Source organism: Lagopus muta, chromosome 12 (assembly GCF_023343835.1).
Source record: "Lagopus muta isolate bLagMut1 chromosome 12, bLagMut1 primary, whole genome shotgun sequence".
In the NCBI taxonomy this organism is placed as follows: Eukaryota; Metazoa; Chordata; class Aves; order Galliformes; family Phasianidae; genus Lagopus; species Lagopus muta.
This window is the reverse complement of record NC_064444.1, coordinates 2,000,313-2,070,680: the sequence shown is the minus strand read 5'-3', so window position 1 is coordinate 2,070,680 and position 70,368 is coordinate 2,000,313. Positions and strand designations below refer to the sequence as shown.

Below are 70,368 nucleotides of genomic sequence, written 5' to 3'. Positions count from 1 at the left end.
CCAGGCACCGTCCCCCCACGTCGGGTGCTGCCAACCCCCACACCAGCTGCCCCCGCAGGCAGCTTGCAGAGCTCACACCTCCCACACTGCCACGCTCAGCACCATGCACACACGCCTCTGCTCCCCACGCCGCTTCCCCACTCCATGCACAGACCCCCACTCACATGCTCTGCCCCCCCACTCTCTGCCCCATGCCCGTGCAAACTTGCTTCCCTGAGCCAAGCGGTTGCATGCACAGCGATGCAAACACACTGCATGGGGCACCAATAAGCAAACACAGCCCCCTCAGGGAGACCACTTTGTGCTGAAGCTCCCTGGCATCGCTGCACACGCAGCCTATGTCTGTGCATCTGTGGCACACGTGTGCACCATCCTTTCCCATCCGTGCGCCCTTATCCCACTGCCAGAATTGCTCGATGCCTCCTGTCCCATCCAGCAGCAGGATGATATTATATAAACCAAGAGCTGAGAATTGCTTTTGTTGGATGCTGGGGTTGCAGAGCACATTTGCTGGGCCTGGTTCAGCCCAGCCGGTAGCAGGTTGAGTAGCAGGGGTACTGGGTAGAAGTGGCTGCATGCATCAGGGTGATTGGGGTGAGCACCCAGTGGGTTGAGCATCTATCAAGGTAAGCATCCATTGGAGTGAACAGCAATGTCATCCAGTGCCACTGCATCGCCTTTGCTGGAGCAGCCTGGGCCCATTTCAGCCCTGGCAAAGCCATTCCCCCCTCCCTGTTTGCCCCAATGGGACAGGGGTTGGATGGGGGAACCTCTCTCTGAGGCCTCCATAGCCCATCCAGTCCTTGGGCACCAGGTTCCCACCCCCATGCCCCATTGCTGTTCCCCATCCCTCTAGTTGTCTCCCCCAGCCCAACCTGTGTGATCCATGCACATTTTTGGAGAGGGCCACCCCGAAGGGATGGGCAGTCGCACCTCGGTGCTCATCTTGTGTAATGCTCCGTGCCCACTCACCTCCTTGAATCATCCCTTTGATAGATAAGTGAAATATAATTAGTGTTTTCATTGTTAGTGCCGTGTGAGTAGGCAAGTGGGATTTCTTGGCCTGGGCTGGTACATTTTCCTGCTATGCACTGTGATGGGGTGGGAGCAGCCTCTCCACGTCCCATGTCACAACTCCACGTCCATCTCACCCCTGCAGTGGTATTGCTGACACTTCCAGGTGCTCTCAGCACATGCATAGGGAACTTTCCCATGGATGCAAATGGGAATTACTGTGCAAAAGCAAAAAGAGGCTCATAGGGACCATGGAGATGGAGTGGGGATGCTGCAGGACCAGGGAGGGGGCACAGCCCTCAGCCCAGAGCTCATTCTGGTTTGCAGAGCATCCTGCAACCTGGGCTTGGCTCTGAGGGTGCCTGCAAAGGGATACAATGGTGACAATAGGAGAGCAGCGATCGAAATGCTGGGATGTAAAAAAAAATGAACCAAAATACAAAATGAAGATTCTGACCAGCTTCGTTAAAAATAAATGACTCGGGCTGATGGTAATTACTGATCTCATTGGAACACGCTGCTTAGTTTCAGGTACTGCTCAGGACAGAAGAAGGATTTTGGCCCCAGGGGAAAGTACAGGGCACAGAAATTACAGGGCACAGGAACTGGCAGACAGCTCTGGTGCCTTGTCTGGCCTGCAGCGCCTCAGGGGAAAAACACAGGACCCTCCAGATCAATCTGCCCCACAGCACACCTCCCCACGACCGTAATAGGGACCCCTCCAGTTCTGATGCGCAGCGTTGCTGCCCTTTCACCACTTCATCTTCATTATCTCTGTTAACTCGTGGCCATATGGACACTCCTCACCCTTTTCATTGGGATCACCCTGTAGGAGCAACACGGGCAGTTCTCCATCCGAGCGTTTCAGGCTGGGACGCATCGCCCTGCAATCATACAAACACAGACCGCACCAAGTTGGAAGGGATCCATGAGCATCACTGAGCCCAGCTCCTTTCTCCAGAGCAGACCACTCCAAAACACAAGGACTGTTTCCTTTATGGCGACTCAGGGTCCCATCCTTCAACAGTGAGGTCTGCAGAAGAATGCAGAAGCAGGGCAGAGCAGCACCATGGGGTCATTAGGATGGGTTGCATTGGGTTTTCTCATCATTTTTAAGGCAAATGATGGGATATTTGCATGTGCCAAGAGGGAGCGGATCCGGTGTCCCGTGGGGCTGTGTGACATCTGCTCCTGGAGCAGAACATTCTCTCTAGAAGCTCCAGCTTGGGGAATCATGTGATTTTTGTAAGATGTTTCGGCTTCATTTTTGAAGCAAGGTTCCCACCCAGACTATTGCAGAAAAGTCATTCTTACAGGCTTGGAAACCAGCAGCTGAGTGCTAAAAATGCCTTCTGTTAGGGAGAAGGGGGGAAAAAAAAAAAGCCATGGTTTTAAAATTAACCTGATTAAACTTGAATGTCTTGAATCAGGGAATGCTGATGTAGATGGATGACCTGCATTACTATAGACACTACCTGATGATGTAGAAGCCAGGCAGGACAGCGTTGGTGACGATCCCAGAGGGGACAGTGCTGGGTTGGGGCATATCTTGTGAGACAGCTGAATAGCTATCAGTTATAACCAGCAGGTGGATGGAAAATATTTATATCTGGGGGGTTGATATTGGTGCTGCAAAGACTGAGCATTGATTGCCCAAAGGGATGGGATGTACCAAAGACCCTCATCGTGCTCTGAACTGCACAGTAAATGGAAGGATTTGGGGATCTGAGGGGCTGATAAGTGGATGTAGTGCCACCAAACCCTCTTGGGTTCACCCAAACCCCATCCTGCAGCAGGCAGCTCTGAGTCCCGTGAGCCCTGCTGAGAAATGGGGTGAGAACAGAGAGTTTGTGAGGAGGATTACGTGATGGGGGATTAGCAGCCTTAGCATTAGCCCAGTTTCACTCTGCTTTGTGTGAGGAGCACATTAGCCATAATGAAGGTGCTGAGCTATACAGTAATTTGTTTCCCACCCCTCCTGCTAAAGCTGTCCTGCCTCAGGCCTCCTTAAAATTATTGTATTGCTCCAGCTGGGGCTGGGTGCTGCTGCTTTGCTTGTTCTCTAAGGCTGATGACCGTGCTTTTAGGACAACCGGAAACCTATTTTCTGGGTTCTCCACTCCTCTAAAGCTATATTCCACCTGGCTGCAGGACCTGCAGCTTTAAGAAAGGTGGTGGCTGTCACATGCACACAGTGAGCTCCATCAGCATTGGCAATGCCAGGGTTTGGTCTTAGTTCCAACAGTTTGAAGCATTTCTCCCTTCCCATCCAATCCCATCTCTCCCTTCTCCCCTCCCTGTGCCCATCCTGCACGCCTGTACCCAGCCTCACATTAAGCAATGACTAACATCTGTCACGTGTTTGTGCCTGCAGATCATATTTACATACTCAAAAATCCATACCTTCTATCCTCCTCTGTATAAGCACTTACCCAAGCGTATTTGCAGCAAACAACCCACCAGGCTGCCACAGCAGAAGCATCTCCATGTTTTTATCATGGCAAAAGACCTCTGAGATCCCCAAGTCCAACCCCAACCCACCGTGCCCATAACCACATCCCTCAGTACCACATATCCATGGTTTTTGGACATCCTTGGGGAGTATTCCTACCCTCTTTTCTCCTCTCCACTTTCTCTGTGTCAGAATTCAAGAGATTGGCCTAATTATTGCCATCGGATGCCTTTAATTAATACGTGGTGTTAGTCAGCGATAAGAGAGGAGGGTGAGCATCCCAGGAAGGATCCTTCACAAGATAAACCAGCAATTTACAATTCCTAATTGCTTCTGCTGGGTTGTGAACAGCAGACGGGCGCTTCGGACAGCACAGACCACAGTTCAGAGCTGCACTGAGTTGCAGAAACAGGCTGGCAGGTTTGGGTGACAGCCTTCATCCAACACAGCCACCAATCCAGGTGGCTCTGGCCATGCTTTGGGGATGGCCCTGCGTTGTATGGTAGCCCAGGCAGCTAAGCTCACCTGGAAAGCCCTCAGACTGATACACAAAGTTGAGCTATTTGTATTTCTCAATGCGAGAAAGTGAAGCGGAGCAAGGCAGGGCAGATCCACACAAAGCTCCCTTGTGCTTTGCCCCTGCCAGGGCTTTGTCCTGCTGACACCGAGCTGGCGGGCTTGGTTTGGGGGAAGCAAGCGAGCAGTCTGCAATCCCTAAAGCTCATACTTAATGATTTTCCTGGAGCAGAGCCAAAGGACTCAGCAGCCTGCAACATGGCAGCTCCTTGGGTATGGGGGAGGGAGGGAGGGAAGGAGGAAAGAAAATGCAGCCATTGCAGCCCCATAGGTTTTGATGTCCTGTCCCCTTCCAACACCACTGCGGGCAGACCAAGTTTGTGGTCAAGCAGGCAGTTCCACCTTCAGCCCAGGGGAGCCCTGTGAATGCTACAGGGATGCAGACGGCCCATCTTACCCCTGGCAGCCTCCATCATTTGCTTGTTGCTCAGATGGATCCTAAGGAAACCCCAGATTTGTCTGAACATTGCTTATTTGTCTGACGTCTTTGGACATTGCTGCTGGCCTTCACAAGATCTTGATGGCTTTCCCCAGCAGCAAGATGAGGTTGTGGATCACAGGTGGCCCCCTGGCTTGGGGCAGCAGGCAGCAATACAGGCTCTCCCCACACAACAGGGGGATGGTTCCTGGCCATCACCTTGTGTCATAGATTGTATCTGGGTTAGAAAGGCCAAGTGGGGGCATTCATCTCTCCTTCCCTGGTATTATCTGGCAAGAGATGCCAACTTGCACTGATGAAGTGAGGCTTCTGGTGGCATTCTCTGCATGGCAACACCAAGCTGTGCATTTGTTGCCACTTCCAATGAGACAGGGACAGAGACAAGTCTTCTCCTTTAGCCAAAACCCCCAGAACTCTTTGGCAGAGATGAAGAGGCAAATGAAGAAGCAAACGATGAGACACATCATTCTTCCTGGTGTCTGCAGTGCCTCAGCTCCTTCCAGAGCATTTTGAAAAAAAAAACACAACAAAAAACCCATCAAATTGGTCTTCCCTCTTCCCATCCACGTTGCAGGAGCGCTGCTGCATGATCCCATTTGCAGCAGGGAATGCGAGGGCTCTGCTCTGGGTTCCTATTTCTGTGAGGTGCAAGGTTCCCTGCCCTGCTGTAGGGCCAACCCCAGTGTCTGGTGGCTCTGTGGGGACAACAGGAGCCGCCTGCAGACTCCTGCGCTCTTCCCAGAATGAATTTCCACTTCCTGAGCCAAGTGCTGAGAAAGCGCTGAATAACTGCAACAAATTAGATTACTCTTTGGTGCTTGTCATTTCTCTACAACATCCAAGCTGCTGGAGATTCAGCAATGGGACTTATACCTTGTGGTTCCACACGGTCCTGAGGGCGATGGAAATTCCCATGGGAGCTTGAAAAGCCATTTGGAAAGCAGCCAGCCTTCCTCCAAGGGGAGCGAGCCAAGAATCCACCAGACTCCAAACCACATGTGCCAGTGGCCAGTGACAGCATCACCCATCTTCTCTCCGTGTTTCCATTCCCTCCCAACTTTCCCCATCTTCTCTGTGATCCCGTTTCCTTCTTCACGACCCAGCTTCTCTTTCTGGTGGAGGAACATTCTCGCTGAGCCATCATTTGGGATGACTTCATTTATTTTCTTCTAGCCTCAGGTTATCCCCTCCGGACGCGTTCATGTGTGTGCCTGCAGCCCCACTCTTCTTGGCATCGCCTGGTTCTGGGCCAAGTCCTGCCAGAGTAATTGCTCTGAGAGTCAAGAAGTCTTCCCTGGGGTAAATCCACTGCAAGTCAGCACACAACTCTCTGCTTATCCCCATGGGCCATTATTTTGCTGCCATTATGATAAATTATGACAAAATTCTCACTCGCAGCGCAGGATCTGTCCCTCTTTTCAGCAGGGCAGCGGTGACTGAGATGCTGTGCATCTGCTCTCATCCATGTCTTGCACCCAGCCCTCGGGATGCTGCATTCCCCCTGTGTAATCACCCCATTAATCTCATGCAATTCGTGCTTTAGGAAGCACTTTGCAAGAGCTGATAGCAAGGGAAGAGCTACAGAAATGGATGTAACTTTGGTTGTGTTAGCACAGCAAGCAGTAGATGCTTTGCCTCCTATGCTTCCTCTGCAATCCTTGAGGTTGGAGGTGCTCTGCAGCTCAGGTTGGGTTTTTCTTCATCAGAAGTGCTTGTCTTGCTACATCCTTAGTCCCACTGCATTTTGCAGCACCCCAGCTCCAAAACAGCCATAGCTGGTCCATCCTGGCACAGAGAGTGGAAAGCAATAAAATCCTGTTTCCTCTGCAGGGGAAAAAAAAAAAAAGAGTCTCCCAGCTCCTTGTGAGATTAAGCTCTGTGCACATATCTGCAAATGTGAGAGGGCAGAGGTTAAGCCAGGTGGTGCAAGGGGAGGAGGTGACAGTGCTTAGCAATGCAGATCAGATGGCTCTGAGAGCTTCCAGCCTTCGTGGCCAAATCCTGGGATATTGAGGGGTTTAAGAGGTAATAAAGTCAAAAGAGGGAGGAGGGAGGGAACTCAGCTCCATGATCTGGAGGTGTCCACGAAGATATGCAGATGTCCCAGAGGCCGTCAGGGAGGCAATCCCCATTGGCAATCGTCCACCTATGAGGGAGGCAGATGTGAGGTTTGGGTTTTGCTGTGCTGGGAGCAGCTCTGAGACGCTGGCAGTGCAGTAGCAGGACGGGCTGGCCGATGGAGCAGCTCTCCTCAAATCCCTGCATCCTCTGCTTAGAAAACTTAACCTTGCCAAGCAGATGCAGCGATTGCTCCTGGCAGTCATGCAGCTTTAGGAGTAGGCTTTAAGGCCATGCAGAGATGACAGCTTCCTGGGCACCTCTGCCTTGCTGCAGCAGGAACCTGCTGTGACCAATTTGCTGCCTCCACTCCAGCTGAGATGTGCTGTCACGCCTGCCCTGAGCCTGCTTTGTTCTGCTCCTTGCCACCATCTCTGGCTTTCAGCAAAGGGCCTTGCTTGCTCCACAGTGCTTCATTTTAACCTGGTTTTTCAGCCATGGGCTTGCAAGGAGAGGGGGAAACCTTGGGAGCTTCCTGGGGCTGGGAATCAGATTGAAGACTCTGATAGACAATACGCAAGGACTTTTCTCCCTGCCCCTCACATGCTCAAATCCAACCAGAAGACATGTCCCATGTCCCCCCCCAAGATGCCTGCTGTCCATCCTGCTGTCTGTCTTGCTGTCTGTCCCTTGTTTGCCCTGTGCCCAAGCTCTGCTCCTCACCCTGCCCTGCAGGTGCCAGTCCTAATCCCAGCATTCTGCCTCCCTCCCAGCTCTAATCCTATAAATCCTGAGCAAATCCTCCCAGTGACCCTTCTCCAAGGCAATCTTTGCTTGGAGAAAGCATTTTTTGGGGGTGTACACAGGGAACCGTGCTGGGAAAAGACAGCAGCCTTAACCACTTCCTGCTTTTCCCTGTGTATAAAATGCCTTTAAACCTGCAGAAGGGTGGTGCAAGTTGTCATTCAGATGGGAAAGGCAAGCCACTGCCCAGCTCAGGAGGATCCAACAGGTACTGATGGCTAAGGGCAAAGAGCATTTCACACAGAGCAAGGATGGAAAGCCTCTATCAGTCTGAGCCAGAGGGGATCTGCTGGGCTGTTGTTATCAGGGCTGTTTCACATGGGGGCACTATTTTAAGGCTATTTAAGTCTCCCTTGCCCTGATACCACACAGTGCTGGACCCTACTTTGGCATTGCCCCAGGCTGGGCTCAGAGTCTGCCCAGGGCTTGCAAATCCACCCAGCGAGGGCTTAGCCAGGTGGTGAATCACTGCATTGTGAGACAGCCCCAAAAAGATTAAAGCTGACCTAAGAATAAAAACAAGCTGTGCAGTTCAACTGATAGGGATAACATGACAAAGCGTGCCAACGGGATGGGATTGCAACCCCAGGGCAGGAGAGCAGCAGATTACCACTACACATTGCAGTACACAGGGCATGCTGATTGTGCTTGGGTGGTGTTTTCCTACCTGGGATTGATTTCTTGTGGCTCCATTTTCCAGCACGGATGGCTTTAACCCGAGGCACAGCAAGATGCAGCGTGCATCCCAGCAAACTGCCAGTTAGGTAACTCCAGCAAGTGCCCACGCAAATGGAGGAGTTCAAGCAGGGGCACGTTTCTGAGAATAATAACCACACAGATATATCCCCATGAGGCTTTTATTTCTATAGAGCCTCTCCCTCCCGCTGCATACTGGATGAAAGCATGATGTACAGAAAAAAAATACATGGTAATACACCAATTGCTTTCACCACTGCCGGCAGCAGACGGGATGGAGTCTGCTCCTGGATGACAATCCCAGCCTCCCTGCACTTTCCTTTTCCAAATTCAGGCTGGATCTATAGGGCAGCCCAGGGGAAGAAGGCTCCGTTTGCCCCAGTGCCTCGTCTGGTTCCTAACAGCTAAAGTGCACACCCGCAAATTGACTCAGATATTTTACTTTCTTCCCACATTGGGATACTATGACTGTAGAGATGGGGTTGGGATCTGGAGCTGCACTTCGCTACTGGGAGTCTATAATGGGTGGCAAAGCCATTGGCTCTTGCAAATTAAGAATGAGCCCAAATGCAGCAGCCAGAGATACAGAAATGAAGAAAAATAACTGCTTACCTTCTGAAAGCTTCAAGTAGGCAGGGATCTCCAGCAAGAGATGCTCTCATCTCCACTGTCAATCCTTAAATGAGTTCTGGGACGGGGTGGCTCCTGGCTTCAGCCCTTCCAATCACTTGGGTACATTGCTTACACCTGAGCTGCCCTGGGTTGGCCCTGCCTTCCCACCAGGTGCTCCATCACTGCTTCAGACTGTAAAGTAGCATTTCCACTACAGAGCCCAAATGTTCCCAGTAATAACAGGTCCCAGCAATAGCAGCTCAAGCAGGCTGATGCTACTCCTTCCCACAGGATGCATCACAGAATCATTCAGGTTGAAAAAGACCACTAAAGTCACCAAGTCCATCCTGCCATACCCACTGACCGTGTCCCTCAGTGCCACATCTCCACAGTCCTGCGACACCTCCGGGCACGGTGACTCCACCACCTCCCTGGGCAGCCGTCCCAGCGTGTCACCACACTTTTGGAGAAAAAATTTGAACCCGCTCTTTGCTTTTGCCTCCCCAGGGACGTATCAGGGCCAGTGGGTCGGAGGGATGCGCCAGGGGTACGGCGTCCGTCAGAGCGTTCCCTACGGCATGGCTGCGGTCATCAGGTCACCCCTGAGGACGTCCATCAACTCCCTGCGCAGCGAGCACACCAATGGCACGGCCCTGCACCCCGACTCCTCGCCGGCGGTGGCCGGCAGCCCCGCCGTGTCCCGAGGTGGTTTTGTCCTCATGGCCCACAGCGATGCCGAGATCCTCAAGAGCAAGAAGAAAGGCATCTTCCGCCGGTCGCTGCTGAGCGGGCTCAAGCTCCGTAAGTCCGAGTCCAAGAGCTCCTTGGCCAGCCAGCGGAGCAAGCAGAGCTCCTTCCGCAGCGAGGCCGGGATGAGCACGGTCAGCTCCACCGCCAGCGACATCAACTCCACCATCAGCTTGGGCGAGGGCGAGGCTGAGCTGTCTGTCATCGAAGACGACATTGATGCCACCACCACTGAGATCTACGTTGGAGAGTGGAAGAACGACAAGCGGTCGGGTTTTGGGGTGAGCCAGCGCTCCGACGGCCTGAAGTACGAGGGCGAGTGGGCCAACAACAAGCGTCACGGCTACGGCTGCATGACCTTCCCCGATGGCACCAAGGAGGAGGGCAAGTACAAGCAGAACGTCCTGGTCAGTGGCAAGAGGAAGAACCTCATCCCGCTGCGGGCCAGCAAGATCCGCGAGAAGGTGGATCGGGCCGTGGAGGCGGCCGAGAGAGCGGCGACCATCGCCAAGCAGAAAGCGGAGATCGCCGCCTCCAGGTAGGCATCGGGGCACCTCGGCCCCAGTGGGGGGGACGTGGGAGGAGGTTTGTGTCTTATAGAGGCTTATAGTTGCTTGGGGGAGGCGTTGTGGAGCTGGAGGCTTGGGGGATGTTGAGGTGGGTGTTGGTTGATGGTGCAGCCTTGGCTGCGTCTGTGGGCTTGCTTCTTGGATCTGTGCAAAGCCAAGCCTTCGTGCTTACGCACGGGTGAACTTCGTGGATTCTTCGCAAAAACGGGATGGATCCAGGCTGAATTGCTCCTCGTGCTCACTGTTGAGGGCGCACGACTCCCAGAACAGCAATAGAGAGTCAACTGGAGCAGTGCACTCACTGAGAGCCACGTGAGGGTGGCTGCAGCATGGTAGGATTGGTTCTGAGTCCCTGGGTGGGACAGGCAGCTGTCACTTGGGAGGTCCTGGGCTGTCTTCCCCATTTCTCCACACCCTGATAGGAGAAGGGCTCCTGCAGTGCTGTTTCCCCAAATCCTCTCTCTGACACAGCCCAGAGAAACCACCCTAAGGATGGTCTGTGCCATTTCAGGGATCAGATATGGCTGAAAAACAGCAGAAGAGGAGGAAAGAAAAAACAACAGGGTGATATCTAGTTTAGCTTAAAATCATGTCCGACTCAAGTGCCTTGTAGCCAGCTCCCAGAATGTGCATAGAGCATGGTGAGCTGCAGTGAGCAACCAGAAGAGAGGTGAGCTGAAGAGGAAAGGCTCTTCAGCTGAGATCAAGGATCTCTGCAGCACTTTGGGGAGTGGTTTATTAAAGCACGGGTTTTTCTTTCTGTTTTCTGACCAAATGCTACACATAGAACCCAGGTGGTTGGGGAAAAAAATCAGGCAGCTCCTCAGTCTCCTGTGCTGGATTAATTGTTGGATCTGGATCATTTGTATTCAGTGTCACACTTGAAATCTTTATCAGCACGTCTGCTGATGACTGATCTGCAATGTGAATGAGACTCCCAGGCCTGCTTGGGGAGCATATTTGGACTTGATGTTTTCTAGCTGATGTTGGACCAAGCTGTTGTCAAAGCTTTAAAAAAAATAAATCCCACTCGAATGCCAGGTAGGGAAAAGACTGCAGAGCAGAGGAAAGACCAGATCTTTCTGTGTGATGAGAGGATGTGAATGTCTTGAGACAGTGGGCTGAACCCTGGAAATGGAGATCTCCTTTCTGAGAGCCTGGGCATCCCCAGGTGGTTCCAGTTCTGGAACGCCATGAGAGCAGGAGCTGGGAGAGATGTGACCCCCACAGGCTGGAAATGCTTTAATGAGTTGTTGGCATGTAAGGCTCCACCTCTAATTGTGAGAGAGGAGCAGCAGGAAAAATAATCAGATCCATCTGGGGCACAAACACCTTCTCCCCCCGTATCAGATGGGGAACATGGAACCCATGACCATGTGTGCATCCAGAGAAAGGACAAATAGGATTTAGGGCCACTCAGCAGACCCCGTTAGTCATTAGTAAAGCTGCAAAGAAATAAATGAACGGGAGTGCTTCAAGGATAACCCCAGCAGAGATGCAGCCCAAGTTTGGCATCGCTCACGAGCATCGTGACCCCTTCCTCCCACACTGCCGCCTCCCAGCTTCACCCTTCCTGCTCCAGAACAGACACAAGAAAGCGTGGCCACACCAGGATTTACTCTTCTGATGGCACAAACATTGCCTCCGGTGTGTGGGGGAGCTGAAAAGCCCTGTATTGATTCTGCTGTGCAGCACATGGGGATGGGGATGGCAGATTCCAACGTGACTTGTGCAGTGCATTAGTGCTGGGGTAGCGTCTGCGCATGGCGCCCATCCTTCCACCTGCATTAATGGCTCATGTCAAAGCCCCAAAACTTAGCAGCAAAGAGCCAAGCTGTCTGGCTGCATTCAAGCATGCCTGTGGGGCTTAGGATTTGCTGGAGGCACAGAGGAAGTGGGACTCGGTGTTGTGCAGACTCAAGGTGCTGGGGACTCTGTGGTGTTTGCAATTTGCCAAATGGAAGTGGGAAGCAGGAAACCTGTTCTGTCTGAAATGCACAGGCTTTCTTGTTGAGCTCTTTCCCATTGTAATAGTTCTTGCACGGATGCTCTCGGCTGCACCCCAGCATGCAGAAGCAGAAGACAGCAAGGTTTTACGACCGGCTAGAAAGGCTTCCGCATAATTAACATGATTCATTTTCAAGCTTCTAAATGGATCAACACACCCCTGCAGTGCCCACACCAAATTGCATTGTCCGAGCTGAAATAAAAGCACAAAATAGGCAGTAGGTACATTGGCAGAGGGTTGTTTGTGGCCCTTTGGGGCTCACAGGTGCAATATTCCACATGTAAAACCAACGAGAGCCACTGGCTTACCATCAACCTCCAGGACAGGCTTTGTGTGCGTGCGTGCACGTGAATGTGTATGCTCTCCTGTCTAATAATGTGGCTGAATTCGCTGCACAGCCTTTCCCTCGGTGGGGGAAAAATATGTGGCCACCCACAGATTTCATTAAATTTGTGAGGATTCAGTATTTTTGAAAACTCAGCCTCTCTGTCAGATTTGGTTGGAACTGGCCAACACGTTCAGAAGTTATTAGTGTGGGAGTGATGGCGTATAGATATATAAACAGCACAATCGCATAAGCGAGCCCCATTTCCTGAGGAAAGTAGGCTAAAAACATAGTGTGCTGAAGACAAGTAAATTGGATTCTTCAAGTTGTTTCGGTCTGCACAAAGCACAATGTGATCTGCGACACAGAAATGTAAGCTCATTTCAGGAGCAGTTTGCAGGTTCCGTAGATGATTCTCCTAAATTTTCCCTAACGCAATTAAAAAGGAAAGAACATTTTCTATCCTCCTGCTCCTGTAAAGTCATTGGGTGAGAAGAGGCAGCGTTCAGGGCTGGAAAACAAATGTTTCTCCCCATCCTTCCTGCTCACACTCCCCATCCTTTCCTTGAGGACTGAGGACAGGGATGAAAGCAGAGGGGATGGATGGAGGTGAACTTTCGGGCAGGGGTAATTCCCTTTGCAGCAGACTCTTTTCTTCCTGCCTTCCTCTTCCCCAATATTCCCCAATATGAGCTATTGGTTTTTTCCAATCCGGGGAGCCCCGTTCTGCCCCATTACAATGAATGTGTTGGGTGTCCACTTTGTGCTTCATTCCCCACCCCACCAAGCATGAGCTCGCTTGGAAGAAGGATGCACTGAAGACACCGGACCCCATCTCCCCAGTAACACACTGATACCCACCGTGTCCATAGGCACCGGTGTGCCACGGGCAGCTAAAACACAACATCCAGCCATTGAGCCAGCAGGCTCTTCCATCTCAGAGTCTTGGAGGAAGAGGTTGGACTTCCATCAGAGAAATGGGCATTGGTGTGATGGGCAGCGCTGGGACGCGCTCAGCTCCGCACTCACGGTCCCGTAGCACTGGAGGGGATGCTGCTCTCGGGTTAGTCCTAAATAACGTGCTTCCAGGTGTAATTATAGCCTAGCCATTCGCTAACGATGAGAAAAATATAATTAAGCTCAACGTCCTCAGGAGGAATCGGGCTGCAAATTAGCGTGGTGTCATTCAACTTCAGAAAGTAAAAGCGGAGGGGGAAAAAAAAAGAAGCGAATGAAGCCAGGAAGGATGGGTAAAGGAGGATGCTGGGGCTCTGCGTGTGCCCCACACCTGGCACACAGAGGGGAGCAGCAAGGCAAGAAGAGCCCCAGAGTGCTAAGCAACAAAGTGCAGGAGGTTGTCTGAGCCAAGCAGGTGTTTTCTTTAGAAAATGGAAATGCAGCCCAGGCAAAAGCCACAGAAAAGAATAGATGCGGCAGTTCCGATCCCAAACATTTCAAGTTGCAGTAATGTCACCCCCGGCAGAATGCCGAGCCGTAACGATGCTGCTTAATGCTCTCTCAGGTCTGTGCCTGCAGCTTTGTGATTGTGCTTGGCTGTGTTGGATCCCAGGGTTGTGCTGGCTCTCCTGCAGGGGCTCCCGGCCCTGTCTCACCATTCGCTGCGGATGGAGCCTGGGAGGATGTGGGGTGCAAAGGGTTGTGTGCGTCCCCTTCCTCTGGCTGGGATGGTGGGACGAGCTGGCAGCTGGAATGGGAAAAGCTGAACTGGGAGAAAACATCACCACTGCCCCTTTGTCGGGACCAATGGGGCCACTGGTGGTGCTGTGTGGTGCCCATTGGGAACCCTCCATCCCTGTCCACACTCCCCATCCTTTCCTTGAGGACAGGGATGAAAGCAGAGGGGAGGGACAGTGGTGACCTTTCAGGCAGGGGTAATTCCCTTTGCAGCAGTCTGTTTTCTTCCTGCCTTCCTCTTCCCCAAACACCCCCAGGGCATCTCATCCTTACCCACTCTTGCAGCCCCTACTGTCCACATCGTGACTGCCTTAAATCCTCCTGCAGTGTGATCTAATAACTTCCTGCTCAGGCAGGACTTAAGGCATTAAACCTTGCTGCAGCTATGTCAGAGGTCAGGAGCAGACAGCACGCTCACACAGGGACAGGCAGTGTGTCCCCAGCTGCCACCACGCTGAGTGCAGCACCCACTGTATGAATGGGGAGAGCTGGCTGTCTTTCGGGTAAGCAGTGCTTTGCAAAGTAATCCCTCTTAAAACAAATAAACAAACCCTCATTTGCTCTCCTTTGCTGCTCTTCAGCCATGACCCGACTCCCTTCTTCACTGTTCCTACCACTTTCTCTTCTCACTGAGCTGAATCAACCCAAATCCAAGGTGCAGGTGTGTGGGATGGGTTTGTGTAACCCTTTCCAACATTGCCAGGTGGTGATGGAATAGCATAGGAAGGGCGAGGATGGAGCCACGATCCTGGCAAAGTGCAGCTGGAGGGGCTGTCATAGCAGCAGTGGAGCAGGAATAGCTTTTGGGGAATGCAGGATGAAGGAGCGACTCAGAATGGGAGAGCTGGCTGCACTTTGCCATGGGACCACAAGGAGAGGGGGGGAGATGAAGGATTAGGAGTGCAGTGATCCCAAGAAGTGATCCCCTGGGGGCTCAATCAGTGCCTGCCTTCTCCTCCTCTTCTTTCTCCTCCCTCTCTTCCTCCTCCTCTGTGCACAGCAGCCCATCAGGCACCCAGATCACCTGCCTGCTTCTTAATCCAACACTTCTACCAGCTTAGTACATGGGCTGAGCTGAGGGGCAGAATGAGCCCAGTGCAGGATGATTGCAGCCGCCCAGTCCATGTGGGTCCCCACTGACATGGGGCATAGGGCAAGCAGGGCAGGGCATTGCCTCTACTGTGCAGGGTGATGGAAGGAGGTGAGGAGGAGGAGGCTGGGGAAGGCTCTTCTTCATGCTGATGGCAGCGGGAAGGGAGCAGGGTGCTGCCACCCCATAGTTTCAGGTGAAGCAGCACTTCTTCATAAGGGGGGGGGGGGGGGGGGGGGGGGGGGAAGAAAAGCCAGCGAGGACCAAAAGCCATCCCCTGCTTCTCCTTTCTGCTGCTGTTCAATGAGAAAAAAAATTACAGGGTTGCTTTTCTCAGCTATCTATGGGAGGATCCTCCCCCCTCCCCCAGCCCTGCGCAGCTGCCTGGCTCACAGCCCCTGAGCCTTCCTCCCTCCTCATCCTCACCATAGCAGCTGGCAGGGCCACAGGACATCCTGCAGCAGGCTCAAGTGTGGTGTATAGCTGTGGCATCCCTTACCCCCCCATCCACAGGAGCTGCTGTGTGGTGCACCCCAGTGATGCCACATACACAAGCTATAGGGTGTCTCTATGCTGCAGCAAGCCCCAGTGCTGCCTTCCCATCCTGTGAGAGAGGCCTGCTTGCTTTTCATCTCCCAGCTCTCGTTTTTGGCTCCCTGGCACACATCCCTGCTGGCTGTGCTGCTCCCACCCCAGCCTCCCACCCCTGTGCATCCCTGCAGCAACCCCCCCACAACCCCCTATGCTCCTCAGCCCCCCCAGCCCCGAGCCCTGTTTCCTCTCTGGAGTGAGGCAAAAGCAATATCAGGAGTGCAGCTGAGATGAAAACGCAGAGCCGGGCAAAAATATTGCATGTTTTCCTTGTGGGTGTTGTTAAGGATCGCTGTCCCCACTGGCAGAGATTCGAAGATGTGAATTCGGGAGGAGCAGGGGGACCATTCCCCAAGGAAATCCTACAGGAATGAGATTTGTGTCTCCTTGTCCATGCAGGACAAACAACAAACCGTCCTGCCTCCCTAATCCAGGAAATTAAAGGATTTGACCACGGACCTCGCTAAGTGAATTTCCCCCCTTGGAAATCCCTGGCGGATTTAACCCATGGATCCAACGATTATCCCCTTGAAGTTGTGACTAAGCAAGGTCCCAATTCCTCAGGGTGCTGAGCACCCTAAAATCCCCTTTTAGTGATGACACAGCCTCCTCAATCAGCTTCTTTTACCCACCTTGGGCTCCAAGCTGGGATTCCCCAGCAGTTTCTGCCTCTCCCCATTTTCTCCCCATCTCCTGGGGGATGCTCCAGCCCTGGAAGGCACTTTTTCCAATGCCAGAGGCATGGGGCAGGATTGGGGCAGGGATCTGCAACTCACCTGGATCCTAGAAATGCTTTCTCTGCTATAAGCCTGCGTCTGTCTGCTCTGTCTCTCATCACCACAGCACAGAGGTGAAGCATCAATAATTAAAAGCCCAGATTCTCCCCCGAGCTCTGAATCCCTTCCCCTGTTGTATGCCAGTTGCTTAAGTGGAGATTTTCATGGGCTCTGCCTTAGGGGAAGAGCAGATCTGGGGCTGCCTGCCATCCTCAAGGCGTGACAAGGGGCTGCATCCCAACCAGAGGATGCTGTGGGGTGCTTGGGGTGCACATCTGTGGAGTAAAGCATCTCCTGGGTGGGCTCTGAAGTTTGAGGCAGGCAGGAGCTGCTCGTTGCTGTGGCAACACAGAAGATGTGTATTTCATTTTTTTTTCCTCTCCAACAGCCATTGGGGCTGCAGCCGGCAGCGCTCGCACAGCAGCAGGGTCTGGGCAGCCCCAAAACAGCTGCACAGGGCTGAACATGGGTCCCTCTCCTTCCTGCCTGTCCCATCCAGGCTGTGGGAACCCACGAGGATGGGTCAGCTTCAGGCAGCACATAAAGGATGGGAAATATCACCCAACAGCTTTATCCCTCCTCCCATCCCCAAAGGGAACGGAGCTGTGGGGACTGCCAGCAGCATCCTGATGCAACATATTTTGCAGTGTTTTAGTGTCTGGTGAGCATTTAGTAGGGCTTTGTGGATCTGCGTTCAGCATAAGCCTGTGCAGGGCTCAGCTGTGCTGGGGGATGTTGGCACCCTGTCCCCTTGGGCACCTTCCAGGGTGGCATTAAGCAGTGGGGTTAATGGGGTGCTGCTGGGGGGGTGGGTTCCTGTGTGCTATACAGTCAGCAATGGAGGAGCTGGAGGTGGCTGTGGAGATGGAGATGATGCTGTCACGTCCCTCACAGCACTGTCTGGCTTCCCATTACCCCCAGCTCCACCTCAGTGAAGTACCAAGAGCTGTGCCCATCACAGCTTGTTTGCTTTCTGAGCATCTCTTACAGCCTTACTACCCCATCACTCAAAGTACTGGACCATCTCAGTCCATCCCCCCTGCCCTATTGCACAGAAACGAGCCGCTCTCCCCACCCCACAGACCTGGAGGCAGCAGAGAAATCCCAGAGGGTGAGGCCGGATATCTCACACCACTCCTCCAGCAGCTGGAGAGCATCCGTCAGCACTGCCAGAGCCGTGTCAGCTCCATGTCCTGGCCCAGCTCCAGCCTGTGCTGGAACTACAATATGAAGTTCAGTGATACAAGTCTGTTGCTGGCTCTGGACAAGCTTTATTGCAGTTTGCTTTGCGGTGTGGGTGGGTTTCTGCTGAGTGTTGGCTGGTTGCAATGCTGCGTGGCCAGAGGCATGTCACAGAGCATCCCTCTCAATCACATCCTACAGGCAGAGGATGGCTCCTGAGCTCAACATCATGCTGTGTCTTTCAGGCTTCAGGAGCTCCCACAGCAGAAAAAAATATATATATAATACATATATATATATAATAACATATATATACAAAATAAATACAAAAATTGCCTGGGAATCTTGTTTGCCAAATGTCTGTTTTGCTTGAGGAGACCAAAACTTGTGAAACTGCCAAAGCAATTCAGCCAAAACCCAAAAGGGGTAAAAAGGGTTAGGGAAAGAAAAAAAGGCTTTTTCCTCGTGGTTCTGTTGTTTTGCTTCAGAATTTGGGTTGACTCATTCTTTTCCGGGCATCAAAATGAAACTGAAATTAAATGGATGGATCTGCTTTTCCTGCCCGTAAGCTTCTCCTTCACCTGGAACTTTTTGCTGGACTTCCCCACATCCTCTTCTTCCAAGTGCTCCAACATGTCCCAAGGGGCCAGGCTGTGCCGATGGCTCATGGATGGGCTTTGGGGCTCTCCTGGAGTCCAATCAGGGGCTCCCCCAGCTCCCTGTGCCCATGCCGAGGTTGAATTCCTCTCTCTGTTCTGCCCTTTCCATCTCTGGAGTTGGAGTTTCTACCCCACTCTTTATCCCATGTGTGCCATCAGCCAGCTGAGGAGGTCAGTGTGAAAGATGGGGAGGAATGGGCTGTTTTAGGGAGCCTTCTCGTGAGGAATGCTGAAGGTCCACCAAACCCTTTCAACCTGCAGCACGGGGCAGCCATCCCCCAGGTCCCCACTAAGCCAGGATTTTCTACCAGCCTTTTATCTATCTCCAGAAGGTTGGCTTTCATTATTGACTGGGGTGATCCAGTCCTGATCCCACCTCTGCAGGGCATGACCACCTGCAGGTGGATGGTTGGCATCACACCAAGCCCCCTATCCACACCCTGCACAGCCCCACCGTGGTCATGCCTTGGGGGCACGGTTAGTGGACGTAGTGGGGTGGGTCAATGGTTGGCCTAAACGATCTCGGTGGTCTTTTCCAACCTTAATGATTCTCTGATTCTATGTGATTCTATGATTCTGTGCCACCTGTCGAATCCGTGGTGGCTCCCAAAATAACCAGCTGCCCCTATGCACAGGGATGGAGGAGGCCCCAAGCGGTGCCATGTTGGAGCCGGCTCGCCTGGAGACAGAGAGATGCAATAGGAATGCTGGATCCAGCCTGGAGTCATTACAGTTAGCAGCATGCACAGCCAAACTAAATGCTACACGTGTCCAAGCAGGCTGAGTTATGGCTGCTCTGGGAGCTCTAACTTGGCCTGCTGTGCATTTAAAAATCTCCACCCAAATGCGGCATCGATGTCGGGCTTTTCTGCTGCTCTGTTTTTGCATTTAATACAGACAGTATAGATCTGCAGTGTGCAGAGGATCCAGCAGAGCCCAGGTTCCTCTGAGATTTTGTGCCTTCGTTTGCTTTTTCTTGGTTCTTTCTTCTTCTCTTTCTTGCCAAGGGTTGTTAGTGATTTCTTCCAACCTGTTTTGCCTCCTGCCTGGAAGTGGCAGGATCGTTTGTAACGTGCTATTTTTGCTCAGGGTTAGAGGAGTGTTTGTGCCTTTGGGATGTGTGCGTGGACGGCTGTCTGCAGGCACTCGACAAGAGCAGGGACCAGAGGGAGCTTAATGTTTCCCATTTCTCCTCTCATCATTCAAATGGGCCTTTTCCATGATGTACCTGGGTACTTATACAAAAAAAAAACCAACACATGGAAACCTGCCCCATCCAACCCTCAGTGATTGGAAGAAGAGAACATCTCCGCATCTCTTCTGCCCATTTCTTCCCTTTCCTTGAAGCCTACTCTTCCCACACCCTGCTCCAAATGCGTTCCTGCAGGTCTTGCATCACCTGCCATCATTTTCCAGCAGCTGATGAACCTGCCAACGTTGCTGCAAGCAGAGAATCACAGAACGGTTGGGTTGGAAGGGACATCAAAGACGATCCAGTTCCAACTCCCTGCTGTGGGCTGGTTGCCAACTACTGAACCAGGCACCAGGTCAGGTTGCCCATAGCTCCATCCACCTGGCCTTGAGCATCTCCGGGTATGGGGCACCCACAGCTTCTTTGGGCAGCCCATGCCACAGCCACACCATATCTGAAATGTTTCCAGCTTATAAGAAGATGGGAAACTCCATACCTGGAGCTGGATTTGTTCCCACCTGTCTCCATTCTCCATCAATGTTGTACTTCCTTCAAGGCAAAGCTCCACTCCTGCATGCTCTGGGCCAGTAGGACCAAAGCACCAGGACAGGCAGGTGCTGCCCAGCTTCATCACTCACCCCCATCCTCTGTAGCTTCGTTACAAGTGACAGATGGCAGGAGATGAGACTCCCTCTCCAGATGTTAATTATCTCAGGAGCTGTAAATAACGTCTCACAGCAGCTTGCGCACAGTCTTGGGTGTGAAAGATCCATTCACTTTGCCCTTGCAAGGAGCAAAAAGGAAAAGAAGGAAATCCACCAGGAGAGAGATGCATGGGTCGGCCTGTTCTGCTTGTCCTTTCATTGGGAAGGATACTGCAGAGCATCCTGGCCAACAGTGGTAAATTTGCCATTGGGTACCAGAGCCGTCCACCCACCCCATATGGGTTGATGGTTGGACTAGATGATCTTAGTGGCCTTTCCAACCTTCATGATTATATGATTCCATATGCCCCAGCCCTCTGAAATATATTTGGCTGTGCCAGGCTGGCACTTATTGTTTAGCACTGATAGGGATAACAAAAAAAATACAAGCATCCCTGTGACTGAATTGGGATGATGGCAATAAGGTGAGCTGGAGAGGATGGAGGCGTTAAGCCTTTTTAGTCCTGCCCTGAGAAGGATCTGGCTCAGGGTCCAGGGGGCTGCACATGCAGCTTTGGTGGGTTCTTCCTTCATCTGTAAGCTTGAAAAGCACAGAGCTGGAGGAGAACTGGCACGGGAGCCTGGAGCAAAGGAGCTCTATGGAAATTGGCCCCATTGCCACGTTTCCATGACTTTAGGAGAGCCTCAGGCTGGGACACAGGTGCCTGCTGCCTGCAGTGCTTAGGAATGGCACAGGGAAAATCAGACTGGGGCTTTTGACCAAGGCGTTTTCCACATTTCTCCGTATTTCTTGGGCAACAATGAATAGCTCCACAGAAGGAAGATGATGAGAATTTCCCTGCTTCACCCCAGCATGGGAGCAGCAGAGCTCCCCATCACTGGGAATGCCCCACGCAGAGCTCAGGTTTGGGGGATGGGGTTTCAGTCCCCCACCCCAAATCTCCACCTTGGGCTGGAGCTGGGCAGCCAGGTGCTCCCCTTGCTATGCACAGCTCCTGCTTTGTCTGGCTACAGAAGCTTTTGGCTGCATTATGTCATGTCAGGGGGTCACATTAGCTGCTTTTTGCTCCTTGATTAAGCATTCCAGCAACAGGGGAGGGATGGTAAAGGAAAAAGTAGATGGAGGAAGCAGGCGAGGCAGATATGCTTGTGATAAGCAGGTAAATGGGAATTTATGTGCAGATAGCTAATTGGTGAGTCTAATATTCCACCCCCTGAACACCGGCACTGTATTACTGCCTTCACAAATCACTCAAGGCAAGCCTAGTGCAATAACAACCCAACCAGGAGAGCTGTGAAAAGAGTCAAGCTGGAATTAAGAGTGGGTTTTATCAGGGCAATAAATGCCAGATAGTGAAAATAACAAACAGGTTGTTAATTGCTGCCATCTCTCAACTCCCTGAAGGAAGCGTCTAGACAGAGCCCAGCCCCGGGTCGCAGCCACCCCAGCTATGGGGCTGGTCTTATAGAGCCAGCAGGGTGCTGGATGTGGGATGGGAAAGGATGCTGAGCCGGAGCCCTGTGGGCACAGGCATGCAAGATGGGTTTGAAGCCCTCCCCAGCAGCACCACATGGCCACGCTCTGCCCTAAATCAGCCGTGCTCCCGCAGAGGTAGAAGCCAGACAGTCTGCAGCAGCTATTAATAATTCAGTCCCCATTTGTCCCATGGAGGAGAGTGGGAATTGTGGCCAAGCATCGGAGTTTGAGGCAGCCCTGGGGTGGAGGCAGGTCCCATGCAGGGGTTGGGTTGCCCTGACTGGGGCTGCGTTGGTGTTCACCCCCTTCCCCTCAGCTCTAGGGTTGGTTTACTGGCATTGATCACTCAGGGACTTTTGCTTTACAGCTCTCAGTGCATCTCAGCTTGCTGCAATTAGGGCCAGATCCTGCTCTCAGCTGTGCTAATGGGAGTGTGAAACAACCCCAGCCAACTCAATGCAGCTGAGCATGCTGCAGCCGAGCAAGCTTTGTGCACGCGGGCGGTCGGCCCCAAGGCAGCCACCAAACAGGAAAGCAGAGCCCTGAGACTTCTGTGCCTCGAGAAACGCTCTCACTGAATTTTCCCCAAAGTATTTTCTAGCAGCTACCGTGTGTTAATTGAATTTTGCCATTTGAAAAATGCATGACCCTCTGTAATGGAGGGAGAAAACGTTCCTCCAATAGGAGGATAAAGATGCATTTGGAGGGGGAAAAAAAAAAATAATAAAAAAAAAGCAAAACACAAAAGCTGCCTGATTACATATTGACCTGAGAGACAAAGTGAATCCAATGGAGCCAGCCTGCTCCCTTAGGAAAACTTGAGGCTGCTCATTATGGCCTGGGATGAGCTCACTGCCGGCGTGACTCCATCCGCACTGCTTGTGTGTGCCTATGGGCAAGCAGAGCTCCTCATCAGGCCCCAAAACACTGCACAGGAGAAGGCCTTAGGAACAGTTCTGATCATTAGCTGAACACTGTCAGATGTTGCAGCATGGCTTTGCTGTAGGATCGGGCAGTTCAAGGGGCAGTGATGGAGATGCCAACGAGAGCCAAGCTTTCTGCCATGGGGGAATTGCTGGCCGTCTCCACCCCAACACACAGAAGCAGCACAGCAGCAGTTTTGTGATTCCCTGGCGTGCCAGGATCCCTCTGAGCAAGGGACGGCTTTGTTAGCTAAGGAAATGGAATTCCCCAGCAACAGCTGCCATATGAATTTTGGGAAAGAGCCCTCCTTGCTCAGAAATGTTGCCCATGTGATTCTTCGTCACATTTATGCCACAAACGATGCAGATTTCCCAGTTTCCACACAACTGCCTTTGGCCCCGGCCAGGTTTTCCTCAAAAAGTCTGTTACTTCTTTTTTTCTCAGAAGAGAGTCTGCTTTCCTTACAGGAACACCAGGGAAAAAGGAGCACGGAGGATGGCTCTCTCATCAGCCCACGCTTTGATGAACCCGAGCATCACCTTTACCACTCCTGAGCAGACTCCGTTCCAGAAGTATTTCCAATGGTCCACAAATTTCCAGCCTAATTTGTTCTCCTGCCAGAGCTCTCTGTTAGCATAGACACCGCTCAAGCCTTGCCTGGTCTTATCTTTCCTTTGTTTCTTCCCAACAAAAGCTCACTCCTTTATGGCTAACCCAGCCCTGAGTTTTGCAGCAAAAGCCCTCTCAGCTCTTAGTGCACACAGAGCCGAGCAGGAGTCGCTGTTGGCATTCCTGAAAAGCCACATTCTTCCTTTCAGATCAGTTTATTCCAGCTTCTTATAGATTAGCCGGAGCCGATAAACTTGGCATTACGAGGCGCTCGCAGGTATTATCCTTTCCCCTGTCACTTCTGGCCAAATCACAAGAGATCTGCAAAGATTTGCAGCAATGTTTGGTTGCTGTTCCCCCTGCCTCCTGCCAGTGCCTCCTGCCAGTTTGATTGCATGCCCGGTCTAGGAGAGCAGTGAGTCAGCTTGGCAAAACCCAATAAGTGCAATAGCCCAAAGCCGCTCGTGGATCAGAACAGACCCATGGGTCTCAGGAGCTCCAATCCACCCCAGCATCCCCCTTTGGCTCTTCCCAGCCACATCCGTGCTGAAACGCCTCTGACACCATCCTGTTTGGATGCTCTGTGGGCTAAGATAAGATTTAGAAGCTGTAGCCATCCTCCAAAGCCCCTTCGCATTTGCGTGCGTCAATACTGAGCCCATTTCCATTACGTTGGGATGTGTTGATCCTTCTCCCACACTCATCCATCAGTGGCAGAGGAAACCTAATGGAGCATCTTCCAGCAGAGGCACGACTTCTAACGGCTGAAATGAGGTGCAGGGGGCATCAAGTCCTTGCAAACAACGGCATTAGTCCAGTGTGGTCATTGCAGGATTAGGCAACAAAGGGACAAATTCAAGCTTATTTTGACTGTGGTTTCTAGAATTTAGCCCCTCTGACCTACTGTCCAGTTTCAGAGTTGGGCAACACCCCAGCAAAATCCCCACCTGCGACTGAGAAAGGTGAGTAGATCAGTGCCTGTGGAGGAAGAACCGCTTTACATGGAGAGAAAGTCAATTAGCTGGGGAATTAAGATTTAGTGCACGCCACGAGCAGCAGGCATGTATAAAGGAGACAGCTGTTAAATTTAGTATGTGACAAAGTCATGCGAGCACTAACTGGATTACTTGCATTTATTTGGGAATACTTATGTATTTTATTATGCAACGTATAGATCATCATAATTCTGCTTTTCACTCCGACGCCGTCTCTCTGCAAGCATCTTAGAGAGCATTACAAACAATTAAGCCTGCCTGCGCCTCTGTGCAGCAGTCAGCGCTCTATCTGCTTTGTGGGCATTGCAAATATTTTAGATTGGAGATGACTTAATTAATGTAATTGATTTTAACTCTGCTCGGGTCGAACCCCCAAGCAGCTGCTGTTCCTGGGCTGATCTGATGGGGAAGAACTGGTCCAGAAGATGCTGGAGTAAGTTTCCCAGGGATGGAAAGCCATCAATCCAAAGGGATGGAAAATCATCACCCCAAAGGGATGGAAAGCCATCAATTCAAGGGGATGAAAAGCCATTAACACCAAAAGGTTGGAAAAATACCCATCCCAGGGGGATGGAAAGCCATCAACCCAAAGGGACGGAAAGTCAACGACACCAAAGGGAAGGGAAGCCAAGAAGCCAAAGGGATGAAAAGTCATCCACGCCAAGGGGATGGATGTTTTGAACCGTCTCAATGAAGAAATGGGAGCCAATGGGTCCATGAGTGAGGAGCGTGGCACAGATGCTCCCTGCAGGCTGCTCCAGCATGCCCTTCCATTCTGCAGACAGCTTTGTCTGTCCCCAGGACTGCTTGTGAGCGGCACAAGCTGCTCCCAGCCTCCTTTGCTGGCACAGTGCTGGAAGAAGTGACAGATAGCTCCAGCTATCTGCCTCCAGCTGCCTCTCCAGGGAGCAGATCTGGCGGCAGCGTGTAATCCTGCCTGCTGAGTGCGGTCCAGACACCACCAGCCGTTATTAATCCTTTGTACCAGGCCTGCAGGGACTGGCAGCATGCTGTCTGAGAGCACTGCAGCACGGCAGGGACAGGCCCTTCTGCAGACTGCTCTCGGGTCAAGGAGGTAGAGGAGGCAGAGGAGGATGGAGGAGCGCCGCGAGCTGATGGATGGACCGCTCCCATAGAAGTGCCCATAGGACAATCTCAGGCAGGCAGCATCCTAATTTCAAGCCTCAGCTGGCACTGTTTGTAGGTACCCCGCCCCTGGAGGTGCCCAAGGCCAGGCTGGATGGGGCTCTGAGCAAACTGATGTGGTGGCCAGCAGCTCTGCCCATGGTAGGCAGGTTGGAACCGAAGCCAAGCCATTCTATGATACTATAATTACTGTGGAGCAGTCAGTTTGTATTTTTAAAAAAGCACTGATTAGAGCAAAGGCAAGTCTGTGGCACTTAAAAACAAAGGACAAAAGGGACAGGGGATGTTCACATCCTGCCTGGGCTTAGAGAGGTGATGGGGCACAGCTGCGCTCCCACTCACACCGCGTGGCACGGAGCGAGGCACGTTGCTGGCCCTGTTTTCCATTTATAGGAGCCTGTCAGAAATGGCAACTCCTCTCCAAGCAGATGTCGAAAAATTAGAGGGAATTCAGAGAGCAGGAGGGAAAAAAAAAAAAAAAAAGAAAAAAAAAAGTGATTAAAGGAGATGGAGGGCCTGCTTTTGGAGGGAAAAGAAATCAGCAGAGCTATTTATATCGCTGCCTGCACCGGGGTGGGGAGGAACAGGATTTTTAAAGTGCCTCGAGAGCTTCGCTAAGGGGAAGGGACACCTCTGGAGGATGCACTCTGTGCAATAGGGTGTGGATGCTGATCCATCTGACGCGGTGTTGGCTGAGTGCAGGGCAGCCCCAGGATCTCCATCGTGTCCCAGGAGCCTTAGGGTTTGCTGGGTGCTCTCTGGGTTTCTCCCTGTTGTGCTTTGGCTGCTTTCCTCGCCTTCAGTCTGCAGGGTTTGCTTTAGGGCTCAGCCTGGAGATGCGGGACGGAGATTTTGGCAGGCGGTACGCAGGAGTGGAGATGCTTTGCAGATCAAAGCCTTCACCGTGCCTTTAACACAGCCCTTTTTGCAGCGCTGAGTCCCCACTGAAGATCACCACTATTGCAACCGCTTGGAGCTGAGATCCAAAGCGCATTAACACCACCGAGCACAGCTCTGCCCAAACCCTTTGGGTTGGGCTTTGGGGGGACCAAGGGAAACCCCAAGCAGTGTTGTGACCCTCTGCTCACATCCTTGTCTTTCTGCTTGCCTTGCAGGACCTCCCATTCCCGGGCCAAGGCAGAGGCGGCCATGACAGCAGCACAGAAAGCCCAGGAGGAAGCGCGCATCGCCAGGATCACTGCCAAAGAGTTTTCTCCTTCCTTCCAGCACAGGGAAAACGGTCAGTGCGTGATGCCTCACTGGACAGCCCACATTGCACGTATCTCGTATCAGGATTTGCAAATAGAACAGGCAAAAATGAGCCCTGCACACCCTCTGTGTGCCCGCAGCTCCCTGGCACCATTGGGTACCCATAGCATCAGCTTGTGGAGCCTTATTTTCCCATATGCAACACAACACTCTACCCCGTGCAGCCCTATCAGAGCAGGGACTTTGGCTCCTTGCATTGAAACAATTCCATTTTTTAACACATAGTCTCCAATGGTTGCCCAGAAAACAAAACCGATGGCTCCAAAAGCAACATGCAAATTCAGATGATCCCAAAAGTACTCACTGTTTTACCCTATGGCTTCAAGAGCTCGGTTTCTTCTTTCTTTGGAAAGTTTGGGCTTTGTAAGTGTGTGTTATGTGCTCCTTCAGTGCAAAGGTATCAAGGAACACGCACTCAGGGTTTGCCCAATGGACTTGTATGCATTTACATGTGCACAGAGCCAGGTGTCCCTCTGACATTTCCAGCTTTTCTCAGTGGTCTCTACCAGGTTTTGCCCATCAATGGTGGGGGGGAGCAGGCAGTGCCCAGCTGAGCAGTTTTCTCTCAGGAAGGGCTCTGGGAGGAGGAAGCCAAGGATGCTCAGCCCACGGGGGGGGGATTTGCCCCACCAAAGCTGCGCGTAGAGGGGTAGGAGGGAGCTATCCAAGTCCCCACAGCCATAATTAACATAGTAATTAATGTATATGAATGGCTTTATTCAAAACTTTTCCTGTACCAAACCCTCATTAGGAGGCGTCTGTCATTATTTTCTCCCCTCTCCAGCTCTTTAACTGGAGATTACTCATTCCCTTTAATTGCTCGAGGGCTGGTGCCGGTGACTCACGTCGGGGTGCTGCTTGCCAGGCAGAGGGGATCTCTCAACCCCACCATCCCATGCAGTGGGTCTGCTGCAGAGCCCCACACAGCCCCATTTTTGCTGGTAGAAAGCACAGCCCTGCTTAAACACCCTTCTCCTCCACCCGCAGACCTCCAGTTTGTCGGAGATCTGAGCAATTTCTCAGGGCTGTGTGGTCCCCGGGGCTTCCTCAGCCCTGAGATATTCCTCATCTCCATTTCCTCTTGGCTGTTTTAAACCACCTCTCAGAAAGATGTTTTTAGGTAATACATTTTTTACTAGCTGCTGGATGGGGACGCAGTGCACAGCTGGTGGTGGGGCTCGTGCTTCTGGCGCTCACCCCTTGGTGGGTCATCCATGAGGGAAGGGGGGCAGAACCTTGCATTTAGAGGACATTAAAAAACAAATACACCACCCAAAACGTGGGGCATGTGCTCTCCTTGAAGGTGCCATGGCCAGGCACGGCTGCCTTAATTCTCCTGCTGGAGATCCAGATTTGGTGCTCCGCATCCTCCGTAGCGCTCTCACAACGGTTCTTCCAGGAACATCACGTGCTTGCCAGCTAATTTTAGAGCAGAATAATTGTTGAACATCCTTTGATACCGAAAGCCAGCAGGATGGCACCATGCATTGGTCATGTTCCTCTGCAAAGAGCAGCCTGCAGCCCTGCGTCGCTGCCCGACCCCGAGCCCCAGCCAGGGCTGCACAGTGCAGGGGGTGAAAACACAGAGGGAAGGAGAAGCAGAAATAGTTCAGCCCATTACGGGTCTGGGTGGGGAAAATTTGAGATGGGGTGAGGATGCAGGGACTTGCTTAGTGGGCATGGTGGGGTGGGTCAGCGGTTGGATTCAATGGTCACAGTGGTCTTTTCCAACCTTAACGGTTCTATGATCCTAGGGTGAGGATGCAGGAGCATGGTGGGCCTTTCTCACCTCTAGTACAGTGCTTGGGGTGGCTGTGAGAGCCTTGGGCTGGTGTGAAGGCGATGGAGCAGAGTTGTGAGCAGGCTGAGGCTGCCTTTGGTGGCTGGAGCTGGTGGAAGCTTTCCAGTCTTTGCATCTCCATTGAGAACTCTGGAGACCTGAACAGGGAAAGAGTGCTCAAAGCCTGAGACGAGCAGGGATGCTCAAGAGGACAGGAGAAAGTGGCCCTAAGTTGCACCAGGGGAAGTTCAGGTTGCACATCAGGAACAATTTCTTCCTCTGCATGAGCAGTCAGGCTCTGTCATAGGCTGAGCAGGGAGTGGTGGGGTCACCATCTCGGGGGGTGATCCAGAACCATGGAGAAATGGCACTGAAGGACGTGGTCACTGGGATGGTGGGGTTGGTTGGATTTGGTGGTCTTAGTGGTCTTTTCCATCCTGAATGATTCTACGGTCCTTAATATCAGGTGAGCCTGCACCAACAGCTGGCTGCATCTGAGCCATACAAGTGGCTTTGCCATATGTAGCTCTTTATTCCCTGCCCAACTCAGTTTCCCATGTGTGAGCCAGGAAGATGTGAATTGGGAACATCTCCCCAGCAGCCAGCAGCCCACCTACCTACCTGTATTTTCCCCAGAAGGCCCTCAGGGAGATTTTCTGCACAAAAACAGAGCTGTGAGCTCTATCTTTCTCCTTCACTCCATTTCCCAGTGGTACAAGGATTGCTTGGGGACCCCAGATAAACCCTGGGAAACCCATTCTCCCACAGATTCACAGGAAACCAACTAAGACCGAGCTGTTTGAGTACTGTCCCAAAACACAAGCAGAATTTCCTGTGGCAAACAACACAGAAAAGAAAACATATTAGGAGCCCAATTTCCCACTGAGAAATTACTTCAGCAGGAAAATTCCGAGCTCCTGCTGGCCTCCCCTGCAAGTCCTCCAGTGGGGACATCCATCAGCATCTCCCATATGTATCCAGATCACATCACGGGGTGCACAGGGACGGCTCCCCAAGAAGTTGCACGAGAGCAAATGGCTCAGAGAAAGCATAGAGATTAGAGCAGGCGCTTCCGAGCATTTATTTTTAAACCACGGTAAGAAATTGAGCTCTTCTTTTTGAGACTCATTTCTTGTCTAGCCATAGCAATTGCAATTAGATGCATTTCAGGGGCATTAGGTAGTTAATATATTTATCAAATTATTCATGTAATTTAACACGGCTTTGGCTGAGGACAGCTATGCCTTGAGAGGGTAAAACAAGACTTAACCACTGGTGGCTTGCAACCCTCCAAAATTATGTAGTGTCTCATGAAGGATTCATACCACCCAGAGTTTTTAGTTGTTTGGAGAAGCGCCGTGCTTCTCACCCGCCGCCTGCAGAAGATGCTCAGCTGCTCCTGAGCTGCCCATCCCCAGGGAGAAGCCACCTGGTGCTCCTTGGGCTCCATGTGTGGTGCCTTCGCTCTCAGTCCGGTGGCACGAGTTGTGCACGGCTCCTCTCTGCTGCAGTCCTGACCCGACCCTGTAGCTTCCTGGCCACCCAACGCTCATCTCTTTGTCATTAAAAAATGAACAGAAATAACCCTGTCTCCTTTCCTCCCTCTCTTTCCCCCCTTCAACCACTCCCTGAAAAGGGCTCGAATGCCAGAGACCCAAACGCCAGAACTCGAGCGACGACATCGAGGTCCTCTCCACCGGCACCCCGCTGCAGCAGGAGAGCCCTGAGCTCTACAGGAAAGGGACGACGCCGTCCGACCTGACCCCCGAGGACAGTCCTCTGCAGAGCTTCCCCGCCAGCCCCTCCTCCACGCCGCCGCTGGGCCCTTCCTGCAGGAACAAAAGCGCTCACTTCTCCAGGCAGGTCTCGGTGGACGAAGAGAGGGGTGGGGAGATCCAGATGTTGCTGGAGGGGCGAGGCGGGGATTACCTGCGACCCAACAGTTGGAGCGAAGAGAAGGCGGGCGGGACGCGCGGCGTGAGAAGCGGGACGCTGCGCAGCGGGTCGGCCAACGTCCCCGAAGATTACCGAGGGCGGAGCGGAGGGCACAAACACTCGGCCTCCAACCACAAGCAAAGAGAGAGGTGGACAGATTCCCCAGCCACGGTTTCTTGGACTTCCCACCACAGGTCCCACAACCACAGCTCAGGGAGCTCCAAGCTGCTTGAGCTAGACGAGGAGAAGATGAGCAATTACGAGATGGAGATGAAGCCCCTCATGAGGATGGATTCGTATATGCAAGAGATTCACACCCAAAAAAGACACTACAGCAAAGGGGGAGCCTGCAGGAGCATGGCTGACGACCACCGCGGGGAAGAGCGGGGCTTCGGGGTTCAGAGACTGAGGTCTAAGTCCCAGAACAAAGAGAATTTCAGGCCAGCTTCCTCTGCCGAGCCTACGGTTCAGAAACTGGAAAACCTGAGATTTGGGGACAAAGCTGAGCCCCGGCTACTAAGGTGGGACTTAACCTTCTCCCCGCCACAGAAATCCTTACCTGTTGCACTAGAATCTGAAGAGGACAGTGGGGATGCGCTCAAATCCAGTACGGTAAGTAGGCAACGTTGTGTGTTCAGATCTGGCTGAGAAAGCTGGTACGGAGCTGTCGTGGGACTGCAGTGGGTTCTGCATTGCTATGGGTCTGTGTCTGGAATCTCCCCTCTGTTCTCCCTTGCTGCATTGGAGTACCTGCAGGAAGGGGATGCAGGGTTTCCTCTGCAGATTCTCTTGGTGGGAACAGTGGTTTTATTGCTGGAGGATGCAAGCAGGGAAGTCTGAGCTTCGTAAGCTATCCCTGGGGGCCAGCAATAAGAACAGGCGAGCTGGTGGGCACAAAGTATTCACCTGGGGGAAAGGTGCAAGGGCAGGTGGGGCTTTGGTGACGCTTCCTTGTTGGGTTTTAGCAACAGAACTTCATGCTGGCTCAGGTTGTGACATGACCCAAGGATGTGACACTGACCCAGTGGTGTGACATGACCCAAGAGCATGATGTGACCCAAGGGTGATGCACAACTCTAGATTGCAACGTGACCCAAGAGCGTGATATGACCCAGGAGCACGATATGACCCAAAAGTGTGACATGACATTCCTGCTCAATTCGTGGTGGTTGGGCATTGCATTGACCTGCAGCACCTCTCCACTGCTGTGTGATGCCAAAGCAGTGTCTTTGTCACCATGTTGTACCGGGGACCTGAACCAGGTGGAGCAGGGCATGTCACAAATGGGTTGGGCTCAGTCCGTGCAGGCAGGTGGATGCAATTTAGGCAGGGAAAACAATGGGCAACTACAATGAGGGTGATGGGCTAGCCAGGAGCTCTACAAGTCAGGGAGAAGAGCATGAGCCTGCTTCCAGCAGCACAGCCTGTGGGATTTGGATAACAGCCCATGGGACACCTGTGGGTTCCTCATTTCGGGATGAGAGAGGGGCTCAATGGAGATGGCTGCTGGGAAGAGCTGGAGTTGTTCAGGCTAGAGAAGAGGAGACAAAGCAATCTTCAAGCGTATAACAGCTGCTGCAATGTAGGAAGTAATAATCTGTTCTTGAACAGAATTAATGGGCTTAAATGCGAGCAGAAGAGGCAGGGGTGAGCCATTAGCAACCGCTGGTGAGTTGAGAGCTGGGATCGATTCCCTGGTGGCTGGGAGGGAGGTGGTGGTGCGAGAGCAGCTTGGGCATCTGCAGCTTGGGTACAGCTTGGATGAAGGTGAGCTCTGCGATTTCTTGGGTCCTTCCCAGCCATTGTGTTTGGGGATTGCAGGACTCACACCATGAACAGCTGCCTCCCTTCTCCCCTGTGTTTTGCAGTGCTGGGTGAAGTGCTGGTGGTCTGATGTGGGCCCTCGTTGAGTCGGGCAGGGCTGGATGGTCCTGTGCTGCCAGAGGATGGGAGCAAATGGGTGGGAGAAGGAAACAGTGGCATCTCAGCCCGTGAGCAGCCAGGATGCTGCAGGCCTGCCATGATAAATCACCCCCACACGCAGCCCTGTAGCTTTCTGCCTTCCTATCCATCCTGCAAGCTTCAGCGCAGGCTCCAAAGCACCCACACAGCATTTCAGAGGAGCTGAAGGCAGCGTGTCTGCTGGTAGACTGCAGGATGCAGCCTGCCAGCCCGGCAAAACCAGTGCTCCCAGTACGAGCTGCAGCTTTGGATGCACAGATCCCAAGGCAGCATCACAGCGATGGCAATTTGGGGTGAACGCCAGGCGGTGCCCAGAGCAGCCATTAGGCTGCACGTCGTCCTTTGAAGTGCTGTAGGTGCGAAGCAGCATGTTCAGTTTTCTCACATTCATAACCGAGGGTGGAACAGATGGCGGAGGTTTGGGAGGAAGCTAATGTAATACAGAGGAAGGGATAATATGCAGATTTAAATAACCCACAATGCCAGCAACAATTTGTTCTAGCACACAGCAGTGCGCTTGCAGGGGCGGCTGCAGCGGCTGGGCAGCAGTGAGGGGTGGTGAGCAGGGGCAGCCGTGTGCCACCCCCATATCCCATCCTACCAGCACTGCTGTGACCTCACCTGCCCCTTCCTCTCTGCCCTTCTGAGCTGGGTTCCCTTGGTTTCCATTCCCCTGTAAGGCCGTTCCCTGCTCCATGCTTGGTGCTCTGCTATCAGGGGGTCACAGCCAAAAATTACGCTCGGAGCCGCCTGATCTGTGTGTGTGTGTATACAGAATGAGCCTGTATCAGTCATCACCTGGATGAAAGCATAAAGCAGTGCGTTGGGACCAGCATTCTCAGGTTAATATAACTTATATAGACATCACTGTCCATTCTGGCCCTGAGAACCACAAGGCACAGAGCTCAAGCCTGTGTCCAAGCGGGTTCCTGGAGCCTTTGAAATGGCGTAAAGGAAAGGAGGAAAGGAATTGCTGAGCTGCTGGAAGGGGAAAGGTTTCTAAGAGGCCAGCAGCTCCTTTTATCCATTGGCTGTATTTTTAGGACTGAGGGGAAAAGAAAAAAAGAACAGAACCCTTTTCTGCAGATGCTGAACATCTGCAGCCCCCAAAAAGGAACACTTCAGGGCCGTGGGTCCCCAGCACAGCTGTGGGAAGGAGCCCCCATCTGCCTGTCCTCATTCAGGGGCAGAAGGCAGCGGGATGCGAGCAGGCTGGGTGTTTGGCCCTTTAAAATCCCCGCACTGAGAAAGCCTGATAGTGGGGCAGGAACCAAAAAGAAAAGAGCCCCATCCGCTCCTGACATCCCGATCCACTGTCAGATGCGATCTCCGCGGTCGCAGCCCGTGCTGATGGCGTTGCTTCTTATGGCAAAGGGCGAGCAGGGATCTGCGAACCGTCTGCAGGGTTACGGACGGCACAACCCCCCCCCCCCCCCCCCCCCCCCCGTGCCAGGCAGGAGGACGCAGGAGCTGCAGCATCCCCCCGCCCGCTGCCTGCGCATTTCCCACCCATGTATTCCGAGCAGGTTTCCCTGTCGCTGGGGAGAGCAGGGAGGAGGCAGCCAATGTGCAGCCGGCTCTGCCGGAGCCGCACCGCGGCGGCGTGGGGAAGGCAGATAGCATGGACCACCCCCCGCCCCATCCCAGCCCCGCATTTTGGTTAAAGCAGCAGATGGCAAAGCTCTGCCTGCATCTCTGGGTGCTGCAAAAAGCATCCGTGGGGCTGAGCGCTGTGTCCTCTCCGCTTTCTATCTCGGATTTTTCTTTCTTTCCTTTCTCTCTTCCTTTCTTTCCTCCCTTTTCCACCAGGACCACCCAACCCCCCCCCCCCCAACTTTGGGGGGCAGCTGCTGGCACAGAGACGGACTGAGGTGCATGCTGAGTTTTGGGTTTCTTGCTTCTTAAACCTGTTCTTCCTCTGATCTCTTCCACTCGCAGACATTGCAGGCTTTACTTACACCAACACAACACAAATAACGTTCAGAGAACAACGTGATGCTGAACCCAGCGGTGTCCCTTCCCCATCCATTCCGTCTCAGGGCCCTCAGACGGAGCTGAGGAGCGCAGCTCTCTTTGCCATCCCCCACCTCTGCATCCCTTCCTGAGAAAGCTGAGACCAAATGCCACCTCCTGACCAAACCAACACCAAAATCCTGAACCCGCCACCCCCTTACCAAAGCCAGCCCCCCTTCTCCCCTTGCTGAGCACTCCTGAGCTGTGATCCCATGCCTGGCAATGAGGTGACAATTCAGCACTAATGTCACCCAGCTGTGAAGTTTTCAGCATTTCTTGTAGTGCTGAGGCTGGAAAACAACGCCCGTATGCTTTTTGCTGATCCAAGTCCTTAGTAATTACACCTAACAGATCCCAAAGGGATTCCTAGGTAACCTGCATGATGGTTTCCATGGCAGAGATGAAGCTCGTGTCCCTGCGATAACTGATAATAATGGATTGTTAATACCTCAATACGGTTGTGGCATAATTAATTTGTAATCCAGCTGTCCCATGTGTTCCTGGTGAGACTCAAGTTGCTACACAACGGTTAAAGGAGAACAAAACCCCAACAGAACACACAAACAAAGCAAGGGGGGGAGGAGTGGTGGTGCCACGGTGGGAGATGCCAAAAGATGCCCCAAAGTGATGGAAGCATTCACAGAGATCACTGCTGTGCCATAAGGAGGGGATGTTCACTTTTTGGCATTTCCAAGGCTTGGGATCTGTGGTTTGGCTTGTTCAACTCGGGAGGAAAGCCTGAAGTTTCCACAGCTGATCCCTGCATTTGCAGGAGCCCCAGCACCTGCTGGTACCCCTACCTTTCATAACCTTGGCAGCTGTTTTCTTTCTCCCACAAAGGAGCCCAGGGATCTTATTATAAAGCTGTGCCCCAGAGCTGCAGTGCTGATGAAATTTGCCCATCATCCCACGATGGGAAAAAAGGAATCATGGCTTAGAAGCAGATGAGACATCTCTCAGGACACCTCTGCCATCCACAGGGAGAAGGGCAAGTGCCTGGCCTGAACAAAGGCACAAAGACCTCACGAGTTAGAAATAAGCCAGATGTAAGCGTTGAGAAGTGCAGTAGGATTTGTAATTGGAGCTAAAACAGAAGCTTTAATGTCCCAAAGCTGCTTATGTGGGCAGCTGCTGCAGGCAGGGCTCCAGCCCCGGCCAGGGAATGCACTGTAAGGCCAGTGGGTACCAGCCCTGGGAGAAGTGCTGGGAGGGGAGAGGAGAACATAGAAGAGTCCAGTGCACAGCAGCAAAGCAAGTGTTGGCTCTTGGCTCTGTGCTGAAATGCAAGATGCAAACAGGTGCAGATTGGAGCAGAACATTCATATAAGGGGGGCCCAGGTGATGCTGGTGCCAGCAGGTGTGTGCTTGGGTGGTTGACTCTTGCAGTTCTGTGGGTGAGGGCTCACCCAGATAAATCCCTCCCCAGCCTCAGGTACCAAAGTGCTGTAATCTAAGCCAGAGCACCGGGTCTATCCCCAGGTGAGGATAAAGCTCAGATATCACGGAATTAGGAATCCTATGCATGCCCTTAGCTGGGAGGAGAGAGCATCCAGAGCAGCAGGGGCTCATGGCACTGCTGGATCAGTTTGCATCCTAAGTCTGCATGTCATTGAGGTGATCCAATGGGCAGAGCAGGGCAGAAATGGTCACTGCCCTTTGGCAGGGACACGGAGCTGTGCGTGGACCACAGCTGATGTCAGTGTGCCAGGGAGCAGCCCTGACTGCGAGGTGAAGGAAACCAAATGCCTTTTGTGTCTCCACACTGCTCCGCCAACAAAAACAACAGCAGCGATCATCGCTCACAATCTGTGATTGCATTTGACACGAGCTCAAAAATCACAAAACCCAGTAATCTTCTGCAATGGAGCTAAAACCCCAAAATTAAATCGTGCACTGCAGCACCTGGCAGCAGCAGGGCCGGGTTGTGGCTCCCGAGCTCAGGCAGTGCAGATGGAGGTGGCTGGGAGCAGCCAGGGGGGTACCTGGCTGCCAACAGCCGTTCCCTGCCATCCCTCCCTCTGCTCAGCTCCCTCTGACCCTGTTGCTAAGTTACAGCTATGCCTTTCCAGCAAGCTCCAGCATCCTCTCTCCCACCCACTCCCAATGCAAACTGAATCAGATTGCTCAGAGGAGGAACCTGCTGTGTCCGGCACGGAGCATTTCTTCCAGCAGCACTGGTGCAAGGATTTCCCCACAGTTGTGCCCACAGCCCTGCCCCGTGCCACCTGGATGGGCACAGGGGCTCTGGTACAGCACAGAGGAACCACCTGCACCACTGCAGGCTGTGAGAGGCAGCATAGCTCTGCAGCAGTGAGAACAGATGAGGATGCAGCGACACCAAGAAATAGCTGCCACCCACCTGCACACAGCTCTCCCTGCTATCACTTTAGGACAGGGAATGTCATGCAGTCCCTTCCCGTTGCCCCATTGGGGTCCAGCAGACACAACACCCTTGGCAGCTGCAAAAGGGACTCAGAGAAGCAGCTCATGCAATGCTCATCCCAGGCTGAAAGTGCCACCCCAGGCAGGTACAACCACGCTGGGATGTTTCCCAAACAGCCCCCCCATAGAATTTGCTGTGGAGCCCAGAGCAGATCATCAGGGCTGTCCAAAACATTGCCTTGACGCAGAGCTGCGTGCCAGCCTTTGCTATCAACAGGATGTCTGTACAGCAACTGCAATCATTGGAAAACATCCCTTGGAGACTCCTCCAAACCGCCCCCAACAACTCTAAAACCCAACTCAATTTTTTCTTTTAACTGTTTCTCACTTCAGTTACCACCTCAACTGCTATCAAGTCTCTGCTAAAGCCAGATTTCCTACACACATGACCCAGGCAGAGCCCATAAGCAAATAACACTGCAGTAGATGGGTGCACTCACTGGGATCCACATGGAATTGTCACCACCACAAGGTGTCCCAGCAGGAGGGGTGAGGATCTGCAGTGCTTTGGGCTCCTTCTAACTCGTTTCCTTCTCTTTCTCTTGCAGGGCTCAGCTCCCATCTTGGTAGTCATGGTGATCTTACTAAATATTGGAGTCGCCATTTTGTTTATTAACTTTTTCATCTAATTCAAGACTGTCTTGTTTGCAAAAATAACAGTTACATGTATGAATGGGGGGTTAAAAAACAAACAAACAAACAACAAAAAGGGAAAAATCATAACTTGAACTGTCCTACGACAATTTCCAAGTCTTTTCACAGAAGAACAACAAACGATCGAGTCTCACTCACAGTTTGCCTTTTTTTCCTGGGTGATGTTTTTTGGATTTTAGCCAAAAATTCTTTGCTTGTATAACACTATGCTGTGTGGCATGGCAAAAATGCTATCAACACTCTGCCCCCCCAACACTGGAAAGGATGAGAAGGAATCCCAACAAAAAAAAAAGAGAAAAGAAAACCTCATTTCCCTTCCTCTTCCCCTCACCCCTGAAAACGTATTTTGTAACAACGGTGAGCAACTCCCAAATGGAGATAGAGGAGGGGATGGGTGTGAGGGTGTGTGGATCCTGGGATGCTCCGGGCTGAGCTTCCAGGGGGGATCCAACAGCTTTCACGAGTGAGGAAATGGGAGAGAAAAACCAAAGCAGGTGGCCGGTTGTGAATGGAGGAGAGGAGCACAGGAAGGCACCAGCCCTGCCGGGATGTGAAGGATGGGAAGCAGCACCCAGCCCCATTCTGTTCTTTGTTGTCAAAACCAAGCTGCAAACAGTGTCTTGCAGAATTCCTTTGGGGGAAAAACACCCCTGCCCTCAGCCCCCTCCCCACGCAGCAGGGCTGGCGCACCTCCCAAGGCTGAGTGCTGCTCACAGCTCTTCCTTCTGGCTCGGTGTCGTGCCCAGGGCCCCCAAACACGTGCAGGCATCTCCAGTGACCCGAGTGGAGCTGAGCATCCCAACCCAACCACAGAGATGCCAGGGAGCAGATCGGCAGCAAGAGAGGCTCGATTCTGATCCACCTAGTATATAAAAAAAAAGTAATAATAGTAAAATTAAGCAAAATAAGATAAAAAGTTGTATTTTTTTTTTGTTTGGTTTGTTTTGGTTTTGTTTTTTTTTTACATGGCATCTGGGGAGGAGCACTGGAGCATGTGCCAGAAAGGAGGGAGAGGGTGGTGGGTTTGTCCCTTACATCTTGCTGTGGACTGTTTCAGACATCATGCTTGGGCTCTGAGCATGTAGTATTTTGCACTTTGTAATGCAGGATGTATATTCCAGCTTCCAACATGTCCCTGTAAAAAAGAAAAAAAAGAAAAAAAAAAAGAAAAAACCAACATCATTGGCAATGGCAGCCTCTAAGGATGTATTCTTTTCTTTCTTTTCTATGTCACTCGATTCGTTTGTTTATACCATCTTTGTAATATGCCTGCCTTGATTTTCTCCCCTCCCCTCTGCCCACCGATAATATGCATACTCATTAAAGATGCCGTATCCCTGTTCTGAGCTGTTATGGTCCCCATCACAGGAGCGTGGTCCTGACTTGGTAAAGGCTGATGACCCCATGCCCGGTTCCCCGCGCCGTCCTGCCCCGCCACCAGGTCTCCTCCCAGCCCCCACAGACACGATTTGGGTTGGCCATGGCCAAGGACATCACCCTGTGCCCCCGAGGCAGGATGTGACCCACGGGGGCCCTGCTCTGCGTGCCACATGCAATGCTGTGGGGAGCAGCGGACTCCGCTTTGCTTCGCTTCTGTTTTAGCTGTTTCTCTGCTACCTTTTCAGCAGATTTCTTATTACACTGCACTGGATTGCTATATTTTTAACCAGAAATAAACTAAGGATTAGAGCATGTGCCAGTTAAATTCAGTTCTTTTCCTTACATGGTCTTTCTCGCTCCCTGTCGCAGCTTTCCTTCCTCCACAGCTCCCTTTCAGGCAGAGGGCAGGTGACACCAGCACATCTCCCAAGGCGTGTTCCACAATCACTCTCCATCCTCTTGGCACCTCGTCACTTTTTGGCGGTTCCTCTTTGCTCCTCAGTCATCCTTTTTACCCTTCAGTGGTCACCACCTACCTGAAATGAACCCAACAGTGATATATTGTGGTTGGATGCTGCCTACCCGAGATGAACCCAACAGCAACGTATTGGGATGCAGCCTCAGGCACTCATCCGTGCTGTGTTTTGTAATGCTGGATGCAGCTCTTCTTAAGGACTCTGGAGAAGTTTTTTTTATGGATGTCTGTTGAGTGTATGACACAAGGATCCCATTGAAGTGGGTCAAACACTTCCCTGCAAACAGCCTAATATTTAGATAGGTATGAAACAGTGCAAAAATGCCTCGTTACCCATCACACAGAGGTAGCACTCATTTCACGAGTAGCATTTCCAGGCTGCAGACCCACTTGTTCCTGCTTTCACCTTATTTGCCAACCCAGCACAGCAAACACAACTCTGATTTTCCATCCTTTTGTTCCTGGGTACAAATCCTTGGTCAAGCTGAGGTTCAGCACAAGAGACAGCCACAGACTTGTATTAATTGGCTCCCACACCACGTGCTTAAAAATAACGATCCCTTTATTAATCATAGGGAGCTGAGCAATTTGTCTTAGTTCTGAGCTTTCCACATTAGCCCAAGGCCAGAAATATTCTTGAGAGGAAGCCCGGAGAGAGAGGTAATTCAGAGCATTTCTCTGCCTTACGAGCCCTGGATTCATGCATACCTACCCAAGGCACATGAAAACATCCGTCATCAAGGCTCATAAATCTACATAAATCATCCATCCCTGCTGCTTTACATCCACGCCATCAGGTGCACATGAATAGCTGAAGGTTTTTAGGCTGTCAGGGGTGTTTTAGTGATCCTGCAGCAGAAGTCAGTTCCTTGAGCCCCCCAGCTGGCTCTGCTGCTCTGGCAGTTACAGGTACAGCACACCTATGAGCAGCAGCTTGCAGGAAGACGAGGAGCACAGAACCACGGAGCTCAGCACGACCAAATTTTGCTTTTGCTGTTAGCACAGCCCCACGAAAACAGGGATGTGAAGAACTGGCCTTCTACCTTCAAACAGCATTGAGCTTAGTTGAGGTCAGCCCAGTTTCCCTGGCTGCTCTCTGATAGCTCATTTGCTTCCACGCTCCCGTTATGCTGAAGCAAACACACTGATGGGAGAAGTAATCCCACGTGTTGCAAGCTAAGCTGCACTCAGACAACACCACATACCTTCTCCTGCAGCCTTTTCTGTGCAGCCTTTGAAGTGGATGGCATTCCAGCTGGCAGTCCCCCATGCCCTTTCTTTCCTCCCAGCTCTGCATGTAAACACAACAGAAAATCCCATTTCACTATGCTGCTTGCAGTGGGGTTACAATGTGTGTGCAGCCCAAAGGAAAAGGAATTCCTGAAGAGTTTCCTGAAAAAACAGCAGGTGATGTCCTTAGCTTTCAGATTTGCCTTTTAGCTGAAAAACAAGCAAAACAAACTCAAGGAAAATCCCAACACAATAGCTTGACTATTTCCAGATATAAGAATAAACTGAGGTCGCTTTCTGCTATGTAAATGTTGACACGTTTGCTCCTTCACAATAAGATGGGCAAACATAACCATCTGATAGATGCCAAAGGAATAATTGGATTTTATCAGTGTTCTGCTCATACATTGAAAAAGCACAAGCTGTTCTTTGTGCACATCAGACAGGAACAACTCTTGTTATGACAGACATTGTGGGAGCTTCCCAGCTCCGAGTTTTCCACCGAGCTCCAGCCCCAGCCCTTCCCCTGGGTACCATTTTAGGTAAGTCACTGCACTGATGTGTGCCTGTGAAACACTCACCTCCTTCTTTAAGGTCCTTCTGGATCTACAGCGTGGAAAACCACCAGCCATCTGATCCAACAGCAGGCTTCTGTAGACTTTCAGCCAACGTTCAGAAGACTGAGATACCAATACACATTCTGGCCTCCTCTGTAAGCACTTAGCATAATGGTAATAATCAGGCATTCCTGCTTTGTTGTCCATCACACACAAAAAAGTACCTTTTTCAGAGGTTTTAATTTTCAATCAACAAGTGAGAGCTCCTGAGCCTTGCCCAGCATGAGATGGGGCCCAGACAGACCTTGAGGCTGTTGCTGACTGCGCTCGTCTCATTTGTTCTGCTGAGCAGCAGCTGTAGATGCACTAGAATTGATTTCACTTTCAAGTCCAACGGCTGCAAATGCTCCAGAGAGCACACTGTGTGCGTTCCAGTCCCCAGGCAGGCTGTCCCCATTCAGCACTACAGCCTCATTTCATCAGAGCTGACAGCCAGGCCTCAGTTTTGAGCTCATGGCAGCATCCCCTCATCACACAGCCTAAGAATGGCCATCAGCACCACCTGCACCAGATCACACAACCAACCTCAGCCTATGCAGGCTCATCCCAACCTCACAGCACAGCAAGAAGAGCATTGGGAAGGCAGCACTCTCCTGTTATTTTGCACGCAGGGCTCCTCCCTGTCAAATGGGTTTCTATCTTGACAATTAAAGCATGTGGGAAGCCAGCTCTATTTAATCTTTGTTACATCCTAGTGTTGTAGAGCCTAGCACTGCTCACCTGAAAGCTGGCTCCCTGGCGTTGCCCCCACCAAGACAACACCCACAGCACTCTGCATCCTTCTGCACAAGAACAGCCAGTGCCTTCTGGTGTCAACTCAAGTCATCAATTGTTTGCTGCAACAGACACGCTTGTATCCCATCTGTTGTCCCTATGGACTACAGTACTGCTCTGCTGCAAAGAAAGAAATGCTTTGAGAAGGGCTGAATCAAGAATAAAAAGGGATAAAAAACATCCTTTTGAGAGTGTGAGCCTGCTGGTTGTGGACTTCAACAGGCTGTCAAGTCTCAAGGTAGGACTTCTCACTGGTCACATAGAGTTCCTTTGCAGCACTACTGCTTTCTTGACCAAACTGTGAGAAAATGAAGTGGGGGATTCCACATGCAAAAAGCAAACCTGCTATGGCCAATACTGAAAAGGGAAAGACTTGCTGCACACATCAGGAGTTACAGTGGTTCTCATACAAAAGATCACCAAGTTTCTCCCAATAGTGCAGCCGCACCTCAGGGCTGCTGGTGCACCTTATGACCACTACCTGCATATTTCAAAGAGGAGACAGCAATCATTTTTCCCCACAGGCAGGAGCTAAAATGAAAAGTAAAGCAAGGATGGGATTAATTAAGAGAACCGACATCATGTAACCAAGTAAGTTTATTGTAGAAACCCTTGGAGACAAGTTCTGGCCCCAGTTAGGATAAGGAATTTGGGACTAGAGAACCATTGTGAGATATGCAGTTTGCCTTCACAAACTCAAAATAACTTCTGAACAAAATGATGATGGTCTTGTATGCTCCATTCTCAGAAGAACCAGAGCTTGGGCAGTAATCCTGTTCTCCAAGTCCCTCCCACAACCAGCCAGGGGAATAACAGTATATTCCGAGCATTAATCCAGCAGGCATATTGAGATTAGTCAGTCCAGAGGCACTCATATGGAGTATGCAAGGGTTGGAGTGCCAGGAAGCCTTCTGGGCACACACTGACCGCCTGGCACATTAGGCTGATTTCAGCAGGGCTAACCACTGCTCCCAGCACGTTTCTGCACTCGCAGAACAGCCCTAGGTTGAATCTTCATAGAATGTCTTTGCCATGGCGTGAGCCACTTTCACCACCTTCTTCTCCTTGGCATCCGGGCCCATGTTGCTGCGGGCTACTTTGATCCAGTACTGCTCCGTCCTGGACAGATAGTCTGCATGCTTCTCATCAGGCTGAACAGATGGGTGTTGCTCCTCTCCTGGTACACAACGGGAGGAAGAGAGAAAGAGAGGTCACATACAGCTAATGAAGGCAATCTGCTCTCCCATGTGTCAACTCAGCCATGGCTGTGCTTCAGCTTGTGTTTAAATGCAATAGCCTAAAAACCTATCAGGAGCCAAAGCAATTTCTCCTTTACTCCTTAAGAAGCATGCACTATGAAAACCTTGCTTTTGCTGAAAAACTGACCTGAATGCCAGTGAGGTCAGTGACACCAGTGAGTGCTGTATTTTATGTTAATATGAAGGAAACATTCTTCTTGTTACCTTCTTCATCCTCACTATCCTCTTCAGAGCTCTCTTCTTCTTCTTCTCCTCCTTCTGCACCTTCCATATCCTCCTCCTCTTCATCTGACTCTGACTCCTCCAGCCATTCTTGTGTTTCTTAGGTGAGAAAGAAGAAATAAGTCGGGGACAGTAGGGAGAGATCTAACACGGACAGGAAGAAGTGAACAGCACAGAACAGCTGTGGAAGACAAGCTGGTAAGAGTCAAATCTCCTCCCAGCTCCAAAATTACCAGTAAAACTCCTTCCTTTCTGCCCTTTATCCATTGCACACATGCAGCCCATGAGATTGCACAGCAGAGCTAAGGTTAGAACCAGCCATCAGTGAACAAAGATGCTCGGTTTACATGCCTTGATTTTTGAAGCAGACAGACCAGAGTTCATACTCTACAGCCATTACAAAGCTCTGGACAAGAGCTTTTGTGACAAGACCACAGGCTTTTGTGGTGGTAGAAACTACAAGACACTGCATATCACATACTTTCAAGCTATTTCCTTCCAGGAATAAAATAGAGCACTGCTGGAAACAACATCCCAGCCTTTATTGCAATAGAGTCACACAGCCCCCCTGCTGCCAGAGCTTACTCGGGTCCATCTCCACCAGCACTTTCCACTCTTCCATCTTGTGCAGGTCGATGCTGTAGAGGTCACTGAGGGTGAACTGGCGATCGCCCACCTCAAACATCCCTCCATACACATACAGAACCCCATGCTTCACTGCCAGCATGGCATTTGAACGTGGGCACGGTTCCACTTGCGGGCCCAAGGCTGCGCCTTCCTCCTCCTCCGATTCAGACCTCTCCTTCTCATCTGCAGGCCCACAGATCACCTGCTTGATCGTCATGACAGTTCCATCTTCTGCCACCACCTCTTTAACTATTTCCACCGGGCCTTGCAGGGTTTGCTTCTCTACCTCATCATCTCCACCGTCTGTCTCAGCTCGTCTGCCACGTCTTCGCTTCCTCTTCTCTGACTTCGATCCCTGTTAATAAGAACAAGGAGCAGAGGCAGACTATGTGTAGCTAATAGCACAGAGCAGTTAATACAATATTACAGATGCTGCTGTGAGGGAATGGGGAGAATTCAATTATTTTTCACTAGAATTGTAAGTCTTGGATGATAGCTACAACCTCCTACTAAGCATGAACTTCTACCAGCCATAAAACAGGCAGCAGTGAAACCTCTGGAGAACCTACAGCATGGAGTGGCCACATCTATTAATGGCAGAACTGCTGGGGAGAGGGAAGACAGCTCTCTTGTTCTGTATCTTGCAGGTACACACACACACACACACACAGTCCACTGGTCTCTGACAGGAGCAAAAGTAAATAACCCATCATTTTGTGAAATCAAAACAATTGCTGGGTGCTAAATTACAGTGCATTATCAGGAAGCACTCCAGGTCTTCAAAGCATTGTGTAAAAAGGATAGGAAACAGACAGCTAGGAAGGTAGAAGCAAACACCTGAGAGGATGTTTGCCTCTTATTATGTGATTGACATCTCTTTTTTGAGGACGCAGCAAGAAACAGTAGGGATGAAAAGAAAGAAGGTCATTTGCACCTTGCTTCCTCCTTGAGAGTGGTTCAAACAAAGCCAAAGATCTGAGGGCCGCATTTCTGAATTTCTCATGAGCCAAGGGTCAATACTTCATCCCTTCTGCCAGGTCATTGACAACAGAGAAAAGAGGGAGGCTATTTTACCCCAATGCAACACAAAATCTTTTCACAATAGCTTTTACTGAACTAGCTCACATCAGACTTAGACTGGAGCCAGCCTCCAGTAAAACACCAGAATTGTTTTCATGCTGCTTTGCTTCATTTTGCATTACACAACAAGAGGGCACATGCAGACTGACTCTCAAAGGAAGAGGACTGCTTCCTGACCCGCTCTTCCTTAGTGCATATGCAGCCATTGGGGCTCAGAAGTTTCCTCTCTCCCCAGGTGACACTCTGCATCACACAGTGAAAGCAGGGTATGGAAAATACAAGGGGCTACGTGGAGAGGAAGGAAAAGGGCAGCATAATGTCATAGAATTCAGTGTGGAAATAAAAACCTGCTAAGCTGCACATCCCCAACATCATCCTGACAGCTTTTCCCATCTCCACAGCCAATCAAACACAGATGAAAGCAGCAAACAGACCTGGTGGCTCAGCCTTGACATAGAGGCTTTGCCCACACTGTCAAAATGAGGCCAGAAAAGGTTGAGACAAAGGAGATCAAGGAGAATGAAGTGAAGACAATTGTGTAGTTCTTAAACAAGACCTTTAGCTGTCCAGGAAACCAACGGTTTTTCCCAATATCATAGAAATAAATATCATTGAAGAAGTCCCCTTCAATGCTCTCTTCCTCTTCTTCATCGTGCACACCTCCAAACAGAAGGGAACGATTATTGGGACCAATTGCCACGGAGAAGCCAGACCTGGGAGTGGGTTTCACACCAGATGGGTTGAGTCGAGTCCATCCCCACTTATCTGGTAATGGATAAAAACAGACAGAATTATCAGCAAAAGAGAATCCTGATGATTTTTACATCTTCCAAGACCCTTCAGTTCTCCAGCAATCTTTTCAAGCATCACAACAACCCATTTTAGACGTGCTCAAAACTGCACTGCTCGTGTTCAGCAATCATGTAAATCAGAACCACTCGCATTTCCACTTCAATCACCCAAGCAATCCACACACTTCCTTCTACCCTTAGAAAGCAGCTGTGTTTCCAACAAAAGTAAATGAAGAAAGCTGTCTGCAGGGTGTGCTTTCTGGAGCAAGGGGCCTCATGAAAGGTACACAACCTTTACAGGAAGCTGGAGTTCAAACCAGGATTGATTGTAGCCCAGGACACCAAGGGAAGGTGCTCTGGTTACCCCACAGTTTCAATACGGTGTCAATTCTCTCCACATGAATTTCCTATTTCAGTATCTTCTCTGTCATTTTGCACTGCTGCCTTAACCCCAAGAACAGCCAGTTTATTTTAAGGAGCCCCAAATGTTTTAAAAAAAAACAAACATAATAATAATAAAATACCCAGGAGAGGGAGACAGCTTGTGCTCCAAGCCCTCTGCTTTCACTCCCTTCCTTTCCTTTCCTATGGATTTAGAGCAAATCCCTAACATGCAGGCTGGCAGAAGCATGTGCACTGGCTAGGCACTGTGTTTCTGAAGGAGCCACAAATTCAAGAAGATAAGTTATAAATACGACATCATGCAAGCAGGGTCTGCAATCCAGACAATACCTGACCAACCTTCCTCCCCAAATCCCACTTTAAGATGGCTGGGTTTAAAGAAATCTGTCACTACTTCAACATCTTGGAAAATCTGCTCAAGGAAGATTATCCTGCTCCTTAAGCCAAGGACAAAACTCTCTCTCCTAAGGAAAGTGATGGAATCCCTATTTCTGAGTGTATTCACAGATAGATGGGGAAAAAAAACCAACAAAAACCAGTCAATCAAAACCCATTCCTGGTAATATCCCTGCACTGAATGATCTCATGAGATCACACCCCCACCTTCTCTCCTAATAGTTTATAGATGACCCACCACTACTAAAAACAGCTTCTTGAAAACAGGAATTTCCAGTGTGGGAAGTTCTGAAATCCCAACAATTTTCTGTTGTGAAACAGAAGAGCAATGATCAGAATGTTCCAGGGAACAGCAATTTCAAAACGTTGTTTTAATTTCCTCCTACATACAAACCCCCCAAAAAATCCCTAACATCTTTTCTGGTAATTCTTATGGAACTGCTTGCGCAGGTCAGAACTTCTCACAGTTATGCAAGGTGCCTGGAGACCCTCCAGTCCAACTCAGACTATTCCAAGGCCAACTGGAAAACATCAATGTAAATAATGCTGATTCTCCAGCAGAAAGCTCCTCCCAGCCTTCCTCCATTAGCTCTGTCAGTTCTCTATGAAGTTTCTCACATAGCTCCAGTTCTTTGCCTGCTTCACAGAGCTACTGACATCAGCTCTGTAATCAAGTCACCTGAGATGGGAACCACGACTCCCAACACCCTTCAGAGAACCACCAAGCTTTGGTTAGCAGAGATGATGTGGCCTCATCTCTCCAGGCCTTAAATGGACAGGGAGAAAAAGAAAAGGTGAGTGCCCTATAGACTGTGTTCCCATTTTCTCCTACACAACACAGCAGCAGGAATGTTGCCTGTACACATGATAGAACATCCTCTTTCTCCAATTCTCAAGTGAAAAAGTAGGACACAACTTCTCTCCTATCTCTCAGCAGCTGCCATTCCTTCACTCTAGCTCCTTTCTTTTCAAGCTAGAGTCACAGTATACAAATGCACTTAACTACTCCTGGGAAAGAAGAAATATTTAAATCGACTTATCTGCTGTGTTTAGCCCCAAAGCAAAAGCTGGGGCACAGTGCTCATCATTAAAAGGGAAATTTTGTTCTGAGCTTGGATTTTTTCTTGGTTTCTTATTCAAAGGAAGAGAGAGGATTCACAGCCTTGCAGCACTGCTTCCAGCACAGCCCCCTAGCTGCAGCAGTGGCTTACCTTCCTCTTTGCCTGAGCCTCCAGTCTTCAGCAGGAACATATCTGTATGCAGGGTGCCTTTGTCAACATCTTTCTTAACTCTCTGCAAAGAAAGGAAAGACAGGGATGCTTGGTGAAACACTTTCAATGGCCAAAACGCAGGAGGCCCAACTCTTCAAGGCCAAGGAAGTCACTCACACCAAAACATGCCATTCTGAACTCTCAACACCACAGATAAGCCTAATCACAGCCTAAATCTGTACATTATCAAGCTGAAAAAGCAAACACTGTGATAGGGGCAAGGAGAAACCACCAGGCACTTCACAACTGCAGTGCTGAAACCAGGGCCATTTTCTACAGCAAACAGCAAATCCAGAGGGAATGGAGGCAGCCAGAAGGGACAAATGGAGGCTGGTGTCTTGTGATTCTCAAGCACGCCTCACTCAGTCCCATCCTACAAGTGAGCAGTGGGAGAGGTGTAATAAAGCACAAGCAACTTCTGCCTGCAACAACCAGAGCCTCCCTCTGCTCTCCAGGCTGCAGCACAGATCGTGGGACTGGTGGGCTCCTGAAGACTGCAGGACGCAATCAATGCAAGGGCAGAGATCCGGGCACTACAGAGGAGAAATAAATTGGCACAAGGGATTAAAACTGATCATTTGACAAGAAAGGAAGGATGGGCAGCACCAAGGAAACAGGAGAGCCGAGATTCTGCCTTTTACTGTGCCACAGACAGCATCAGGTTCTCTCGAGGGAGCAATTTAACATCTGTGCCTCTGCTCCTCTAGCTGTAAAAGAGAGCAGATACCCGCTCACCAAAGTGGCACACAGTAACTTCCAACAGTGCTGGCAAGGCCCTCTGGGATGCTGTCCTTAAATGCTGAGCACTCCAACTATGCTGTATCATCTGCACAGCACAAGTTTAAGTACAGATCTGCCTCTAGCACAGACTCTCAATCCTTGCCACCCCCAACATCCACCCCAACGCAACAGAAGCAGAGTCCTCTCTGCCCCACAGCCTGGCTGCAGGTGTCATTAGTAGCATTTGAGGCACCACAGAGTCTTAAGAATCAGTTTTCCCTCCCAGATAGAAACAGAAGCCTCACTTTAACCCCCTGCTACAGGCAACTGCGAGACAGCAGCAAAAGCAGCAGCAGGTCTCAGCTGAAGGAATTAAATGCATTATTTTTAAATGCAAGTTTCCCTTTCTCCTTTTGCTGTAAGCCCCTGTACTCACAGCAACACGCAGTATTTGAAAGCAGCACTATGCAACACCACCACAGGAGGTCTTTTAGTAATGTCCACAATCCACCCATCCTCCAAGAAGATGCTCTGGCTTCCTTGTAATTCCCTTCCTCCTGGGGGCAACGGCATTGCTCCAGGCAGCAGATCCCAGCAAGAGCTGGCAGGGTTGAGCCCAGTGCTTGGGTGCATGCCACAGTGTCATCTTCTTGCTCCATATCCATACTCAACCCTGTGCCTTGAGCTTAGTAGGTTTTGCTATTGCATGGCTCAGCACTCAGTTCTCAGGAATGGTACTCGATTCTTAGAAAGGCAGAGAAGGAAGGGGAATAAAGCACGTTTGAGGCATTGCACAACAAGACTTGAACTTGGATGATGTTGAGAAGCTCCAGGGAAAACTGACAATAAAGTGCTAGAAGAAACAGCAGAATGCTGTTCAAAGAGCAGCAAAAAGGAAAAGGAAGCTTCAGTCAACTCAGAGACCAGGGTCTGCCCTAGGAAATGTTAGTCTGGGGCTGTAGATCTTGTGTGTTCTTGCTCTTCACTTGCATCTAGGCATTCCAAGCAGCACTCTGGAAGACACTCTCTCCCAGACAGGCTGTTGAAGCTGGAGGTATCCTCTTCTGCACAACCTTAATGAAGTCAGCAACCCCACTATTCTACCCCCTGTTCTTGAGCAGCAGAACATCAGGCATACTGGGACAGAAAGCCTGCAGGAACAAGCAGCAGTGATAGGCCTATCTTCTGAAGAAGAACAGGCACAGAAACAGCTTCTTCTGCCACTGCCAGTTCTCTAGCACACGGGGAAAAAAAGCAAGTCAAGTTTTTGCATTGGTCAGTAGTTCTGACACATAGCTATAGGAGCTCACAGCTGGAGGGGCTGGGAGCTGCCCACTTTGAGCAGAACAGGTTGCCAGGGCAAGAAATGCCTTCTAGGAACAGAGCTCTAAGTACTGAGTACAGCAGTTCCATGGTACTGGAAGAGCACATATTGTGGGACATACAGCAGCGGCTCTCAAGTTTAAAGGGCTATGAGTCACTGCACAGAGCAAATAACATTCTGCAGCCATGTCACACTTTGCTGTCTCTGTCACAGAAGTCTAAAGCAGCAGAACTCTCCAGCAAGCTGCAAGCTATGGATGGCTGAGCTACAGCAGCCTTTTTAGTCTCTCCCTTGCTTCAAACACCCTCCAAGCTGCAACTAAGCAAAGAGCTGTCAGGGATGGATGGACAGAGGAGAGGAATGGGGAGAGAGATGGGCACAGGGCTTGAACACAGAGCAGCGGCTGCAAAAGTGAATATCTGATAATGAGAATGGAAAGGGGGTTTATTTTGTTTCCAATCCCAGGTAGGCTGCAGTTTGTACTTAAGTGCTAGGCACACCACATTCTTATGCGTAGGGGACACACAGGCTGAAAGGTGCAGAAGCACAGCTGTCAAGCACAGTGAGATGAGCACTGTCTGCATGGAAAGAAGGGAAACAACATATACTGAGAGAGCAGTTGGCTTCACCATCGTGCAGGCTGGGCAGAATAACTGCTTTATTTTTCTTCTGAAAACTACACAGGCTCCTTGTAGTAAACATTACGTGTACAATATGACAAAGCTTCTCAGGCTAAGAAAGCCCAATGAGCTGGAGTGAGAGTTAGTTATTTGTTGTCAGAGATGCTTGTTTTCCCCACTCGCACTGGCTCAAAAGCAGGCACTTCAGTAGCAAGCAGCACACTGATACTAGAGAGGCCAGCTCCCCCAGCCCAGGACACTCATCTGCCCTGAGGAAATTGCTCCATCAGCCACAGGAGCCTCCTGTCCCCTCACTGTCCCTCTTGCTCTCGAGTCCCAGGTGGTTGCTTTCAAGCCTTGGATATCCTCTACCTCCAGCAACAGGCAGCAAGAAGCATGGTTATAGCCCTTCAAAGAGCAAGGCAACTGAAGCATAGAGAGTGCATATAACCTGCTAAACACAGCTAATAAAAGAGACCAACAGTGGCAAAATACAGCCAACTGACAGAAGGCCCTTAGCAAGCAGAACTGCAGAGGGAAGCTTTCCCACAAGACCAGCCTTCAGCCCTCCCACAAGCAATCTCCCAGCGGAATCCACTACAAGCAGAGCTCACTGCTAAAAGGAGGGAAAAAAATATTAAAAGAAAAAAAAAAAAAATACTCCTTAGCTTACTTTGGCATCCAAAAGCCCTGCACACAGATAGTGCCAGAGCTCCCATGGCTCGTGGACTGCTTCCACCCTCAAGGTAGAGCAGTGTTAGCCTCCAACACATCCTGGCTGCATTCGCTGTGCCAGCCAGGCACAGTGTGCTCACGTTGCCTAGCAATAGAGAGGTCTCATTGCTTCATACAGCCAAAAATGCAGCTTGCTGCAGCAAGCCCCATTCCAAGCAAGCAAAACGGGTGAAGACATCTTTGAGATCAGCAGGAAAGCAAGTCTGAGTGTCTCACAGGCTTCTGAGGCGTATTTAGGGAGCGATGACAAAAACCTACAACAACCTCTCCTGTAAGGAACCACAGTAGTTGCCTTTTATCATTTCTGGGTTGAAGATAAAGCAGAAGAACATAAGGACACCAACGTGCTAAGGATCATGTATTTTCAAGCGTGCTCTTGTTCAATTTGCACACTTGGGGTTGTAAAGCTCAAGTTTTCCATCTTCTCTGTTTGCATCCTGGATGCTCACTGCCTGAACTTAACATCCTAGAACAGCAAAATCTAGTGGCAAATGCATGCCTGGGTCCCAAGGTAACAGCCCTGGCTCTATCCACAAGTACTGGAATGCCTCAGACAAGCCATTTATCTTTCCTGCTTTTTTCCCCAGCCATGAAAGAGACTCTTAGCCAAGTGACACCAAGGGAATTCAGCAACACAGCCTGGACTGACAAACATCACTGAAAACTGACCCTCCGTGCTCAGCTCGGCATGCATATCAAGCAAACCAAAGTACCAAGCAAACCTCTCTGCTGGAGGCTGAGGATGGGCAGACTGAGCACGGAAACACCCATGGCTGCAAGCTGACAACGTTGCTCATGCTTCATAAAGCCCTGACAGCCAGCTTGGTACACAAATGCCTACAATTCCACCCATTACTATGAATCTCCTGGGCTTACAGGCCTTTTTGTTTTGACAACATGCGTATTTCTCACCACATAACACCTCAAAGCAGATTTACAAGGGCTCAGGGCTGTACAGGATCCAACGCATCAGAACTGCCCACTGCAGGGAAGCAGCCCTACCACACTGTAACTCTTCTCCAGCAACCTGGCAGCCTATCCTGCCCTGGTACTCCAACACAGGAGCAGTCCTGACTTCTTCCCTTCTCTCCAAAGCACACACAAGCTTAGCAGCAGTTGTAGGAAGCGAAACTGCACTTTTCTACAGCACGCATGAAAATCAATCCTGCTTTTTGTTAGAAAGGAAATTAGAAGAGTCTACAGGACTTGGCAAACGGCTCTTTATTTGGACACCTGTCTGATTTCATATCCACACATGAAGCCCAAAATCATCTTCAGAACACTCCTGAATGTAGTATCTGCTTCTAACCAGAGACAAAGGACAGGTCTTCTCTACCTGCCTACTTCCAATTAAGGGTTGTTTCTTCCATCTTCCACTTCTTACTCCTCCCCAGAGTATCCCTGCCAGTGACTCCGTGGGGAGGACACAAGCCAAACATTTTCTCCACATCAAAGAAAATCCAGAGAGATTCAGCTCCATTATCAGTTATAAGCAAAGACATACAGAGAATAAGATAGCCAAACATCAACTGTGTTTATTCCAGAAGTGTTTAATCTTGAACTAAATTTTCAGGATGATGCTGAAGTCTGGTGCCTTTGCATCCCAAGAAGAAGAAAACTGCCTGGTGCTTTGCTCAGTTTGTAGCTCGGCTTCATCCTCCCTGCCCAAAAGTTCACCTGTGCTGCAGAAGGCAAGCAAAGCCTATGACAGGAACAGCACGTCAGAGCAGCAGACTCAGCTCTCTGTGCTACAAAGGAAGTAGATTAATAACAAGAGTGCTTGTTTTAATCTAAGAGCTGTTTGCCAAGCCAAAGAGGAACTGCATCCAGCTCTTATTCTTGCTCAGTACTCTGCATAAAGGCTGAGTGCTCATTTATCACAGCAGAAGGCTGACGGCAGCTTTGCATTCCTCTATCCCTTCTACTTCATTTTTATTAGCTCAAAACAACCCAGAGCAGTGCAACAAAGCCTATCCTCATAAAGCAGAATAGACCTAACTGCAAAAACGTGTCAACTTTTATATTTCCAAGGGACTCCACACGCACTTGAAACCCAGTTACTTTCAGTAGCCCTAAGAGAGCCAAACCTAGTAAAGCGTGCAGGCTTCTCCCACTCAGGAGTGGTGGAACAGGAAGCAGACAAAGCCCTTTTGGGCAGAAAATGCCTCTGTACTGCTACTGCTATTTAATCAAGTGCACATCTGAGGAGTTAGAGCCCTAAGCGCAGGCCGTGAGGAGGCACAAATGCTTCTAAATATACAGACTACTTTCTCTCCTCTTTCCATGCTTTTCTTCTTTGTTCGTTTATTCACATCACAAGAACAATGTGCCCTCCTCCCCCTGGAAGCAATGCCTTTCCACTGAGACAGCAGCAGCAGGATCTGGGTCTTCAGTCTACATTCACAACATTAAAAGCTTTTTTTGCAGGAGCCTTTTGCTCAATGAAATATTTACTTCCTCCCACCCAGCATGGAGACGGGGATACTTGGTCAATAAGGACATACGGTCTAAAGGCCTATCCAGTATGAATTACCACGATTAACATAGCAAGAAGCAAAGCAGAGGAAGCCTGGTACTCATCAAAAGTCTTCATTGGTTTATTGAGTCTGCTAACAAGCACAGCTGCCTTAACCCTTTCCCTGATGCAAGTAAATACAAGGCTCCTGGTAACTGCTGCTTTTAAGCCACAAGTGCTGGAACATGGTTGAGTGCTGAGAATGCCTGAAGTTGGCAGCAATGACAACTGTTATCAGAAATGTCACTTCTCCCAGTTGCTTATTCTTTCCTTTGTAACATCACCTCCCTACGCTGGATTAGATTAGCAGGGAAAACAGAGCATTAGTTTTACCAGAAATCAGACCCTTGATCAGGACACAACCACATGAACAAGGGGAAAAAGTCAGAAGACAAGAAGATTGATTTGGTAACAATACTGGCTCCCAGCAGCCTGAACCATCCCATGTATGAACAACACAAGGACACAATTGCACAGTCACTCCAAGCACAACCACAGGCTGACATGCACTCCCATTGCTAGTGTTTTTTTGGACATCTGACAGCTGCCTGGCATGCAGCAATATCAGAGCAGCAGGCAGTTACACGATGAGATCACCAGATCTGCACTTGTGAAACAGAGCAGAGGGAAGTGGCAGATTACACATTTGAATTCTGCTCTCCCATTGCCTCCTCCAAGCAGACAAGTCACAGGACCCTGCAACCAACACAGGTCAAGGTAATCACTAAGGTGCTATTTACGTAATTTGAATATTAAATTTAACTTCCATTTTAGCCCTTTAGTTTTTCCCTTGACTATTTCGTTTAGCATTTGGGAAATGTTGCAGTGGCTTATCACAGTCTCTCCTACCTGTTTCGAGTAGCCTCCATAGATGACTATGCTGCCCTCAGGTGTGGTAGCCATTTGACATCCTGACCTTGGAGCAGGCCCAATTCCTGATGGAGCCAGCTTGCTCCACGTGAAGGAGTCCAAATTGAATGCATACACATCGTTGTAATAGATGTAATCTCTAAGGAGAGCAAATTGGAACATGACAGGTTTTGGTCACAGTCATCATTTAGGACAGAACAAAACACCACTTCAGCAGGAGCACCATGAACCTCTGAAGAGGTGCAGTACCTTATTCAACTCCCCATATCTCTGATTTTTCCTCCCTCTGTAGCCTTAGCAATGTAGAGATTTGTTCAGTTGAAGGTTACTACTTCAGAGCAACAATTATGCATTTAATGAAGCTCCTATATGCACGACCTCTTTGGTTCTTTTTGTTTTATTCCCACCTCATTCCCTATTATAACAAAGCTTTCACCAACTCTTTCCAAGAAACACAATCCAAGGTGACTTCAACCAAAACACAAACGATCAAAACATATTAGTGCAACGTCTGTCTAGAGGGTGGGAATGAAAAATGCATACATACACATATATACACACACTCTCCTCCTGGTAGCCAACTCACTGCTATAGAAAGTGCTCTGCACCAGTGAAACTGCCAAACAGTTAGCCAAGTGTAGGGTAGGCTTTGCAAACTGTGCTGTGCTCCTGGGGACTGCAGTCATGCAGCTTAGCACCTCTGAGAAATTATGTAGCTCAGCTCTCTTCAGCCCTCATCACAGAGAAGCTGTGACCTCATGTGGCATAGGAGAGCCTGCTGGGGAAGATGTTTCTAGGAAGAGAAGCCTCTTTGATGAGAGGCAGAATCCAAAACCGATGTACTGAGCTTCAGCTATGAGGATGAGGAGCTACTTCAGTATTATGTAAGTGGCAAAACTATTTCTCAAACAGTTAAGACTTGGAAAAAAAATCATCAAGATCACTTATCTTTCTAACATAGAATTATATGATTTGTTCACAGTACCACTACATAAAATCCTTGCCTTATAGCCCAGCTTGCAGTTGCTGGTGAAATCACGTTGTCTCAGTTACACAGGATCCAACACCACCAGCTATCCTGCAATAACCCACCTCGTGCTCTCATGGAAACCTCCAAAGACCATCAGTTGTCTTTTGCAAGCAACCATTCGATGCCCACTTCTTCCTGAGGGACCTCCTGATGCTCTGAAAGACAAAGAAATTTCACTCATCAGCAAGCTTCCCATCCTACCAGTGGGTCAGCCCATTTTTATTGAAGTCATAAGGCAGCTGCACTGGCTGAGCTTAGCTTCTGGTACAGGCATGGGAAATCATAGGGAACTTTGTCACCTTAACGTAGATGTTTTCTTCCAGAACAGTACATGTGTTCTTCCTGTAACGCTTGGTATTGTAATGCTTGATATTTGCACCACAGGCATTTTGCAATAACAGTTTTATTCCTAGTGATAAACCATACAGTCTAACAGCACCCGAGTCTTGAAGTCTTTTCTGCTATGACTCAGGAGGTAATTCTTCAGGAGAGTTTAATGAATAGCAGTTCACTCCCACAATTTCAAGAAAAGCACTCCAGACAGAGATGTTTACCCTAAGTAGCAGATAGAAGCCAGGAACTGGCTCTGATATCTACCCTCCTTCACTATCATAGGAAATCACCCCATCCACTCTATCCCCACCCAACAACCTGCAGCTAGGCCACACCACCAAACTTGATAAATTACTCAGGTTTCCTCAAGAACAGAAGGCACAGTGGCAAAACAAGTCATCATTATCATCTTACTTATTAAACGAGCAGCTACACATCACTGCTCTGCTCTTTTCAAGCCCACATGGCCTTTCAGTGAGATGTGCCACTTCCATTTCCAAGAACAAGCAACAACGCCCCATCTGTCACATCCTAAAGCTTTGGGCAAAGCCAGGCCGCTGGCAACAACGTTGCTGAGAGGCAATGAAGATGCACTTTCCTTCTTCATCACCTGCAGTCACGCCTTCATGTGAGAGAGAACAAAGAAAACGTGAAGAGCTCCCAAACCAAAAGCTAGTTCAGGGCAAACCACAGAGAAAACAAGAGCTTTGCACGTTCTCTGCCCCTTGGACTAATCTTTCACGTTTTCAGTCTTGCTAAGGAGTCTCCCACAGTGCACTGAACTCAGTAAGGCTTCTCAAGGAGGTACAGGCTGCAGAATCAGGGCTTAAATCAATGAGAAACCTGCTCACCACTGAGAAAAAACAGCAAAATCTAAACCCACAACCCCACTTCTGTGCTACATGTGGCAGTGGGTAGCTGCAAAGAGCAGCGATAGATTTCTGCAGAGAGAGAAAATGAGGGGCCTCACCATCAGAAATAACAATCACACCAGCCATAATGAAGAACCCCAAGCAGAACAGCAGTGTTTGGGTAAGCCTGAATGAACATTGATTTCTTGGATTTCTTATGAGGACAGACAGTAGAATTTTCTAGGCACTTACTGGATTTTTAAGTACCACCCAGCAGAACATCACTTTTCATATTAACAACGATTTCGGATGTGGCTGAAATCTTTCATAACAAAACTTTTATGTCATTACTCCAGGGGATGGCATCTTTTAAAAATCTTTTTTTTTTTTTTTTTTAATAAAAAAGAAGGAATTAGATGTCAACGTTAACAATAAGGTCTTGTTCTCAGGGAATACTTTCTGCCTTGCTTCTCAAACACATCTCCAAGTCAAAAACCAATTCTGAGTGGTAAGACATTTATTCACTGATGCGTGTGCTTTAATAAACACGCTCCCACAAGTGTACAATTAACTCCAAGTCACAACCACCACCATCCCAAACAGGGCCTGATCTGAGTTCAGAGGAGTCCCACCACACCACCATCAATTGCTCCCAATTACAAGGCTGTTCTCCCCTTTTCTCTAGAATATGGATGCAAGCTACAAGAGATGATGCTAAAACACAGCTGCAGGAGGCTTCATGCTGCGCCCTGTTGTGTCATCTCAGCTTTATCAACTTAAGCATTACTCACCATCCAGGAATCAGCTGCAATGGGCACTTCATAGCCTTTGATGGAAAGAGATGCCCTCTTAAGCATGCAGTAAGTGCCCTTAGAAGGTATTTTTGCAGGGAGCAATTCATATAACCCAGGGTTTGCTCCCCAGCCCATAAGAATGCACAGCAGAGACAAGCAGGAGTAGCAGCAGCTCCAGAAGGCATTTGCTGCTAGCCCAGAGCCTTGCTTCCCAGATGCAGACTGTCTCCTTTTACCTGCATTGCTGCTCGTGGTCCAAAATAAACATTCTGGAAATGGTTTCACAGACGTTATGATTAATACACTACTTTGTGGGGTTGACACCAGAAAGCAGACATGTGGGAGGGAGCTGTAAATTCTCCAGACTCTTTTTTTAAAAATAGATTAACAGATAAGTCTGGATAAGAACTGGCTCTACACATGGAAGCATGAGTCTGATCTCAACTGCTCCATAAGGAATTTGCTGTTGCTTGTGGAGTTACTCTGGGACTTAGAGTAATATAGCAGATCTGAATTCAGCTCCAGTTTTGAGAATTAATGACTTCCATGCTGCATACAGACTGCATGAGTGAGTTACTCTTTCATTCATTCCTTCCTTCACCCAGAGAAGGTTCAGAAGAATCTCTGCAACCTTTCATTATGAAAAAAAGTGATGATGCATGCAACATCCCACCAAAGGGGCACTCCAGGATAACACACACTGTTCTGCACTACACAAAGCAGCTGAAATCCAGGACTTAGGTGTTTGGTTTTGCATCTTACTCTTGTAAATGCAAATGACAAGTGTTCTGTTCATCAGCACACAGAGATATAGCACCCATGTGCTTGTGTAATTAATTCAGAGGTACACAAGTGAATACAAAATTGCTACGAGGCACAAAACCCCCAGATCAAATCCTTTGCAAAGTCAATCAACAGTCACACGTCTGGATCTTCCTCTAGGAGAGAAGAAGCTCAGAAGGATCCCTTTTGGTCTGTCAAAGGAAGTCTGCTCAACAGCACACCAAAACTCCCTTCCTTAAGCACCAAAACACCTTTCTACCCTGTGCTGCAGGACCTGATCTTTCTGGCGACAGAGAGCACACGAACAAGAGCCATCGGTCAGAAACAAACCTACACTGAAAGGCATCCTGCTCTGCAGCCACTGCTCCAGTTCTCCCCATAAACAGCACTCAACATACACTTGTGAAGCATTGCCCTGAAGTATTTATAGCCCCACGTCTCACAAAACTGTGAAGCATCATTAGCATCCCAGCATTAAAGGGAAGGGAGTTACATAGGTTCAGAAGCAAGGTGGAGAACTGCACAGAGGGATCTGCCAGCTCCCAAGTACAGCCCTGATTGTGACACCCCCATTTCTCTTTGAGGGAGCATTCTGGGCCACACGGAGGTGAACAGGAGGAATGCTCTCTCTAGGAAGGAACGAGGCAATTAGGTTAAAATATTGCTTTGCTCCAAGGCAGAGTAACAAACGCTTCACACACTGGGGAAACCTCACACATGGCACACATAATAAGGTGGCCCCACTAAGTCCAAGTCACTTCCTGGCACGTCATCCAACGAGCTGAGATTTGTTGCATTTGAGCCACCTCTGTGCAGGCAAAACGCAACCAAATAGAGCTGCTGTCAATTTTTAACTCTGCCAAGCTGACTGTCATTGCTGTGGCTCTGCATTAAGCAGTAATGGAGATCAATTTCCCCAGGAGCCTTTGCAGACACAGCACAGGGTACGTTATTCAAGGGATTCTCTTCAAAGCATTTTACAGTCAAGCTTCTTATGGCACCAAGATGGTCTCTCACAGAATCTGCAGGCCAGAAAGGACAACACAGCTGTCTGAAATCTAAGCTGTGAGGCTGGAATAGCCAGACTTCTTAGAACTGCAAGTTCAGGTCAGAGTAGGGTCATTTTAGCCATTTAATCTACTAATTCCACTCTACAAACTCATTCCAACTCACATGAAGCCGTGATCCATCCCAGGTGGAATGGAGATGCAAACCTTGTCTCTCTCATCCAAGCATTTCTTATTAGAGTAACAAAATTACTGCTTTTTCTGCACTAAAGTGACATCTCCCAGACCCAACCCAGTCTACTCAATAACACTCTGTCTCCCAAATGTTTATCAACAGGGTTTACTCAGGTAGCTGTTACCACACTGGACTCATGTAATTAGTGCTTTGCCTGCTACTTGGTAGCCTGTTCTATGCCAACAAGGCTACACAAGTTGCCTCACCCATTCCATCTTCCCAAACATTTACCTTCCCAACACCAGTAACCCTTCAAGCTACCCACTATCATCACTCATCCCCAGTCCAAACGTAGCATTTGGTTCCAGACAGACATGAGAAGCTTGTATGGAACTGTATGAGGCAGCAGTGGAGTCCCTGATGATAAAAACAAATTGCTGAAGGAAGCACAATGCAGCATGTGTGACAATCATAAAGAAGTACAAAAACATCCCTCATAAAACTCAACAGTCATCACTGTCCTTTCTTTTCTTCTTCCCCTTCCAAGCAGGCTGTCATCGTGATGCCATATGGAAACACAAAGAGGCAGCAGAAACCTGATTTTCACACTCAGCCAAGTTAGCATTAAAACCAAGACATCTCCTCACAGCCTCCTACTCCAGACACCTAATTAATGTAGCTCTTGGAGCTCTGCCCAAGGATGAGAAGATGCACTTTGTTTTATTTGAACACTGGGACCAGGGCATAGGTGTTTACAAAATACAGCAAGGCAAAAAGACAGATGTGCACCCAAATACCTCACAAAACTCAAACGGAGTTGATCCTGCATGGCGTAGAGAAAGAGGAACGACAGCCTCCCCAGAGCAAACTTTGGAAACGTTTACCCATTTAGCTATGAAGAGAACAACAGAGCATCACAGCCTCCCCATGCATCCTTCTACTGTGTCATGGCTGCTGAAGTGACATGGGATAACCCAGGGGTGCTGAGCAGCTTCAGACAGCTGGAAAAGCAAAGCACTGGGAATGTGCTTCTGCTTATCCTGAAAGCAAGAGCTCATCTGATCAATTTCTCCCTCCTCACTAACCACATTAACCCATCACAGGCTTCCAACAAGTTCCCTCACCATGGCTTAATCCACCTGGGGCCTGGGACTGCTGATGCTGCCCTGCACACTGCAGCACATGCAAACATCATGCTCAGCTGCAGAGTGGGAGCAGGCAACCTTGTGGTACCAGTAAGATTCAGCACCCCCATACCATGAGGGATAAGATGCAGGATGAGTAAAGCCTTCTAACGACCAGATTTCCTCTTCCCAAGCAGGTTCAACATTGCAGCATTTGTTTTGGGAGTGGAAAACCCTAAATCAGCTCGCAGCAACACATCTGCAAACCCACAAGAGAACAATCTGCACCATCACTGGTGGAACTAACGAAGCCTCATCTGGGTTCTCTGATGGCTCACAAAAAGCCATCTCCCGCCCTCGCTCTCCCTGCAGCTGGGTATTAACATTGCTCTCTGGTGAGGATATTTTCCAACCAAGAGTTTGGTTGAAATGTCAACCCTTTCTCTCAGCAGAGCCTCCATGGGTATCATCACTTCCTCTCCCCCGCCTGCTCTCATGAAACTAGAAGGGATGTAATGCATTTGAGTTCTAACCCCCTTTACGTGGCTGAGATGGAACAAGGGATTCAGAAGTTATTTTGGGGGAGCTGGGAGGGGTACAGTCACAGCCATTACGTCAGCTTCTGCCTAACAACAATAGGCAGATCTGCCTGCACAGTGACAGGTCTTTTTAATCCTTGCACCTCTTAAAGAGCCCTCTATCATTTTGCAGAGATTCCCTCACCCCCTCCTCCACACTGCTAAAAGACAAGCAGGGCTCACTAGAGTAAACTCAGTTCCTTGTAACAGTTGCAGCTGCTATTAGACTAAGGCTGCCAGGTCTGGAGCCAAGGATCACACTGACAGATAGGAACCAGTCACTGAGGAACTGAGCAGCTCTCCCCCCAGCCTCCCAGAAGTACTCAAAAGGACCATCTCTGGACTCTTGCAGGGCTGATGACTGCCAGGATCCTGTGCCTTGAAGCATCCTTTTTACCCAGTGCATTCTGGACTCATCGGGACTATTTGCTCTTTGGCTCAGTATGACCCACTACACCCATGCCAGAGTCCTTTCAGTGCTATATTAACAAAACTAAACCTCCAAATTCCCTCTCACCAGGCAACATCAGTGCTCCCATTTTGCAAAAGGGGGAAAAAAAAGGCAGACAGGCACAGTGAGTCACTGTGTGGCCTGAGGCATGTGCCAAGGTATCCATCTCTGCACAGCTCAGCCCTAAACCAGCCTCTCAATCACCGCACAAGAAAGGACAGACACCAACAACAGGCACCTGCACTTTGTAAGCAGGGCAAAAAATTGATTAGCCTGGGCACACTTAGGGCTTTCCCACCTGAAGAAAGGACACAGAGTTCCTGCTCAGGAGCTCGACAGATAAAAAGTAGATGAGCAAGCGTTCAAAAGCTGATGCTTTTCCCAGTAGCACCTCAAGAGTCAGCTGTGGAAGAGTTTCAACACAGCCAAGGCTGTATTCTGGCTAAATGCTGTGGTCAAGACAATCCTGAAGTACAAAAGAAAGCCTGTGCCACGGTTAGAACCGAAGCCACATCTCCTACCTCTCAGTTTACCAGCTGACCCACCAGACTTTCTCCTTCCCTAATGCAAATATGAAGATGAGCAGAAAAAACTCAGACACCAAACATTAGTAGAAGACTTCAGGCCAGACCCACAGAATATTTTTAGGTGCCTTTACTCCAGTCAAAAGCTTCCATGGTTTTTGGCACCTACTTACCTTGATAGATCAGAATTCCTGGCCTGTTTATTCCAAGGAATCTTAAGGCAGCAGCAAATGCCAGTTATCAGGAGAGAAGTCGTTTCTGTGGATAGATACCAACTGCCTTCTCAAGCAATGGTAAAAGTGAATGAGATCTTTTGTACAGCATAGCCATGATACCAGGATCAGATGGAACACAAATGGAGCAACAAGTAGTGTTTTGAAGTTGGATACCTACATCTGCCTTGGCTGGGAGGACACAGTAGCGTTCAGCATGCTCGTTTCTTCAGTTACTAAAACCCAATACCCCTTCTCTAATAGCCATGCATTCTACAAAATAGCTTTGACCTCGATGGTCTTGGACACATCTCTTGCTTCCTCTTTTTTCTGAAGTCTGTCTCCACTATTTCTACATGGGCATCTTCATACCCAAAGGAGAGATGGGCAGACAGCTGGGAAATCACAGCACCACACCAGGATCCGAGTTCAGACCATGGTCACACAGATCCTCATGAGGTTATTGTTACTGACTTGAGAACGCACCACTTACTTGATCTGCTCCCAGGTCTTGGTGGCCAAATGCAGGACCCAGAGATCCTTGTAATGGTAAAACTGTTCCCCACTGGGAGATGCAAACTCTCCACCAAACACCCAGAGCTGCCCACCGGCTGTGGGAACCACTGCTGCCTGCCAGAGGAAAGAACAGGATCAAACAAGAGCGCAAAAGCCAGAAAAAGGAGAACTTTATCAGTCAGATGTGCAGCTGCCTCCAAATACCACAAAGCAGACAAATTGCAGCAGCTGCTGCTGCACTGCTTGGAAAAGAAGCTCTGTGGGGCTGAATGAATGAAGGGGAATTTTAAACCTAAGCTGGTTGCTGTGTAGCACACCTTCCCTACAGCAAAGTAAACCAATGAGCTGAGTGCAAGTCCAAACCTGAAGATTTCCATGACCTGAAAAGAGCATTACTGCTCTATGTGATGAGAAAAAAAAGAAACAAAAACAAAGAAAAGAAACAATCACCAACAGAAGGAAGTGTGCAGTATTTGAACAAGAGAGAATTGTTACTGTCTTAAAGCAAGTAGCAGAAAAGAGAGCATTAAAGAATTTGTTTCACTGTTTCTGCATGGAGCAGCATTGAAACGCCCTGCTGTAACACAAGAGACTGTTAAGAGGCAAGGAATGAAGAACACCAGGACCAAGCAGCAAAAGATAGGAATCCCAAAAATGAAACCAAGTGAACATACAGCTTTATTCCTTGGCTATTGGGGTGGTTACACTACAAAACAAAAAATCTTTCACATCTTTTGTTCCCCCCAAGATACCTGTCACAGATAAACACTGAGTTAACAGTCTCTTCAGAAGGGCTTCACTACCTGCCTGTTTTTCCCAGCAAACAGCAAAGACTTCCAGCACCAAACACGACAGCACTCTGACCCAAACCAGCCCATGCACGCAGTGATTACATACATCAGAAAATATTGGGTGTGTGTATAAGCAGGAAGTGTGGGAACATCAGGTTACCCAAACAAAAGGAACAAAAATAAAATCAAAAATCACCCCATTTCTCCATGGGCATCAAGTGATTACAAGTTTAAGTGAAGGGACAGACAACAGCCTGCCCACGCTTGCATGCAACTTTGTGAAGAGCTCAAGCTCAAGCTTCAAGCTCATCTCACAGACAAAACCTTTCCTCAGATAAAGCTGACAACAGCCATCCATGGCTTTTCTCACTCCAGTTCTACTGAACTGATGTGGTGAAGCCAGCATAAGTCAGACGGCCGTACATCAGAGACTACAGATGACAAGAAGGAAAGCACGCCCATACCAACCCACAGACAAACTTCTATTCACCTCTAAGCTAACACGGAAAATGTGTTAAAAATAAAGTCACAGGGAAGACAACAAGCCATTCAGCTAACGAGGCTGAACTGCCTCCTGTGTGACTGTGATTAATTATAGGACAGAAAACTTGTTGTTAAGGCACGGCTCCCCTGGCATGTTCCTCATTTCTCTATAATCCAGCCTGCTTGCTCAGTTCAGACTGAGCTGTTAGACAGCCACCTGCTGGCTGCCAACACACAAACAAGCACCTCAACTCCACAGCCAGAAAGCAACCTCCTTATCACCTCAATGGAAGGAGTATTTGAATTGCTGGCCTCCTTATGGAATTTGGCCTCTGAAACAACAATCAATTTTAAGCACTACAAGTCAAAGCTTTTCAATTCAAGATAGCACACACACAGCTCAGAGCAAGGCTGGCATTTAGGCAATAGCATAACAAGGGTACAGGAACCTAACCAGAGCATTGGATCTTACCAGGAAGCTCTAAAGGGCTTTGGCCACAGGGAGGAAAATAACATTCGCATCCTGTATGGCAGCTTTTGAAATGCAGCAGTCACCCAGCCATTTGCTGCAATAGGTAAGATAATCTATCAGACAGCTGGTGAGGGCAAAAGACCTGCAAAAAATACAAGTCTCTGGTCCAGTTTCTGCGTGCAGGCATTCACACAAAGTAAACAGAAACAAACCCTTCAATATTATGACCAGTCAGTGATGTTAACAACAGATACAAAGCCTAGGGAAGTGTACTGCTATAATGGGATGGAAAGTATCATAATAATAGCAGGGTGGCAAAGTCTTTGGCTGCAGCAAAAGAGAGCGAGCCCAAACACAGCAGCCACAGGTGCAGAAATGAAGGAAAAGAGCTGCTTACCTTCAGAAGGCCTCAGTTAAGCAAAGATCTCCAACAAGAGATACCCCTGTCTCCACTGCCAACCCTTACATGAGGGCTGGGAAGGGGTAAATCATGTCTCCACCCCCTTCCAGTCACTCAGGTACATTGCACGCACCTGAGCTCCCCTCGGTTGGCCCTGCCATCCTACCAGGTGCTCAATCACTGCTTCAAGCTGTGACTTAGCACTGCCACTACAGGGAGTTTCAAAATATCCCAGAGAAAGTTCACACAACTTTGCTATCTTTGCTGATGCTGAAGAAAAACAGTCCATCTACCAAGGAAAATAAATCAATAAATGAAATCCCAAGCCAAAGGCAGGGCACACAAAGCGCATCTGGCTGCACAGTTGGGACAATCCTACATGCTAGCAAGGGTATCTTGCAGGGATGAGTTGTTGTTGGAGCAGTGGGATCTGTAACACCCATAGAGGAAGGCCTGCGGCCACTGATCACACACAGCAACCCAGGCACCCAGAGATATCTGGTCACATTCTAATGAAAATCCAGAACAAGCCTGGAATGGTTGAGCTGGTTCCCACATAATGCCTCAAGATGACTAGTCCATCTAGACAAAAACAGCTTCCCCATGAGTCCTGCTGACATAACAGATACACCTCCAATATTTCACTTCCCCTGTAGCATTTCCAGACATCACTCAGGGATCAAAGAGCACCACCACCTTTTACAGGCTTCTGCAGACCCCCATTAGCACAAGAAGAAAGGTGACACCATTGGCAGCCCATTACAATGAAAATGCAGAGAAGCCAGAAACTCTTGGGGGAAAAAAAAAAAAGTCAACTCCCATTCATTTTTAGCACAGCATCAGAAGAATTCCAGCTGCTTCTTTGGCACCCTGCACCTCACCTGGTGAGCACAGCGCCTTGGGGGTGGGTTGGGAATCTCTACTTTAGTCCAGCTGTTTTTCCGGATGTTGTAAAGATACAGGTCGTTGTACAGGTACGTCTGTTATAGAGGAAAAGAAAGATACACATCAACACAGCTCTCCACAAGACAGGATTAGTCTACCCAAGCACAAGCACCACTCAGGGTTAGCTGTGAGTTTGGTGTTAAAGGTGCACGGTACCAGCTTTCCCTTTGGAGTCACAGAATGGTTGGGGTTGAAGGGAACTTAAAGACCAACCCCTCACCTCCTGGGCAGGGATGCCTTCCACTAAATCAGGTTACTCAAAGCCACAGCCAACCTGGCCTTGAAAAGCGACAGCCTTGCAAAGCAACAGCTCACCAGCCTCCATCACACAGGGAAGGAGAAAAAGAACCTCTCCCACTAGACTGGTAGTCAACAGTTATTTCAGTGTGAGCCTCTCAACTCAGCTGTTCTCTCCCAAACTCTTGTTTAACCCTGTGACAGCTTGAGATTTCAGCACTTAAGCTGGAGCTTAACACAGATGTACAGATTAATGCTGCCCAAAATGCTGCTCAACTGCGGAGACAGGAATAACATCAGGTAGTGAAACAAGCAGAATTAGTTTAGCACATCACACGGGATGATCCTCAGATTAAATATCATTGTTGGGCTTGAGCACTCAAGCTACGGTACACACAACTTCTCAAGGCTGGAATGCCCAATTTGACTCCAGCAGCCCTGTAAACACTTGCAACTTGCAGAAATTCAGTAAAGAGTGCCCACTTATTTGCTACTGTATGCATCTCCAAGGCAGGCAATGACTTGCCAGCTGCAAAACTGCAGAAACATCTCGTTTTGAAAGTTGGAAAATAGAGATTCTTCAACAGTTATCAAAAATGAGGGGCAGAGATGGCTACTATTAAGTCTGGAGAAATTATGAAGCCCTGAAATATTGATGCTGAGACAATCACTCTGACTTCTTAATGGGTTCTAGCATGTCTCCTTCCTGCCAACCGATCAGGCATAAGACAGTATCGTGGCAGAATTAAAAGGCTATTTTGCTCTCATTCGGGGACAAATGCATATTTTATGACTGCTGCTTTGAATCTTCACTTCAAATGAGACTCGTGCAAATTACAGCATTAAGGCAGGGGAAGGGCAGAATAAAGAAGAAAAAAATGGAAGTATACATTACTTTTTGGCCATTGAAATATTCACCTCCAAAAAGGATCAATTCATCTTTCTCAGGGTGGGCAGACAGGGAGCCATTCAGCCTGCAAACAAGAGAGGGATGACCAAAACAGCAGATGTTAGAAGACTTCAGACACTGAGGCTGGTAGCCTTTAACTAAGCCAGGCCATTTTGACCTCTAGCCACAAAGGTCTCTCCATCAGCTGCCAAATTACCAGGCTCTGATATTCACCCCAGGGTGAAAAGCTCCCCAAAGAAATTAACTTCTGAAAAACTTCCAGCAAGATTAATGTGACACCGTCTGAAACCTTCTCCTATTTTAGGAACACACGTTACACTGTCATTTAACATGCCTTCTGACGTGAGCTCTTGAATTTTAATGCTGATGTGTCAAGAACAGAAATTAGTTTTATGAGAGCACACAGCTATTGGTAGAACTAGGCTGCCTCATATCAACTTATCTGTGTCATTCTTCTGCACTCATCAACATTCACAACTCAGCTACATACCACCAAGGTGCTCTGCATCATGTGGAAACAGATTCCTAGCGCTGCTGGAGGGGCACAAACTGACCACTGCAGCACCCTGGTGACATTAACAGTAGTACACTGACCTGTCCCTCCAAACAGAGGAAGAACATATCACACAGAAGGGATTTTAAGAAGCCACAGTCAAGAAATGCACAGAACATAGCAGCAGGTAGACCCCAAATGTCTTGGACTCATGACACATCCTTTTGACTCAAGACCTTTCAGATTGTTTCAGATTCCTCATCCAAGTTCAAAGGTTCCTCTTAACTTTCTTTTTTTTAATAAGCTCTTTAATTTAACCAATCTTTCCCTTCACAGTTGTGCTGGTGGGATGATAAAAAGGGGTATTTCAAGGGGAAAAAAAATAATGTTTTTGGTTCTTTTTTTAACCCAGGGATTCAATGTATCAGGTATTTTCTAACTCCAGATATCAGTCAAGCCAGTTATTATGCCTTCCACTCTCAGGAAATAACTTGGTATAAATAAATCTCATCAGCAGCTGTGTAAGTGACAGCCAAAGCCTTGCACAATCTCTTACCTGGGTGAGGGAGGTGGGCAGGACGTCTCAATTACTTGGGTCTTTTTAGCATCTAAAGTCTGAAACTCAGCTATCAGTGCTTCAAGGTCCTCCTGAAAATAGAAACACAGACCTGAGTTCCTCGACCTGCACAGAACCACCTGCACACCACATGAAACCAGCATTCAGAATCAGAATTTCCCCATTTTAAAAGAAACGTTAAAAAAACATCTGCTTAGATACCACCTACAAGAGATGGATGCTGAGCACTTCCACATGTTCTAAAACTTGTTCCCCCCAGTAAAACCATGACAAGTTTGCTCACAAAAGGCCTAACAGTATGGCACACAGTGTGTTGTTCAGTGCACACCTGCAACCCCTGCAGGAGAAAGAGTGCACAAACCAATAAGGAAACAGAGATCACATAAGCCCCAGTTATAACCAGGTACACACTATGCCCCAACCAGACCTTTGCCTGCAATGGAGTCCTACCTAAACTGAACGGGAGGGAAACCTGCACCTGATTTTATCCCCCTCAAAGTTCTGTCAATTACTGTCTGCCTCCACAGAGCACACATACCAGGCTGCACAGTGCCTCCTGCAGCCCCACACTCACTGCCTCCATCAGCCAACACTTTATAGGATCGCAGAATGGCCTGGGTCGAAAAGGACCACAGTGCTCATCCAGTTCCAACCCCTGCTGTGTGCAGGTCACCAACCAGCAGCCCAGGCTGCCCAGAGCCACATCCAGCCTGGCCTTGAATGCCTGCAGGGCTGGGGCATCCACAGCCTCCATGGGCAACCTGTTCCAGTGCCTCACCACCCTCTGGCTGAAAAACTTCCTCCTAATACCCAACCTAAACCTCCCGTGTCTCAGTTTAAAACCATTCCCTTGTCCTGTCACGATTCACCCTCACAAACACCCCGTTTATATCCTCCCTCCCAGCAGATGCACGGTGGCAGCAGCTCTCCCTGCTCACGCTTCCCCTTCCTGGAGCCGCACACACGGCTGGCAGCAGCACGCTGCAACCAGGGAAAGGTCCCAAACGCATGCATCAACTCTGCGGGACCGGCCTTCGTTTGCTGTTAATTAAGGCCAGAAGAAAAGCACGGGGGATACGGAAGAACACGTGCTCTCCTGGAGCTCTCCGTCGCCTCCCCTCACCTCCTCCTTCCTGGCCCTGCGGGACACCTTCCTCTCCATCTTCGCTGCCGTCTTCTCGGCCCCTTTCCCTTTCTTCTCCCTCTTCCCCTTCTTCCCCATGGCTGCAGGCCACTCTAGGCCGCGGGACGCACCGCGCTGTCCGCGCTGCCCTGCCCGCCCGGGGCGCACCGCGGGCCGGATGGAGGCCGTTCCCCAGCCCGGTGCCGCAGTCCGCTGCCCGCCTCCTGCTCCAGCAGCGCGGCCGCGGGAGCCCTCTGCAGGCCCGGCGGGCTCAGCTCGCCCGAGTCCGGCCTGCAGCTCCGCCTCGCTGAGCTCCAAGCGAAGGCTGAGGGCGTGAGTGCCTGGGAAGCCCTGAGAGCCTCGCTGTGCCTTGAACCCGGCCGCGTGCCGTCGCACTCAGAATTTGGAGCCCTCGTGTTCCCGTTTATTTCTCCCCTGAGGAGCCCACAAAATGGCCCCTTCCCTCACACAAAATGGAAGCAATGCAAAGGCCCTACAGTTTGCCCTACAGCGCGAGCTGGGCTTCTCCCCTAGTAAACATAAAAGCCAGCTGTGGGGTGGAAGTGCTGGGAATCTGGGGGCTGTGTGAGTGCTTTCTTTTGCAGCAGCAGTTTTGGAAATTGAGGTTGTAGCTGAACGAGGAGAGCTGAAGGAGATGATGGGTACTGCAAGATGACAGCAGGCAACAATCCTCCGCTGGGGGAAAAGTAACCACAATTTGGCTTTTTAGGTATTGCATGTGGATGCTGAGCCCAGGTAGAATTCCTGAGAAAACACCATCTTTGAACACATAACCAGAGCACAGTTTTAACATCACCTGTGTTCAAATGCATGTTTGAGCTGCAAGCTTCCTTCATCCCACTTTACAATTGCTTCTGTGATTGTTTCTTGCTTT

General features: G+C 49.7%; 2 protein-coding genes and 1 long non-coding RNA gene across 10 annotated transcripts in view; 1 reads left to right on the top strand and 2 right to left on the bottom strand.

Annotated features, from left to right (window-relative positions):
* Positions 1-39,059, top strand: part of JPH3 (junctophilin 3) — a 42,911-nt gene extending 3,852 nt beyond the window's left edge. The window contains exons 2-6 of one of the 2 annotated variants that reach the window (XM_048959059.1): positions 9,159-9,936; positions 23,019-23,135; positions 26,417-26,541; positions 29,987-30,897; positions 37,251-39,059. In XM_048959059.1, the coding sequence (XP_048815016.1) occupies positions 9,159-9,936; positions 23,019-23,135; positions 26,417-26,541; positions 29,987-30,897; positions 37,251-37,331 (2,012 nt within the window). In that variant the 3' untranslated portion in view covers positions 37,332-39,059. The remainder of the gene's footprint in view (positions 1-9,158; positions 9,937-23,018; positions 23,136-26,416; positions 26,542-29,986; positions 30,898-37,250) is intronic. The other variant, XM_048959061.1, reaches the window with a different exon arrangement.
* On the bottom strand, positions 3,566-8,755 carry LOC125699495 (uncharacterized). Its single transcript, XR_007379583.1, has 3 exons — positions 8,652-8,755; positions 8,011-8,160; positions 3,566-7,080 (listed from the first exon to the last, which is right to left on the bottom strand). It is a non-coding gene; the product is annotated as an uncharacterized LOC125699495 (long non-coding RNA).
* Positions 39,060-42,411: 3,352 nt separating the features above from the next.
* Positions 42,412-69,709, bottom strand: KLHDC4 (kelch domain containing 4). Of its 7 annotated transcripts, none has more exons than XM_048959062.1 (12): positions 69,474-69,709; positions 68,330-68,421; positions 67,266-67,344; positions 66,070-66,168; positions 63,020-63,156; positions 55,757-55,849; positions 54,644-54,803; positions 47,821-47,902; positions 45,577-45,785; positions 43,899-44,295; positions 43,296-43,412; positions 42,412-43,009 (listed from the first exon to the last, which is right to left on the bottom strand). In XM_048959062.1, exons 1-12 carry the CDS (start codon positions 69,570-69,572, stop codon positions 42,834-42,836), a joined length of 1,740 nt encoding a protein of 579 aa, XP_048815019.1. In that variant the 5' UTR covers positions 69,573-69,709; the 3' UTR covers positions 42,412-42,833. The 7 variants fall into 7 exon arrangements, with proteins under 7 accessions (XP_048815019.1, XP_048815020.1, XP_048815021.1 ...); XM_048959063.1 differs by having other exon boundaries at positions 69,605-69,624; XM_048959064.1 differs by lacking the exon at positions 69,474-69,709 and adding an exon at positions 64,789-64,930 and having other exon boundaries at positions 67,289-67,344; positions 68,330-68,377.
* Positions 69,710-70,368: the final 659 nt, after the last annotated feature.

Coding starts and splice junctions, on each gene's coding strand:
- KLHDC4 (XM_048959062.1), bottom strand. CDS start 69,572: ATGGGGAAGAAGGGGAAGAGGGAGAAGAAAGGGAAAGGGGCCGAGAAG. Junction 55,850..63,019: donor AAGACCTGGGAGCAGATCAA/GTAAGTGGTGCG, acceptor TTTGTCTTTCAG/AGCATCAGGAGGTCCCTCAG. Junction 43,413..43,898: donor GCTGGTGGAGATGGACCCGA/GTAAGCTCTGGC, acceptor TTCTCACCTAAG/AAACACAAGAATGGCTGGAG.